The sequence below is a fragment of the Lactuca serriola genome, chromosome 5 (assembly GCF_051521515.1).
Source record: "Lactuca serriola cultivar US96UC23 chromosome 5, Lser_US96UC23_V15, whole genome shotgun sequence".
Classification (NCBI taxonomy): domain Eukaryota; kingdom Viridiplantae; phylum Streptophyta; class Magnoliopsida; order Asterales; family Asteraceae; genus Lactuca; species Lactuca serriola.
Window position 1 is genome coordinate 118,447,737 of NC_136412.1, and position 72,089 is coordinate 118,519,825.

The 72,089-nt window shown below is 38.9% G+C and overlaps 1 protein-coding gene across 2 annotated transcripts; it reads left to right on the forward strand.

Annotated features, from left to right (window-relative positions):
- Positions 1-32,028: 32,028 nt before the first annotated feature.
- On the forward strand, positions 32,029-36,323 carry LOC145052890 (ATP-dependent zinc metalloprotease FTSH 4, mitochondrial-like). Of its 2 annotated transcripts, XM_079000808.1 has the most exons (8): positions 32,029-32,243; positions 32,677-32,904; positions 33,133-33,220; positions 33,532-33,801; positions 33,962-34,189; positions 34,330-34,454; positions 34,616-35,092; positions 35,176-36,323. In XM_079000808.1, the coding sequence occupies exons 4-8, from the start codon at positions 33,576-33,578 to the stop codon at positions 36,067-36,069; spliced, it is 1,950 nt and encodes a 649-aa protein (XP_078856934.1). In that variant the 5' UTR covers positions 32,029-32,243; positions 32,677-32,904; positions 33,133-33,220; positions 33,532-33,575; the 3' UTR covers positions 36,070-36,323. The 2 variants fall into 2 exon arrangements, with proteins under 2 accessions (XP_078856934.1, XP_078856933.1); XM_079000807.1 differs by lacking the exon at positions 32,677-32,904.
- The last annotated feature ends 35,766 nt before the right edge of the window (positions 36,324-72,089 follow it).

Genomic DNA, 72,089 nt, shown 5'->3' on the forward strand with positions numbered 1-72,089 from the left:
AAGTACTAAACTAATGCCTTTAACAATAATAAAGTGGAAAATCATCTGAGAAATATATAATATAACAATATATAATAAGATTTGAAAACTAACTCTGCAAGTCAAACTGTTGGTTAATACGGTTTCGATTGTTAAAAGCATGTGGAATATGAAACATTTCAAATGAAATAATAAGTGTGAGTACAAGATATCCTTGTACTTTTGCTTGTATTCCCCCCTGAAAACATTGAAAAACACGGAAAAAGGTGTAGGGGTATGAACTCACCAGACGAGAAATGTGTCGGCTAGGACGCTAGGTGTCAGTTCGGGGTTTGAAAACATGCGAGGTTCCTATGTAATATGAAAGATACACAATTTGTATCTAATTAGGCTTTGAACTACTAATTAAATAAGAATAAACACTCGGAGGCACGAAAACACTTCAATTCAAGTGTTAGGAGTGGTCTGGGTAGCATCTAAGGGGGTGTATGGCCTAGACATGGAGTTTTCTCTTCAAGAGTAAACTCCTAATGGAGATTACGGCCCTAAGACCATATCCCCATGATTTTACGGCCATAAACTCATGGTGGTGGTGTTCTTGGGTGTCTAATGGTCTTACAACACTAGTGGGATGATGCTAGGCTTAGTTCTAAGGCATTGGAAGGGGACTTGATCATCATTTGGACCATTTGAGGAGTTTACGGCCGTAAACTCTCAAGTATCCATTCCTTATGTGTTTTGGTGGTCCTAGGTTAATCACATGTGATTCTAACTCAATATACAAGCCTTGGATGGAAGTTAGGGCACCATTTGACCAACTTATAGGAGTGTACGGCCCAGGAACCATTCCTTGGGGGTTTACGGCCGTGAACTCCTAAGGGGGTGGTTTCCTTCAAGTTTAAGGTCCCTAACACAATGGTGGTTGGTTCTAGACTTTAATCCAAGGCTTAGAAGGTGTTTAAGGGGAATCTTAACACCTTAAAAGGTGTTTGCGGCCTAAGAAAGGGTGTTTACGGTCCAAGCATGTTCTTGGGCTGTAAACTCATGTTCTTGGTCCTATTTCATGAATTAAACACAAATTTGAAAGCTAAATGTGTTATACTATGAGTTAGGAAGGATTACTTACCAATTTGGGGCTTGAAAGAGGTGATTTTGGATCCAAGATTGAGTTTTTAGAGAGAGAGTAGAGAGAGAGGGAAAAAGGCTTCAAATGAGGTCCTTTCAACCTTAAATATGGTTTGAATTTGAGGATCGGTGGAAATCTACCCGATACTGTCGTTAAACGAGGCTTTTGGTCGTACCCGATTCAGTTGTTGTATCCCGACGTGGTTGAAAATAAAAATTTTCTAAATAATAATTTGGGATGTTTTCATGTGTTTCTAACGGGTTTGGATACTCATGAGGTCATAATAACAATCTTAAATTAAATGACCTAATCCAAAATGTTAACGGGAAAATTGAAAGACAAACGAGTTTTATTGACGGGAATGGGTTACAGCGATGGAACAATTTACGGGTTGTCACATTTTCCCCCCGTTAGAGGGAATTTCATCCCAAAATTTAGAATTAAGGCACAATCATGGGTTTGGAAAGAGACGTGGATATTTCCGTTTATCGAGTCTTCACGCTCCCAAGTGAACTCGGGTCCCTGCTAGGCATTCCAATGAACCTTCACTATCGGGATACGACTTTGTTTCGTACGTTTGATCTTTCGATCCATGATTTCGATTGGTTCTTCCATGAAGTTCAGACTTTCGTTGATCTCGGTGTCATCAAATGGATTACTAGGGTTTCATCGGATAGGCACTTCTTAAGAATAGAGACGTGGAAGACAGGATGGATACTGGTAAGTTCTGAAGGTAGTCGGAGTTTGTAGGCTACGGGATTGATCCTAACGAGGATCTCGAAAAGTCCTATGTACCTCGGGTTAAGTTTCCCACGCTTTCCAAAGCGTATCATGCCTTTCCAGGGCGAGACCTTCAACAGGACACGATCCCCAACCTAGAATTCTATAGGTTTCCGTTGTTTATCGGCTTAACTCTTCTGTCTGTCTCGTGAAGTTTTCAGTCATTCTCGGATTTGGATGATCTTCTCGGTTGTTTCGCGGATGATTTCAGTACCAGAGAGGGCACTGTCGGGGTTTCGTCTCTTGGCTAGCTGCGTGTCCCCTACCTCGGTCCAACACAGAGGGAATATGTAATTACGACCGTAGAGGGCTTTGAACGGGGCAACCTTGATGATGGTGTCGTAGCTGTTGTTATACGAGAACTCGATCAAGAGTAAATGGGTGTCCCACGACTTTCCTAAATTGATGACTCATGCTCTCAGCATGTCTTCCAGGGTCTGGATAGTTCTCTCACTCTGTCCGTCTGTCTGAGGATGATAAGCTGTACTCATATCCAGCTTAGTTCCAAGAGCTTTCTGAAGGGACTGATAAAATCTTGAGGTAAACCTGTTATCTTGATCGGAGATAATGGACACAGGTACACCGTGCAGTCGGACTATCTCTTGGATTTAGACTCGTGTAAGTCTTTCCATCTTGAATGATTCTTTGATCGGAATGAAGTGAGCAGATTTTGTCAAATGATCGACAATTATCCCAAATGGTATCGTACCCACTCGGAGATTTAGGTAATTTGATGATGAAATCCATGGTAATCATCTCCCATTTCCACTCGGGTATCTCGGGCTGTTGGAGCAGACCCGAGGCCTTCTGACTGAGTTTCTCGGATTTGTACGGATAAGTGGGAATGGATGGTCATCGTTAATGTCTTCGCCTTGCGGCTTGAACTCTTCTTTTCGGCTCAGGGTATCTGCTACCACATTGGCCTTTTCGGGATGGTAGCGGATTTCACACTCATAAACACTGAACATCTCTACCCATCGCTGCTGCCTTATGTTTAAGTCTTTCTGTGTCAGAGTAGTTAAGGGTTTGGCTATTCTGGAAAATTTTTGGATGAACCTGCGATAGTAGCCAGCGAGACCCAAGAATTGACGGATTTCTGTGGGTGTTTTCGGTGCTGACCAATTCTCTATCGCCTTGATCTTAGACGGGTCCACGGGTATGCCTTCTTCTCTTACTACGTGACCAAGGAAAATGCTTAGTCCGAAGGGCATCACTACGACTCGTAGTGTCCATATCGAGTCTTGAATGCCGTCTTGGAAACATCATTCTCGTGAACTCGAAGCTGATGGTACCCTGATCTAAGGTCTATCTTCGAGAAGTAGCTGGCTCCCTAAAGTTGATCGAAAAGGCCGTCTATTCGAGGAAGAGGATATCGGTTTTTGACAGTCAATTTGTTCAACTCGCGGTAGTCTATACACATCCGAAAGAATCCATCTTTCTTTTTCACAACAATATCGGGGCTCCCCAGGGTGAGGAACTCGGTCTAATGATAACTCACTGAGTTGGCTGGATAACTCCTGCATTTCAGCTGGAGCTAAATGATATGGGGACTTGGCTACGGGGGTAGTTCCAGGAATTAGGTCGATGCGAAACTCGACTTGATGTTCGGGAGGAACTCCTGGAAGTTCTTCGGGGAAAGACATCAGGAAAATTGTAGACTTTGTGGATGCTCTCGAGGTCTTTAACTTCTTGTTTCTCGTTGATTACATGAGCTAGGAATGCGCTACACTCCTTTCGCAGAAGCTTTTGAGCTTTGATGCAAGAAATGATACGAAGATTTGAACTAAGATTATTGTCGTAGATCACGAGAGTCTGACCAGAGGGGAGATTAAGACGGATGGCTTTTTTGTAACAAAGGATATCTGCATGATTGGGATTCTACCAATCCATGCCAATGATACATCAAAGCTCTCTATGGAAATTGGCATTAGGTCGATGTGAAAGGAATGATCGTTTAGGGTAAGAGTACAACCTATGAATCTATCGTTGGCGTATTCTTTTTTTTCACCGTTAGCCATCTTGACGGTAAATGTTTCGGTTACTAGACGAGGAATATGTTTAAGAAGACGCTTGAATGAACGACTAATAAAATTTCTTTGGCACTAGATTCGAAAAGGATGCGAGTATAAGAATTTTCGAGAAGAAACGTACCCGCAACGATGGTGGGATCGGTGACTGCCTCCTCCTGCTTTATAGCCAGAGCTATCCCAGCGTTGCTAGCTGTTGCTGTCTTGGGGCAATTCCTATTGAAATGCCCGACTTCTCCACAACCATAGCAAACCTGATCGGAACTCGATCCGGAAGCTTGATTGGTTGGTTGAGCCGGTGCTTTGCAGTTTCGCGCAAGGTGGCCCTTCTTGCCATAGTTGTTGCAGAACTTTTCACGACACGGGCCAGGGATACGATGGTGATAATTGCACCTGTTGCACCAAGGGAGGTTACCAGCATACCTAGTGGTAGGTGCTTGAACTGTAGGATCAGCGACAGGAGTAGTAGCAACTTGAACTGTCACCGCTTTGTGCTTCTTGGAGGGTCCTTGTGAACTCTGACCCTTTCGCTTTTTCCAGAAAACCTTCTTACTCTCATTACGCTCATTCTGGTGCTCTTGATCATCTTCATGGTTTTGGGGATATGCATTAATTCCTGGTCCACTGGACCTGCTAGGGTTCAAAAGCACCATTGCAGCCGTTACTGCAGCAGTAACAGCTGCCTGAAATAGGACAGGGTCGAATTGAGAAGGATACGGTGGCGGAGAGTTATTGTTCCTTGAGTTGGGTCCTTTCTTTGGAGGTATGATGATCTAGAATGATTAGGAAAGAGAGGATGGTAAGTCCTCTTAATTGAATCAAGAAATATGGAACATGAGATATCGCATTATGATAGATATAGGGTTCTATAAGCGATAAGCAGGAAAGAGTTATCAAAGCAGATAAACTATCGCTAAGGAAGGAATGAGTAGCAACACTCGGAACGAACTTCTACAATGTATTCGGTTTCTGGCTAAAATACTCCCATAGTATTTTATGTTTTCGCTGCGTCGACGACTCATTGTTTTGGTATTGGGTAAGTTTTAGGCATGTTGCACGCCACAGTCACTCCCAAGCACATGTTGGCCATGTCTCGAATGAATATAGTTGATCAAGCTATATTGACCCTAGACACGACTACATAACTGCCCAGGTTTAACTGCAATGTACAACACCCAATTACTTATGTTTTGTTCTAGTCGAGGTTACGGATTCCGGCGGTTAGGTATACTTGTATAATTTTGAAAAATACTTATATTTTAAAGTATACTTTTAGTTCAGAGCACTTCGGCCCCTTAGTGTTTATAGTCTTATACCATGTAAGGTTTGGTATACTAGTTCATTGTAAACAAGGGATCTGATACCAATCTGTCACACCCCGAAACCGATGGCAGAAACGTTCCGGGGCGGAGGACGACATGTAAAGTATCACAACCAATGTACATAGTAAGCATAGTAAACACAAAACAATACATTACATAGGATCATTACATTTTTTTGAAAGTATGGTAATACATGTTTTATAGATACATTAGCTTAAACAAAAGTAAAGACGTGAATTCCATACGCTCCATCTTCTGCAAAAGAACGCGGGATACCTGTCTAAGGAGAACCTGAGAATACAAGCAGTTTTAAAAATATCAGCATAAAGCTCGTGAGTTCATAAGCGGTTTGTTTCTGAAAATGAACAAGTTTCCTTTAGTTTTCCGAAAGAGTTGTTATCTAAGAAAATTTCATATTTTCTTATAAGTAAAGTTTGTTTATCCATTTTTTACACAGTTTGGTTAAGAATAGTTTGTTATCTGGTTACTACACGATCTAGTTAAAAACGAGTTCTGTTATCCCAGGAAAAACCCTTATTTTCCTTAAAAGTTTGTGGTTGGTTATCAGTTCTGAATGTAATGTACAAGTATCTACCATACTTAAAGTGTTTGTGTGAAGTTTCCTGAAAGCCCGGTTATCCTTGAAATGTATGTTAGTTTTAACACGTATATAAAACTATTTTGTGGATAGTAAACTAATTCTTAAGGTTATTAGCTTACTAAATTCATTATTACCAACAAGTAAATCTCCGTTATCTAAATTGCGAGTTACATAACCATACGATAGACTAGATATGGCAATAAGAAGTACAGTATCATTTTATGACTTTCGTCACCCTTGAACCTTTCGGTTCAGCTGTAGCTAGCAGCCAGGTGCGGGGTAGTCAGCCCCGTATAGATCTATACACTCAAGTCACGCTCTCCCTCCAGGAGATTCTGGTTACAGGGGCGGTCCTCCACTCGCGTATCTCTGTGGAGTGTAACAGAGGACGTGTCTCCAATTATTAAGATTAACGAATTTACAAGTAATAATGCGGAAAATCCTATTTTAGATTCTAATTACAAAAGGGCGGTCCTCCACTCGCGTATCTCTGTGGAGTGTTACAGAGGACGAATCAAAAGTACTAAACTAATGCCTTTAACAATAATAAAGTGGAAAATCATCTGAGAAATATATAATATAACAATATATAATAAGATTTGAAAACTAACTCTGCAAGTCAAACTGTTGGTTAATACGGTTTCGATTGTTAAAAGCATGTGGAATATGAAACATTTCAAATGAAATAATAAGTGTGAGCACAAGATATCCTTGTACTTTTGCTTGTATTCCCCCCTGAAAACATTGAAAAACACGGAAAAAGGTGTAGGGGTATGAACTCACCAGACGAGAAATGTGTCGGCTAGGACGCTAAGTGTCAGTTCGGGGTTTGAAAACATGCGAGGTTCCTATGTAATATGAAAGATACACAATTTGTATCTAATTAGGCTTTGAACTACTAATTAAATAAGAATAAACACTCGGAGGCGCGAAAACACTTCAATTCAAGTGTTAGGAGTGGTCTGGGTAGCATCTAAGGGGGTGTATGGCCTAGACATGGAGTTTTCTCTTCAAGAGTAAACTCCTAATGGAGATTACGGCCCTAAGACCATATCCCCATGAGTTTACGGCCGTAAACTCATGGTGGGGGTGTTCTTGGGTGTCTAATGGTCTTACAACACTAGTGGGATGATGCTAGGCTTAGTTCTAAGGCATTGGAAGGGGACTTGATCATCATTTGGACCATTTGAGGAGTTTACGGCAGTAAACTAGGAGTTTACGACCATAAACTCTCAAGTATCCATTCCTTATGTGTTTTGGTGGTCCTAGGTTAATCACATGTGATTCTAACTCAATATACAAGCCTTGGATGGAAGTTAGGGCACCATTTGACCAACTTATAGGAGTTTACGGCCCAGGAACCATTCCTTGGGGGGTTTACGGCCGTGAACTCCTAAGGGGGTGGTTTCCTTCAAGTTTAAGGTCCCTAACACAATGGTGGTTGGTTCTAGACTTTAATCCAAGGCTTAGGAGGTGTTTAAGGGGCATCTTAACACCTTAAAAGGTGTTTGCGGCCTAAGAAAGGGTGTTTACGGTCCAAGCATGTTCTTGGGCCGTAAACTCATGTTCTTGGTCATATTTCATGAATTAAACACGATTTTGAAAGCTAAATGTGTTATACTATGAGCTAGGAAGGATTACATACCAATTTGGGGCTTGAAAGAGGTTATTTTGGATCCAAGATTGAGTTTTTAGAGAGAGAGAGGGAAAAAGGCTTCAAATGAGGTCCTTTCAACCTTAAATATGTTTTGAATTTGAGGCTCGGTGGAAATCTACCCGACACTGTCATTAAACGAGGCTTTTGGTCGTACCTGATTCAGTTGTTGTATCCCGACGTGGTCGAAAATAAAAATTTTCTAAATAATAATTTGGGATGTTTTCATGTGTTTCTAATGGGTTTGGATACTCACGAGGTCATAATAAAAGTCTTAAATTAAATGACCTAATCCAAAATGTTAACAGGAAAATTGAAAGACAAACGGGTTTTACTGACGGGAATGGGTTACATCAATGGAACAATTTACGGGTTGTCACAGGGAGGTAGGTATCCCAGCTACCTCTGAAATCTAAAACACATGCCCGCAACATATCCTCTAGATTCTGGATGGTCCGCTCGCTCTAGCTATCCGTTTGCGGGTGAAAAGCGGTGCTAAAATGCAGACGAGTACCCAGCTTGTCATGAAACCTATTCCAAAACCTGGAAGTAAACCGCACATCTCTGTCTGAAATCACCGAAACTGGCACTCCGTGCCACGCCACCACCTCCCTGATATAGATATCGGCCAATTTCTCGGCCGAGATGCTCTCCTGAATCGGAATAAAGTGGGCGCTCTTGGTCAATCGATCCACGATGACCCATATCGAATCCATCCCCCGCGCGGTCCTGGGAAGCTTCGTGATAAAATCAATTGTAATATCCTCCTATTTCCACAGCGGGATATCCAACGGCTACATCTTGTCGTGAGGTCTCTGATACTCGGCCTTGACCTTCCTGCAGGTCAAGCACCACTCCACGTACCATGCCACATCCCGCTTCATGCAGGGCCACCAATAGTCCAGACGAAGATCCCTATACATCTTCGTCGCCCCGGGATGAATGGAGAATCGGGATTTGTGCGCCTCCTCCATCAGGACCTGGCGCACTCCTCCATGATAAGGGACCCACACCCTACGGTGAAGAGTCAATAACCCTCAGCTATAATAGTATAAAGAGGAAACCTGCCCCACATTCCGCTCACTTTTCCGATGTTCCTCCTTCATAGCCTCCTGCTGAGCCTCCCGGATCCGCTCCAGAAGCGGAGTCACCACTGTCATCCTTAGACAGATATCCCCGATCAGCACTGCCTTGCGGCTAAGCGCATTGGCCTTCCTTGGATGGTAGAGGATCTCACAATCATAATCCTTCACCACATCAAGCCACCGACGCTGCCTCATATTCAGATTTGGCTGGTCCATGAAATACCTCAAAATCTTGTGGTCCGTGTAAATCGTACAACGAACACCATAGAGGTAATGACGCCAAATCTTAAAGGCGAACACAACAGCCCCCAACTCCAAATCACGCGTCGGGTAGTTCGCCTCGTGAGGCTTCGGCTGCCTCGACGTGTAGGCGATGACATGCCCTCTCTGCATCAATACCGCGCCCAATCCTGCGATGGATGCATCGCAGTACACAAAAAAATCCTCCATGCCCTCTGGCAGGGCTAAAATTGGCGCCTAGCACAATCTCTGTCTCAACGTCTCAAATGCGGCCTGCTGCTCAGGCCCCCATCGATACACCACCGACTTCTTAGTCAGTCGGGTGAGCGAAACTGCTATCTTGGAGAAGTCCTGAATGAATCTCCGATAGTAGGCTGCCAAACCTAGAAATCTCCGAATCTCAGATGGAGACCTCAGAACCTCCTAATTCATCACGGCCTCTACTTTGGCTGGATCTACCGAAATCCCGTTCTGGTTGACAAGGTGCCCAAGAAACTGCACATCGCGCAACCAGAACTCATACTTGGAGAACTTAGCATACAAGTTCTCCCTCCTCAAAGTCTCCAGAACCTCCTGCATATGCTCCTCATGTTGCTCCTGCGTCATGGAATAAACCAAGATGTCATCAATAAATACTATCACAGACCGATCTAACATCGGTCTACACACGCGGTTCATGAGATCCATGAATGCGGCAGGAGCATTGGTGAGCCCGAAAGGCATCACCACAAACTCATAGTGGCCATAACGCGTCTGAAACGCAGTCTTCTGCACATCCTCCTCTCTGACCCCCATCTGATGATATCCTGAACGCAAATCAATCTTGGAGAACCAAGTTGCTCCCTGAAGCTGGTCAAAGAGGTCATCAATCCTCGGAAGTGGGTAGCGGTTCTTCACCGTTACCTTGTTTAGCTCCCGATAATCTATACACATCCGATGCGACCCGTCCTTTTTCCTCACAAATAGAATCGGGGTTCCCCAGGGTGAACTACTCGGTCTAATGAAACCCTTGTCTAACAGCTCCTGCAGCTGTGTAGACAACTCCTGCATCTTAGGAGGAGCCAACCGATACGGTGCCTTGGCTATCGGAGCCGCACTAGGAACTAGGTCGATCCTGAATTCCACCTGTCGTTCCAGAGGTATCCCAGGCAACTCCTCGGGGAATACGTCCGCAAACTCCCGTACCACAGGTACATCGTCCACCGTCGCCCTACCCGTTTCCCGGGTATCCATAACATACACGACATAACCTGCGCAAACCTGCTGAAGGTAACGCCTAGCTCTCGCTGCTAAACATAAAGTTGGTCCTCGTTGTGGCCTCTCGCCTTGAATCACCAGCTCTCCCCCACTTGGGGTCCTGACACGCACCAACTGCTGCGCGCAGTCGATCACTGCCCCATTAGGGCTGAGCCAATCCATGCCTATAATCACCTTGTTCCCACACAATGGAATAGGAACCAAGTCTACCAAGTAGCGTTCCTCAAATAACCTCAGCACACAATCTCGAAATACCGTCGATGCCCGCACCGAATGGTCATCTGCAATCTCTACCTCTAGAGGGCAATCCAACATGCCCGAAGACTCGGAAAATCTCTTGCTAAGCGCAAGAGACACAAATGATCGGGTAGCTCCCGAGTCAAACAACACCAGAACTGGGATGCCGTTCACATGGAACGATCCTAAACAGAGCACATATCAATAACACAATCAGAACAAAAAGAAGATCAGAGGGAAAGAATCATACCCGTCACCACATCAAGTACAGCGCGTGCCTCCTCGGCTGTCAGCTGAAATGCTCGGCTTCGCACCACTGGAACCTCTGTCTTGACCTTCCGGCCATCTGTAACTCGCATCGTCGCTGAGACCGACGCTGCCGCTGGCATTGCTGCTGACGCTGCTGTCAATCTCGGGCAATTGGCCCTTTGTGGCCCCTCTGATTGCAATGGAAGCAAATCAAGTATGTCATCTGTACCGCAGGGGCGGGGGCAGTACAATCCCTGCTAAAATGCCCCACCTTGCCACACTTATAGCAGCCCGAACCCGGCCCAGTGCGACAAGCTCCCTCGTGTGACCGACCGCATTTCCCACAGCGGTCCCATCCTGCCTGGCCTTTCGGCCTACAATCAGATCCCTTTGGCTTCTTCCCCGAATCCCTGTCGTCAGCCCCTCCACTGCCTTCCTCTTCTGGACGTGCTCCAGATCAATCTTCCTCTCCCTAGCCCTGACATTCATGGAATCCAAGGTAGGGCAAGCCAAAAAACTAACATGCTCCCGAATGTCAGCTCGTAGCATGCCGTGGTAACGGGTCCTCCTCATATCCTCATCACCCACATACTGGGGCACCAGTAATGCCCTCTCCCGAAACTTGGTGGTGATCTCCGTCACAATATCGGTAGTCTGCCTCATATCCAAAAACTCCCTGGCCAGCCGTTGAAGCTCCACAGCTGGCACAAACTCCGCCCTGAATCTGGTCACAAAGTCCGACCAAGTCATAGCCTCAACAGCCGAGGCTCCCAATGAGTCACCAATAAACTCCCACCAATCCCTAGCCCTGTCTCGCAAGCATCTTGTTGCATATCTCACCTTCGACCCCTCTGGGCAGAAGCTCGTCAGTTGCGCAGATTCAATGTCTGCGATCCATCTCCTAGCAGCAATGGGGTCTTTCACCCCATGGAAATACGGCGCACCACTTCCCCTAAAGTCCTTAAAGGACAGTGTGTGCGTACCCATCTGGCTACACACCATATCACTCCTGAATGATCGGAGACGATCCTCCATCAGCTCAATAATTCCCTCCTTGATCGACCCGAAGATGATAGGGGTCGACTCAAGGATGCCTCTCGTGATCTCAGACGCGATGAACTTGCGTAGCCCGTCATCAACCTGCTCGGATCCCGAAACCGAGCCCGATCCTGATCATGATCCAGAACCTCATGCTCCAAGTCGTGTGGTCACCATACTGAAAACACATGCATAAAAGTCAGGATCATACATATACTCGAGAGATCTAACACACTCTCCAAGGTTCCCGATTTTGGTATGTAGTTGACCCGATGGTGCATGGTCCTTTTGGGTTGCCTTCACCAAAGCAACTTGATAGGATGAATTATGGAGAGAAAGGATTAATTATGATTTATTAATATATTATGAGAATAATATATTAAATTAGAAATCATATTGTTTAATTAATATTAGTCAAGAATTAATAAGAATTAAGTTTGTAGCTAAAAGACATTAATTAAACTTAAGGGACTAGAACTGTCAATTGTGTGATAGTTGAATATTGGGCTAATGGACTCCATATTAAAGGGGTGGACGAATTCTATGGGGAAACCCATTAGAAATCGTCCAAAGGCCTTTAAGAAAGGAGTACATGGGTTGCTTAGGGCCTAAGCATCCAAATTAGGGTTTCCTTGTTAGATAACCCTAATAGCCTCACTATTTAAGGAACCCTTAAGCCCCAAAAACGTGGTGAACTAATTGGTTAGGGTTTCCACATGTTTTGGGCAGCCTCCTTCTCTTCTCTTCTTCATCCTCTTGCTCTTGGTGTTTGTGAGCCATTAGAGGAGTGACACTTGTGACTCTAAGCATTCTAAAGTCAATACAAGAAGGAATTGAGATTGTTATTACTATATAACAATCAAGGTATGATCTAAACCCTTATTCATATGTTATATTGATTAGATCTAGGGTTTTAAGTCTTGGATTAAAATCATGTACAATAGAGAAACCTAGATCCAAGCATTAGGGTTTGTATGAGCACATAGGATGTTCTTATGGCCAAAACCCATCAGTGGTATCAGAGCCTAGATTGGTTTCTATTGTATTGATGCATATTTGATCGAAATCAGCACTGGAAATCGAAATTTTTGGGTTCTGAGTGTTTGACTCGCCGAGTCACTTGGTACACTCGCCGAGTCAGGTGTACTCGACGAGTCCAAGTCCAGACTCGACGAGTCGAAACGTCTGACAACTAATTTTTGCAATTTTCTTCCTGTTTTGGGTTTGGATAATTACCTTAAATATGTTTTTGTTATAAATTCCGAATTTTATGAATATTTGGTGATTATCCTTACCTAAATAGAAGATAAGTGTCAAATTTAGATAATCATTTGTTTTATTAGATAAAATTTGATTATTTGTAATTTAGATTTGAATTATCTTGTGAAAAGTTTTAATTTTTCCCCTTTAGGTTTTATAGTTTAAATTTGAACTTAATAGTTTTGTTTTGAAATTTAAATAGTTAAAACCCTAATGTTTTGAAAAGTTTCAAAACTTTCCCTCAAGTTTTGGAATTTAAAATTTTGATTAAAAAGTTTGATTTTGAAATATTTAAATTCTAAACCCGAATGTTTTGAAATGTTTCAAAACTTGCCCTCAAGTTTTGGAATTTAAAAGTTGATTAAAAGTTTATTTTAGAAATGTTAAATTCTAAAACCTTAGTATTGTTTGAAAAGTTCAAATCACACCCTTATGGTTTTATTAATTAATTAAGGTGTATAATTAAAAGAGGTTTAATAAATCCATAAAATTTTGGTTTACAATTTAATTGAATTAAAAGTATAATTGTTAAATTTAACCACCTAGTATTTTAAAAGTGTAAAATACACCCTATACTATATATAACATTAAAAGTCTAACATTATATATATGTATGAGTAAAAGTCAGTCTTACCGTTAGTAGGCCTCATTCACGAAGCTGGTCTATAAGGGGTGTTTAAGGAAATTGCCTATAAAATGGCGATTGAATGGGTATCCACTCTTATCCACCGCACTCTTGACCAGTGCAGGGTCGTTAGCCGAACGGGTAGGATAGGAAAAAAACCTTCCATTATAAGTATAATGAAGTATAAAAGTAACTAAATGTTTCCATAAATTCCCAATCTTAGTTACTTTAGGCAAAAGTGAATTGATGCAATTCCATGAAACTACACTTTGTGCCCTTGCGAAGACATTAGTGGAGCGCGTGTGGTTAACCGACACACTAAATGGTTCTAAGCAAAGGTAGCAAATGGTGACTCAATGTTTGTCATAGTTCGGTGGAGCGTGTGTGGTTAACCAGCACATAGAATAGGTGACTGTAACATGTGGGGGCACCATGTAAGTTTGCATGGTTATTCACACCCGCTTTGTGATCCTCGGCATCCCAATCACAAACTAGAGGGGCATATCGAGATTTAAACATGCCATTGAAATATTCAATGAATCTCAAAGGATCTAGGAATTTTCATAGATTTAAAACTTAAATTTCCTTTTCGTTTTTCATGGTGGAAAATTAGTGAATCGTCATTCACTTACCTTCAAATATTCTGCAACTAGATTACGACATCCCTTTTCTATGTTGTAGCGTATTGTGTTGGGTCCTAGCCTTAATATCTCATTTGGGTGGTTTATTAAGGACTCAATCGATCAACTAACTTGAATTTGTTTTCTCCCGTTTGTAGATGTCAAAGTACAACAACTATGGTCTTCTCAAATCCCGTGGAACAAGCATTCCACATGAAGATGATATTCCACGATTCGATCGAGGAACAAGAAATCATGCCTCACTTCCTTCACCTCCTCCCGTTATTCTCCCTAACCCACAAGATCTAAGAATTGAAAGGTTCAATGTCACTAAATCCCTATTGGAAATGAAACATGAAGATGGTAAACCCGTGTGTGCCCATGTTCTAGGAATGAAATCACACATCGATAGGTTGATAATGTTGGGTGCGTCATTCCCTGATAAGTTGGCTGTGAACTGGGTTCTGCAGTCACTTCCTGAATCATATAATGAGTTCAAAAGAAAGTATTATATGATGGATCATGACGAAAACCTCATTGACCTAACTTACATGCTCATTGTTGCTGAATCAGATATGATTTGGCAAATCAATGGAGCATATTTGTTGGGAAAATCAACCAACCATGCTTCCGAGGACGTTCTAGGAGAACCAACGTGCATTTGCTGCCAAGAGAAAGGGCATTGGATACAAGTCTGCCCTAAGAGCCTGAAGAGTCCAGAAGATGGGAGAGTCAAAGAGTATGGCTGTGCTTCAGGTAAAATCCACTGTCTAACTCCATTAAGTTCCTATTCGTTGATTCATAATACATAATGTGATGAGATTACATTTGAATGTTTTGCAGGATCAATGAAAAGAGAGGAAGCTTGATGAAAGAGCAAGATGAATCTAATCACGAAGATATGGATCTCAATCGCATGGATTCGAAGATTAGATTTGAGCTTAGAAAGTTATGATAGAGTTGTTAGGAATATTTGATTACATAGTTTTTCAGTTGATTTTGCATTGTAAGGACAAATGTTTTCCGCTGCTTTATGAATAAAATAAATTTTGATTTGACTCACTTCCTTGCAATGAAATCGTTATGAAAAATTGATGTTTGCATATTTCTACAACAAATGGATGTGATTCTTAATTATGTTATTTATGGAAATGTCATGAGTTTACCAAATAGGGAGAGTTTCTCATCGCCCAAGTTTCAATTGGACAGAAACTTGGAATCATGCAACTTGGTTGCACGATGAATGAGAAATTTCATATTTGGAAATTGGACTAAGTCGTTAACAAAGTGTCAAGTGAAGGACTAGGAGATCGAGTACACAAAGTTGTGTGTTGATCAAGTCCACCACAAAAGTAACAAAAATATTCGTCTTGATTTACTAAAGGTGTAGTAAATATGATTATACTTATAAGATTAAGTGTAATTCTGAATTGATTGAAAAAGTTTCAATCAATAGCAGAACGAATAAGAAGAATCAAGTAGGCAGAAAGATAAAAGTTTCTCTATTCTAAGAAGAAGGGAGAGTACCTTTTATGCTTTACGATAGGTCTTAATGATTAAGAACCATATCTCAATTGACCCTCTATGTGAGTCTTAGTGTAATTGTATGTCTAAGAAGAGGAATCAAGAATTGAAGAAATGGTTAAATCAAAAAGGCAATCATACTTCGTTCCAAAACAAGTCTTAGAGTTAAGATTGTGACATTGAGTGACAAGTCTTAAGAAGGTTTATAACATTCATCAAGTGTAGAATTTGGAAAAAGATTTTCTTATTTTCGTACATATGAAATTGGAAAGTTGAGATGTCTTGGATAAGACAAAGACCAACTAGGACCGATTTTATATGGTGTTTTGATAAAAGCTACACTAACTCTTGAATATTTGTTTGTCAAGAAATGTTTATTGACAAGAGAATCTTATATGTCAAGGAGTCAGTGGGAGTCTTAATGGTCTTGAAAAGATTCAAGAACTAATCAAGAATAAACCTTATCGATCATCACTAGCACACGACTTGAGGTTTACAACCTATCGTGTTGACATTATCTTGTTTCTGTGCTGTTCCAATCGAGTTAATTATGCATATGAGTTCTATGTGTTCTCATTTGAGTGCATAAAAGGCAAGGACCTTAATCAATGAAAAGTACATTGATGGGAAAGGGTGAGCTGCTTAACTACTTGGAAGACATGGTGGGCAACCGTGTTACCATAAGGCAAGAAATCAAGATTAAGAAAGTTCGGTCCATATGAGTTTGAATTTGTCGTAAACTTTGTTTTTGACAAATTTACATGGATAGGAACACATACACCATTAAAATCTAAGTGTCATAAGATTCTCTCCTTCATGAAAAATGACTGCGAGGAAATGCTTTCACTAATAGAGATTTTAAGAAGATAGTGATTGTGAAATTGTACTCTCGAATTCGATTATGGTTACAGATACCTTTCCATGATTCGAATTGTGAGATTTGGCAATTAGTCTTAATTATTTAGACACACATATGAGCTATCTAAAAGAAAAGTGTATAAGTTCAAGAAGCCTTGATAAAAGATTATCAAAGCATTGGGTATTAGAAATGTGAACATAAAGAAATTCAATAGGCATTGTTTTTCTGAAAGTTAAGTTGTTTCTGAATACATGTCAAAGATAGTGGGAGCATAAGCATTATGTGTAAAATAATCATCATGATAGTGGGAGCATAAATGTTATGATTGTGTGATTATTAAAGCAAGTGTTGCAAGTTAGCAATATTAATTATAGAAAACAAGAGTCATACTTTGCAAAGTTGTAAGGGTTGAATAGTTGTTTTGCTATAATTAAGGGAGAGAATATTATGCTTCATTTCAAATCTAAAGGCTTAGGTTGTGGAATGTTAAGATTTTTAGTCAAAGATACATAGTGTGTTCTTAAATTTCGATTATGATTACGGCATTCCTCTTCATATTTCGAATTATAAGAACGTAGCACATAAAATATTATGGAAAAAGATTGATAAAGTATTAAATCTTCATGTAAGACATTATGCATCGTGTCCCATACGCTTCGGGTATAGGATAGATTGCAAATGCTATAATATTTGACCATTCTAAAATTTTCCAAATGTCTAGCGCATTTAGAGGGAAAAAGGACTAGAATCGGTTTTGACTGAGATAATTAAACAACTATCAAAGGATGATCCAAAGCTTGCTAAGGATTGGTCGCTTGTGAGTAGTTGGAAGTATGATATTGGATGAAGCATATCGACATTATTATGAATAGATAAGATTCTATTAAGAATGATTTGTCATATGGAAAATATGGAAATGTTTCCATATTGGGAGTTGGATATTGAGAATCTATGTCTAGATTAGAAACTTTTATGCAAAAGGATGTTCAAAGGAATGTACTTTGAGTGAGAGACGTCACATCTAAGGAATTGTATTGTAACAATCTCCGATAGACGACTTTGTAATTTCGTTGGCAATAGTCATTGTGACTTTTGTGCTATGACATTACGATTGCAGATCAGGATTTGAAGTCACACGCGGAATAGTTATTAGACTTATCCAAGTGGGAGACTGTTGGATTAGTGTCTAAGTCCATAACTATTTTGGTATGTAGTTGACCCGATGGTGCATGGTCCTTTTGGGTTGCCTTCACCAAAGCAACTTGATAGGATGAATTATGGAGAGAAAGGATTAATTATGATTTATTAATATATTATGAGAATAATATATTAAATTAGAAATCATATTGTTTAATTAATATTAGTCAAGAATTAATAAGAATTAAGTTTGTAGCTAAAAGACATTAATTAAACTTAAGGGACTAGAACTGTCAATTGTGTGATAGTTGAATATTGGGCTAATGGACTCCATATTAAAGGGGTGGACGAATTCTATGGGGAAACCCATTAGAAATCGTCCAAAGGCCTTTAAGAAAGGAGTACATGGGTTGCTTAGGGCCTAAGCATCCAAATTAGGGTTTCCTTGTTAGATAGCCCTAATAGCCTCACTATTTAAGGAACCCTTAAGCCCCAAAAACGTGGTGAACTAATTGGTTAGGGTTTCCACACATTTTGGGCAGCCTCCTTCTCTTCTCTTCTTCATCCTCTTGCTCTTGGTGTTTGTGAGCCATTAGAGGAGTGACACTTGTGACTCTAAGCATTCTAAAGTCAATACAAGAAGGAATTGAGATTGTTATTACTATATAACAATCAAAGTATGATCTAAACCCTTATTCATATGTTATATTGATTAGATCTAGGGTTTTAAGTCTTGGATTAAAAGCATGTACAATAGAGAAACCTAGATCCAAGCATTAGGGTTTGTATGAGCACATAGGATGTTCTTATGGCCAAAACCCATCAACAATACCATCGGTATCTTTCAACCAGTAATCATCATCGGTATCTTTCAAACCGGTAATCGTCATCGGTATCTTTCAACTGGTAACCGTCATCGGTATCTTTCAACCGGTAACTGGGGACTATTCCACCCCCTACCAGTAGCATACAATACCAAGATATAAGCACACATTCAGACATATCCAGGTACTGACATACCCCTTGGTCTTAAGGACCACTATCAGGGAAACTATCCCTATCATGTAGAAGGTAACTCACCTCGTAGCTGCTGAACTGTGTGGGAATCCTCTGACTGCTGCCGCTGCTGCTCCGGAAATCCTCCGACAATAATTCCCACAAAACACTTAGTCAGAAACTGACATCTACCCTTAGGGTAAAATGACCATGTTACCCCTTAACCAAGTCAAAGTCAAAGTCAACTTCAAGTTGACGTGACTCGCCGAGTAGGCTCGCTAACTCGCCAAGTCCATATCCTTCCATCAGACCTCACACCCGTCTCTACTCGTTGAGTTAGGCGATGACTCGACGAGTTTTCCCTTCTAAAAGAACACCGATTGAATCCACATCCGACTCGCTGATTTGTATGAACAACTCGTCGAGCTCATCATCAACTGATACTCATGTCTTGTCTTGACTCGTCGAGTTACTCTTCATCCTATGAACACGTTCTGTCCTCGACTTGCCGAGTTAATGAACAACTCGCCGAGTACCATGAATATTGTCTTGGACTCGCCGAGTCCGTTCATGCACTCGCCGAGTACCATGAATTCACAGAACACTTTGCTTAGTCCAGAACGTTGGGTCACTCCCCGGGACTCCTAAAACCCTTCCACACTCAACTGGTCCTTATGACCCTCACTGATATGGGACCAAAACCCTTAGACTCGCCAAGTCCAGGAAATGGACTCGCCGAGTCTATCACATTCCTTACTAAGAACTTCTCTTTATGATGTACAACACTTAACCAAATGATAGATCCAGGCCCCTAAACTCGATCTAGCACGTAAAGTTACAAACTTTACGTGCATGCATGGGACATTAGAGCCTAAAAGGCTCTAAAATGGCTCTTTTGTTGCATGGGGCCTTCCTTGGTGCAAAAAGCAGCCTAGATCTGACTTGTGGCTCATAAAATGACATGATACAGAAGCCCAAACCCCCAACCATGTTTGCAAACATGGCTGGCCACCAAAAATGGCTTATAAAAGCCCTAAATCACCTCAAAGAGGGATCTAACAAATGAATGAGCAAGGTTCAGACTTTATACCTTCCAAAGACTGCAAATGATGAACCAAACTCGAATCCTTCAGTCCCCTCTTGATCCTTCTATGCTCTTCCTTCTTCCTTGAGATCAAAACTCACAATAATCACTCAAAAAGCCTTAGATCTTCTCAAAAAACAGCTAGGGTTTTCTATGAGGAGCGTTTGGGAGCATAAAGGGGGAAAGGAGGCTGCATAAGGTCGTTTAAATAGGGTGCAAACCCCTGGATTAGGGTTTTTGTCCAAACAACGGCTACTCGCCGAGTCCGGGACTCGACTCGCCGAGTCCGCAGCTTAAACCCCGCGCCTCATCCCGCTTCTATTCGGCGAGTCAGCCCTTCGAATCGCCGAGTTCAAGGCCAAAAATGCAAAATTAAATGAAGATTTAATAACAGAATACATACCAAGAACCAAGTGCTACAGAAGCTTAGTGAGTTCCCCCATCATACCACATACCACATAACAACATCGGTATCTCTCAACCGGTAATTGCCATAGGTATCTTTCAACCGGTAACCGGGGACTATTTCACCCCTACCACTATCACATAATAATATGTCATAAACATACTGATCACGTACTAACATCATAAACATGCTGATCACATACTAACATATCATAAACATACATATAAACATTACATGGGTTCTGTATACCCCTTCGGTATCTTTCAACCGGTAACTACCATCGGTATCTTTCAACCGGTATCTGCCGTCGGTATCTTTCAACCGGTATCCGCCATCGGTATCATTCAACCGATAACCGGGGACTATTTCACCCCTACCTCTATCATACAATAACATGATATAATCATACAGTCAGGCATTACTAGGGTACTGACCTACCCTTCGGTCCTAACGACCGAGTCAGAGAAGAACTATTCCCTGCTACTAACACTGACACACATAACATATCGCATAAGCATATCAAGATATTTATCACAAAGACAATTATCTACCAACTACCCCTGTTGGTGGGCCGACATTGTGGCCTTAGACCCACCCCTACTGGAAGGTAACTCACCACATACTAATGAAGTCCCGTAGACTAAACCCCAACTGCTGGATGATAGATTCCCGATCTGTCAATATCAAAACATCACTTAATTAGTAATTGGGTTTGACTACATAACCAAATACATGGTTTGGGTAATTACTATATTACCCCCAGCGTCGCTAATTCAAGACCAAGGCCCAATTCATAGGCCCAAATTCGAGTAGGACTCAAAGTCCAACATATGTCCCAATTTTCCGAATTGGGTCCAAACCCCTTACATGACTTTATTCTAAGGCCCAACATCACATATAATCATTAAGGCCCATCTATGGCCCAATTTTCTAAATTGGGCCCAAACCCCTTACATGGGCCTTACCCTAGGCCCATTAAATATTCTAGTCCATTTGCTTGACTTTAGATGGCCCATTAATAACGCAATCATCAAGGCCCAATAGAAGGCTTAACAATACACCCATGTGAAATTAGGGTTTCACATAAAATGACAATTAGGGTTAAGTGTTTCTCACTTAACCCATTAAGGACTTAATCCATTAAGTCCATTGTTCTTCTAAATATGTCATATGGTGTGATTGGGCTTAATCACACAATTCCATTATTCCAATGGCCCACAAGTGGGTCTCAATAAGTCCAAGCCCATAAATCCAATATTAGGGTTTTCTAAACCCTAATTAGGGTTTCCAATTGATATGTCTTTTGATCAATTAAGGTTAATTAGACTCATTAGTCACCTGTTTGGGCTTTTAGGTCTATTAAGTTTCATTGGGCCCATTAGGGTTCATTAAGCCCATTAAGCCTCATTAGGCCCATTAGGGTTTCTTAGCCCCTTGTCCAAACGAGTCAAAACACCATTGAAGCACACTGCCACCCGACACGGCGTTTGGTGGCGGCAGCCACCGCCCTAAGGTGGTGGTTTTTAGTTTCTTTCCATTATTAAGTTTGTAATTTACTCTTTACAACACTGAAACTCAAAATAAACACATACACAAAAACAACATAAACACACATACATACAACCACCCTATGGTGGCTGGTGGTGGTAGAAGGTGGCAGCCACCACCTCACGGTGGTGGCAGTGGCGACTCTTGCGATATCCAGCCAAATGCTATACAACCAACTTCAAAAACACACTGATCCAAAGATTCACTCTCACAGCCACCACCTCACGGCGGCTTGTGGTGGCAGGAAACTGTTTCAGGGCTTCAACCACCATGGTCAGCCGTCATGGTGGCTTTTTCTCTCGATTTCCGGCTAGGCTAACACGGACACACACAAAAAACTCACATCCATCTCCGAATACGCACCAGTCTCGGCCACCCCCTGCGGTGGCATGGAGCACTCCAACGGAAACAACGACAAAATGCTCATCGGAACCTCAACAACGTCGCAGCACCGGCAGAAACGGAGAAGGAGAGGATGAATACGGAAAGGAGGCAGTGGTTATCCGTCATTTGGACGGCGACGCTATGACGGAGCGGCGAAGTCCACCGGATCTGCAATAGCGGCAGCGATGCCCCAGGGGGGGGGGTTCTTCTGATTCCTCGCTGCCACGACATCAGATGGGGGTCTTCGTCTTTAATAGGGTGGCACAGCAGCGGTGCAACAGAAAACGAGGGAGGTGGTGGTGACCGGAGGTGAAGAGGGGGTGTGGTGGCCAGTGGGAGACATAAGGGGGGCGACGGCTGCACATGAGGGGCTTAGGGTTCGGGTTCCTTAAGATATATATATATATATATATATATATATATATATATATATATATATATATATATATATACACACACACACACACCCGACACCGTTCAAACATATTTCCATAATAACATAAATGGTCCCTCCCCATAGGATTCTTTTCACAGAAATCCCATATTTTACCTATTTAACCCCGCCTTCTAAGATTCTTTACAATTCAAATCCGAATTTTATGAATCAGCCCCGCCCTCTACAATTTATTCCAAACGAAGTCCTTAAGTTACCAAATGACCCCTCCCTTATCTTTTTCTTTCAAACTAAGTCCCAATAATTACCACGGAGCCCCTGTCTTCATAAATATTTATAAAATCAGTCCCAAACCAACACTTTTATCCCCCGACTTCTCAAAATGTGGCAATTAACTCCTTGAACCCAACACCCTGCATATATAATTATTTATTTCAGGCTACCATTCGTTCATTAATTTATTTATTTAACTAATAAATAAACGGGTGTTACAACTCTCCCCTACTTAAATTAGATTTCATCCTCGAAATCATTCCTTACTATTTCTTATATGCTAACCCACTTCTAGTAACATGATCACCGTCTCAGGCACACCCTAGCCTTCCCAGGGTAGCTGTGACCAATCTTTGCAAGGCCCTAATATCCTCATATGAACGAATTCCTCGCAACAAGATCGCATCTACTTCGTCTGAATCTACTATCTCGAGATGGTATGATTCCCTGACAGACCACTCATACTGAATCATCATCGACGAGTCCAATCTGTTTTTTCCAGAACTGACTACTTAACTTCTGATCACTCGCGAGTCCCACTATAAAACAGGGTCATAGACCCAAATATCCTTGCATGTCACTTTTACTTAACCAGGGTTCAGCTAATCCTGTCGTGAGTGACTTGTCACTCCCCAAATCATTTAGTTATTCCGCCCATACTCGCAACCCGAAGCACCAATGCTAACATTGCCCAAACACTAAAACTACTTGAACACTGTTCTGCCTGAAGCAGTATGATGTTACATGAATACTTTCCAAAATCTACCGAGGCCTTCCTCGTCTCAATTCGTTCGAAAATCATCTGAAATATCGGGTTCCAACCCGACTACGGAGCCAAAAGACTTATACATAGTCGCTCTACATGACTTCTGAACGAAATCCTTCTCTGGAACTAGTTGCCACTAGTTATCATGTCGCTCAGGCTCTAACAACCTCCTGATCCAACCGCTCGGGTCTATATGTCGAATCCTGACGTCATCAAATCCACGCTAAAAGTGATTGCTACCTAACCAATGGTAGCCTTATATCACAACCAATCTTATACGGTCCATTACTTCCCTAATCTTATAACTGTAGTGGCGCTCCTACAGTCTTACCACTGGCTCAACCAGATCTAATCCATCGGGATAAATCCAAAATCCGATTCGTGGATTTCCATATCCTTAATGTTGCACCCAAACTGGTGTGTACCACTGTTCATTCCGCGTCCTAACAACGCGCTCATGCTATCTGCCAACCAAGCGAATGCTACGGTTACACCCGCAGTCTCACGACACTCTATCACTATCTGACCGCTAGTGAATGCTACGACTACCCCCATAGTCTTACAACACTTCCCATGCTAACTAACCACTGGTGAATGCTACGACTACCCCCATAGTCTTACAACACTTCCCACACTAACTGATTGCTAGTGAATGCTACGGCTACCCCCGTAGTCTTACAACACTTTCCATACTACCTGATCGTTAGCGAATGCTACGGCTACCCCCACAGTCTTACAACACTTTCCAAACCGGGTAGAACACACACTCGAACTAAGACACCACTGAACTTGAGTCCTAACCGGAACTCTAACCTGGTTCCAAAAACCTGGTATCATGTGACCCAACTGTATCAGTACCGTACCCATGCCCGTGATCAAAGTGTCACAGTAAACCACGAAATCATCTACACCCTCTGGTCGGGTGAGAATCGGTGCCTTGCACAATCGCTTTCTGAGAGTCTCGAAGGCTGCTTGCTGCTCAGGCCCCCAACGAAAGGCCACCGACTTCTTGGTCAGTCGGGTCAAAGGAACCTCAATCTCGGAGAAATCCTGTATAAATTTCTGGTAATATCCCACTAGACCCGGGAAGCTCCGAATCTTAGTTGGAGATCTCGGAATCTCCCACTGCATCGCGGCCTCTATCCTGGCCGGATTGACCAGAATACCCTTCTGGTTGACAAGGTGCCCAAGAGATTGCACCTTGCGCAACCAGAACTCATAGTTGGAGAACTTTATAAAAAGTCTCTCCCCCACTTAGATTCGATTAAGTCTTCACGACATGCGAGAATTGAAGGATTCCCAATCCATCTCGCTTTCTAATATCCCACTGATGACAACCTGTGCTTACCAATGCTAGAGTTTAATCACTGATTAAACCTTAAGATCGCCCATCCTCTGAAATCTTGAAGAGTACTCTTGAAGTATGGTCCAATCTGACACCTCAATCCATCTCCCATGCTATCAATTGAAGGTCTCAATCTTTACTCTGGCTGAAGAATCCTCGTTCCCACTTCCAATCTTGCAGTACCATTGAACTCTAACCGAACACAACCCATGCGAAAATACAATTCTCTAGAACATGCGATGACCAACCACTTATGCATCTAACACCCGCAACTGACACTACCTTTTTCCTGTCACCAGCTCTGTCCTACCAACGGTAGTGCCTTGAACTCCAAAGTTCATCCACAGATAATTACCGACCATACCTGAACAATGATGGAACCCCTGAACGCTGACTTTGCTGGAGAACTATCACTCTAACCCTGACCGAGTATCCTCTAAATAATACTCCTTCATAGATCCCGACAAGGATCCGAAATGATAACGGTACACGAGGAACCCACTCCACAAGATGTGTCCCTCTGTGGGTTCATCAAGGACCTTTTGGCATGCAGGATGGCATATATGATCCTTGATAACCCAAACACTACCAGAAAACCGACCCGAGATCCGACTTATCCAAACTCGCTCACAATTCCAAAGCGATACGTATTCCCAACATCCATCTAGTAGCAGTAAAAGATGACATACCCGCACATCTGGAGGAATCCTAGTCACCTCCAGCTGACATGATCAACCCTGCCACACCTGTAGCAGCCTAAACCCTTGGAGTGACAAACTCCCTCGTGTACTTTCTCATACGCGTTAAACTGACTCAGGCCTTGTTGGCCTTTCGCCTGATGATCAGAAGTCATGGGTCTCTTCCCAGGACCCTCTACTATACTCACCTAGCACGAACCTCTCTTCTCAAAGTGCTCCAAATCGATCTCGCATATGTAACCTCTTGGAAATCATATCCTTCAGGGTCTGACACCGTGTCACACTCAATAGCTCGCTTGCCAATGGCTAAGCTGCAACAACTGAAACATCCTCTGTCCCCAAACTGGGTCACAAACTCTTCCCCAAACTGATTCGAGTATGGATCCTGTGCTTTCAATAGTACGGGTCCAATACTACCTTCCACACCTATCCATACTTTCCTCAGCAATCCTCCTGAATCCTCCAAGTCACTTCCTCAACTGGTACACCCAAGTCTCACTGAACCTCACTACTAACCCACTGAGCATATCCTAGGCTTTCCTAGGTTCCCATACTCACCCAGTCCTCAGCTACTAAAGAACTTCCCACTAATGTCAACTAGCTACCTCATGAATATAGCCATTTGCGACTTAGCATATTCACTTAGTAGCTAGCTCTCATTACTAAGAGTCCCTCAAAGCACTAAGCAAGCAGCATTCAGACAATGGAAAATTTAACCAACATATTCCAATCAAATCAGTTTATCCTCCTATCAGGAATCTATACTAGCATGTAACTCCAAAGGCTCATACAATTAGGGATCACCTAAACAGGCTATCGTATCATCGATTGATCAATACTATCATGTAATTCAACAAGCACATACAGCAGGCACATAAGGCATCTTCCTAGATCCTTAGCCCTAGTCTAGCATGCAGTTCTCATAATCATATCATATCATAACACAACATGTATGAGTATCTTGGGGAAAAATTACTTGAGCTCGGCTGATTGCACGCATCACACACCTTGTTCTTTTCAAAGTTCTTTTATCCTTCCAAAATCTTTTCAAACTATTTTTATAAAATGATTTTTCTTTTGACAATTTTCATACCAAGTCCTTAGTTTGAGTTCAGCCACATCCGAGATTGTACCCGAATCCCTCAAACCAAGGCTCTGATACCAACTTGTAACATCCCAAAATTCAAGGCCAAAAATTTCATTTTTAATTAGGTTATTGCATAAAACCAAAGTGTGAATAATCAAAATATAATATTATGAAACCATATCAGAGTATAATCCCAAGGATCTCGTGTGCGGAAAACATAGTGTGATGCGTTGCGACCAAGCCGACTCCTTTCCTTTGAAACAAAGTACCTGAAACCAAAAATGTAAACCATAAGCATGAAGCTTGGTGAGTTCCCCCATCATACCACATACCACATAACACCATCGATATCTCTCAACCGGTAACTGCCATTGGTATCTTTCAACCGGTAACCGGGGACTATTTCACCCCTACCAATATCACATAATAATATGTCATAAACATACTGATCACGTACTAACATCATAAACATGCTGATCACATACTAACATATCATAAACAGACAGATAAGCATTACATGGGTTCTGTATACCCCTTCGATATCTTTCAACCGGTGTCTGCCATCGGTATCTTTCAACCGGTATTCGCCATCGGTATCTTTCAACCGGTAACCGGGGACTATTTTACCCCTACCACTATCATACAATAACATGATATAATCATACATTCAAGCATTACTGGGGTACTGACCTACCCTTCGGTCCTAATGACCGAGTCAGGGAAGAACTATTCCCTGCTACTACCACTGACACACATAACATATCACATAAACATAAGCATATCAAGATAATTATCAGAAAGACAATTATCTACCAACTACCCCTGTTGGTGGGCCGACATTGTGGCCTTAGACCCACCCCTACTGGAAGGTAACTCACCACATACTGCTGAAGTCCCGAAGACTCAACCCCACATTGCTGAAGTCCCGCAGACTAAACCCCAGCTGCTGGATGATAGATTCCCGATCTGTCAATATCAAAACATCACTCAATTAGTAATTGGGTTCGACTACATAACCAAATACATGGTTTGGGTAATTACTATATTACCCCCATCTTCGCTTATTCAAGCCCAAGGCCCAATTCACAGCCCCAAAGTCGAGTAGGACTCAAGGTCCAACATATGGCCCAATTTTCCAAATTGGCCCCAAACCCCTTACATGACTTTCTTCTAAGGCCCAACATCACATATAATCATTAAGGCCCAAAATATGGCCCATCTATGGCCCAATTTTCCAAATTGGGCCCAAACCCCTTACATGGGCCTTACCCTAGGCCCATTAAATATTCTAGTCCATTTGCTTAACTTTGGATGGCCAATGAATAACGCAATCATCAAGGCCCAATAGAAGGTCCAACAATACACCCATGTGAAATTAGGGTTTCACATAAAATGACAATTAGGGTTAAGTGTTTCTCACTTAACCCATTAAGGACTTAATCCATTAAGTCCATCATTCTTCTAAATATGTCATATGGTGTGATTGGGCTTAATCACACAATTCCATTATTCCAATGGCCCACAAGTGGGTCTCAATAAGTCCAAGCCCATAAATCCAATATTAGGGTTTTCTAAACCCTAATTAGGGTTTCCAACCCCATCTTAGCCTAATAGGCCCAATTGATATGTCTTTTGATCAATTAAGGTTAATTAGACTTATTAGTCATCTGTTTGGGCTTTTAGGTCCAAATAGCTTCATTGGGCTCATTAGGGTTCATTAAGCCCGTTAAGCCTCATTGGGCCCATTAGAGTTTCTTAGCCCCTTGTCTAAACGAGTCAAAACACCATCGAAGCACAACGCCACTGACACGGCGTCCGGTGGCGACAGCGACCGCCCTAAGGTGGTGGTTTTTAGTTTCTTTCTATTATTAAATTTGTAATTTACACTTTACAACACTGAAACTCAAAATAAACACATACATTAAACAACATAAACACACACACACACACACAGCCACCCTATGGTGGCCGGTGGTGGTAGAAGGTGGCAGCCACCACCTCACGGTGGTGGCAGTGGCGGCTCTTGCGTTTTTCAGCCAAATACTATGCAACCAACTTCAAAAACACACTGATCCAAAGATTCACTCTCACAGCCACCACCTCACGATGGCTTGTGGTGGCAGCAAACTGTTTCAGGGCTTCAACAACCATGGTCAGCCGCCATGGTGGGTTTTTCTCTCGATCTCCGGCTAGGCTAACACGCACACACACAAAACATGCACATCCATCTCCAAATACGCACCATTCTCGGCCACCCCTGCGGTGGCATGAAGCACTCGAACGAAAACAACGACAGAATGCTCATTGGAACCTCAACAGCGTCGCAGCACCGACCGAAACGGAGAAGGAGAGGATGAATACGGAAAGGAGGCAGTGGTTATCCGTCATCTTCCGATTCCTCGCTGCCACGACATCAGATGGGGGTCTCCGTCTTCAATGGGGTGGCACAGCGGCGGTGCAACAGAAAACGAGGGAGGTGGTAGTGACCAGAGGTGAAGAGGGGTGTGGTGGCCGGTAGGAGACATAAGGGGGGTGACGGCTGCACATGAGGGGCTTAGGGTTAGGGTTCCTTAAGATATATATATATATATATATATATATATATATACCCGACACCCTTAAAACATATTACCATAATAACATAAATGGTCCCTCCCCATAGGATTCTTTTCACAGAAAGCCCATATTTTACCTATTTAACCCCGCCTTTTAAGAATCTTTACAATTCAAATCCGAATTTTACGAATCAGCCCCGCCCTCTACAATTTATTCCAAACGAAGTCCTTAAGTTGCCAAATGACCCCTCCCTTATCTTTTTCTTTCAAAATAAGTCCTAATAATTACCACGGAGCCCCTGTCTTCATAAATATTTATAAAATGAGTCCCAAACCCACGCTTTTAACCCCCAACTTCTAAAAATGTGGCAATTAACTCCTTGAACCCAACACCCTGCATATATAATTATTTATTTCAGGCTACCATTCGTTCATTAATTTATTTATTTAACTAATAAATAAACGGGTGTTACAAATAACCAAAGCTTTTTGTTGGAGAAGGCATATGTAACAGCCCGGATTTCTAGGTATCTTTTATTCATGTATTTTTGGTGTTTTGTGAGTGGACTCGGCGAGTTGGAGCTCAAACTTGCTGAGTAGGATTGCGGTTCTGGACGCGGGTTCGCGCTTGGACTCGGCGAGTCCAAGGGATGGACTCGGCGAGTCCGCGCTGTTTAATGAAACCCTAATTTCCCGGTCCTAAGCCCTATTTAAAGGACCTTATGGCCCTTCATTGCGGCTACCTTGACCTGGAGAGCACCAAAGCGGCTGAGAGTTCTTGTGAGTGAGATAAGAGGCCATTATTCACCAATTTTGTGTGTATTTGCAAGAAAGGAAGGGGGAAATCAAGCTAGGAGAGTTGGGGAGCTTGGATCTACTTCCATTTCGTCAGAGGAGGCTTATTGAGGTATCATTCAGAGCTTATTCTCGTATTTTTGTTGATATGGTCAAATCTAGGGTTTCTTCATGCCTTGTTTGCCTTGTATTTGGAGTGTGAGAGGTCCCATGGGGATATGGTACCTAGATCTGGACCTTAGCAGGTCCAGAGAGTCCCAAATGCCATGCTTTATGTCCTCCTTTTGGGTTTGGAGACTAGGGTTACCATCTTAGAGGCCATTTCTCCAAAAAGAGCCTTGTAGGTGTTGCATGGTAGCCAAGACTGTGACTTTACGTGATGAATGAGCTTAGGAGGGCCAAATCTATAAGTTGATGGAGCGGATCTGACCTCAGAAGCGAGATTGAGTTGATGCATGGCATGGACTCGCCGAGTCCGAAGAATAGACTCGGCGAGTAGCATGAAGATTGCCCTTAACCACTTAGCGAGTGGTCTTGCCGATTTAAGGGTTGACTCAGTGAGTCAGGGAGAGTTAGAGAAGGTTGACAGGTGGACTGAGTCGAGCTGGAACTCGCCGAGTTGAGTCGTGGTGGCCCCGCGATTCATGCCAGGTGGGACTCGTCGAGTTGGGGGTGTACTCGACGTGTCAGGAGGGGATCCTAGAGAGTCAGTGAACACGTATAGACTCGCCGAGTCGCTATAGTGCACTCGTCGAGTCTGGTCAAAGTTGACCGTTGACTGTTGACCAGAGTTGACCAGTGTTGACTTGATAGGGTTAGTCAACCTTAGTGGTAAAAGTGTTAATTAGAGATATATGATGTTATAGGAGGATTATAGCTCGGAGGATCGAGCACGAGTGATTTCCGGGATTCGCGAGTTATCGAGATATACGAGGTGAGTCTTCTCACTATACTTTACCTTGAGTAGGTAATTAGAGTTATGTGACAGAGTATGTGTATGCTATATGTATGTTATGTGTTGTACTGCATTATGTCTATGTGATTTATGCTGTGCATGCTTATAGAGTTGTAACCGGAAGGTTCCCAGAGTTAGAACCAGTGGGTTCACAGAGTAGGGTCTACGGATCCACAAAGTTATAGCCTCGAGTGGCTAATATGTGTTATGTGTGGTATTTTGGGGAACTCACTAAGCTTTGTGCTTACAGTGTTAGTGTTGTTGTTTCAGGTACTAGTGATGACCGTGGGAAGACGCCGGCTTGATCTGTACACACGCATGGGATTTTTATAATATGTGATCTTGGGATTTTGTATGACATGGATTGGAGTTTTAAACTTGATGTTTTATGAAAATTTAAATGAAAATGTTTTTATATTATGCGAAAAATTATTTTGAAATTCACGGTGTTACAACATAGGTTCTAAGGACGGGCGTTGTTCAGGTGGTGGTTTAAGTAGTTTAAGGAGGCATGAATGGTGATAGAGAAAAGGTTGATCGAAACAACGATGTTAGCTCCGACAAAAATAGATGAGGGCACATCACCAACTCTAGAAAATCGCATGGGGTTTGACCTTTCTTTGTCCAACCTGTAAAATTACATCTACAGGGACTCCATGGACAAGAAACACATAATCGTTTATGCAACCCCAAAAGTTGATTAACAAAAAACCCACCGCAACTTCAATGGCTTCAACGTATTCGTCTTCTACACCCAAAAATCAACGAGAACAGAAAACCAGAGGGAGGAGGAGAATGAGAGAAGTATAATGGAGAGGTTGAAGGTAAGGGTGATTAGGTGAGAAAATGCCCACAATTATTAACTTTTATGAATAAATTAATAGATATAAATATAAAAAATAAAAATAGAAAAATAGTAATGGTAAATTTGTCTTTTGATATTGATTAGGGACCATACTCAAAACAAAATAAAACTAGAGGGTTGATCCGAATTAAAAAAAATTGTTAGGAACCAAACGCAGACAACCTCAAACCATAGGGACCATCTTGTAATTTACCCAAATGTTTTTTACGAAACAATGACGTGTGCACGCATGGAATCAAGAACCAACACCGTCAACAAATAGGAAATTGCATAGATAGAAAATCCAAGAAATTTCCCCTTCTGGGCGGGCCATCTGTATCTTTCTCGCACTTATACCGATTACTTCCTCGCTGAACGCTCGGATTAACCTCAAATACAATTTAATTCGAGAAAGGTAACAGAAGTATAGGATAATCTGATCCTTGATTCGAAGAGGAGGAGAAAGATGGGCCTAAAACGCCTTCTTGTTGAGGTCTGTCTTAAATTATTCAGTTTTCCATTCCAGGAATTATTCTTTGCGTATTCTCTGTTTAAATCATGTCGGATATGTATATTGAGAATAACGTTTTCATTATCAGTTCGCTATTGCTTATATTATGCTAGAAAAAACCGGAAGCCCTAAATTTATTTAGCTTCTAGGGTTTTTGGATAACTCCCTATTCTAATTGCCTGTAGTTTGGTTAGTAATTAAACCATGATGAACTTTCATGGGAATTTGTTAGTGTATGGTGATTTGTGGCTGTTTTTGAAGCCGGGTTTGATAAATATTGGCTGGAAAGAAAATGCTTTTGATCAAAGATGGTGAGAGAACGCTTGGTTAATTTGATAAGTTGTTGAATGGAAATAGACAAATAGTCATTTGAATGGGATGGGTCTTAATGACATTTTTTGTGATCCCATAATAGGTCAAAAGCACTAACTGATGGATGAAAATACTTCCTCTAGATCAACAAGAACAAAGGGAATGCCAAGCTATCATGCCTAGGATACATAGAGTAATAGCATCCCGTTGTGCTATTAATAATGGTTAAGGGTTGATGCTAATTTGTATTACAACCAATTTGATCTAATGTTTTAGAACAAGAAGCATCTGATTAATTATATTGTTTATACAAGTCATGGAGTGATATAAGGTACATCAAATGATCTGTATATGGTGTCCTCCTTGCTTATTGTTATTTGTTATTTGAAACATACAAGCTAAAGTTGTAATGGTGAAGTATAAACTCTGTGTACATTTCTGCTTTCTTGAGGTTTAATCCAAACTTTGTGCTATTATTTTTGGTGTTACCAAATAAGTCATATTTTCATACGTTGGTCTCTTATTAATCACCTTATTCTGTGCTTAATTACTTATATAGGTCTCAAAGCACCGAACAAAGCTGGGGCTTACACAAAGTTTGTATACTAGATCCTATATCACTTCACAGAAGACCAAATTTGATGCAGGTAATATAAAACCTGAGTGCATGATTATGCCTAATGTTAGTTTTATATTTCCGTTTTGTCTACAAGTCAATTAAGCTTCCACAACTTGATGTTACAAATTCTTTTAGGGCTAAATGCAAGAAGTAGCATCCTACTTTCATTCTCTCTATTACAGCATTATACTTTGAAAAATCTACCCTATATTGTGTGTAGATTATTTCAACCTACAATGCTGTAATTGGAAGAAATAAAAGTAGGATGCTATAATAAACAAATGAATGAAAGTAGATTAACATCTGAGCTTTGTTTGACAATTACTTATGTATCTGTAGCATACAAGCTTCCAATTGGTCAAAGAAGGTTCCAATCAGGTTACATGGGAAGTTTTTCACGAAGACTGCGTGAACCTGATGTAGATGTATCAAGCAATGCAGCTTATCTTAGGGAACTTAGTTATCGAAATGATTATGAGGCAGTGATAAGAGTTTTTGAAAGTCAACCTTCTATGCACACTAGTCCTTCAGCATTTAAAGAATATGTGAAGGCCCTGGTCAAAGTTGATAGATTAGATGAAAGTGAGCTGCTCAAGACATTGCAAAGAGGTCAGTCAACATGACTACTTTCATTTATAAGCTCTAAGCCTTTTAATCGTGTTATAAGCTCTAACATTTGAATATGTGAAGTCCATTCAATTCCATTGTAGAAAACAATATGGCACAAACTCAGAGTAGATAATATTTGAATATTGATTTCCCATTGCAGGAATGGCGAGCAACGAAGAGAGTATTGGTGGGGTTTCGGCTTTCAAGAATGTGGGGAAATCAACAAAAGATGGGGTATTGGGAACTGCTGCTGCTCCTCTTCATATGGTGGCTAATGAAGGAGGAAACTTTAAAGAACAATTATGGCGCACAGTTCGTGCTCTAGGCATGGGCTTTTTACTCATTTCGGGTATCGGAGCCCTCATAGAGGATAGAGGAATCACTAAAGGTCTTAATTTTTTTTTTTTTTTTTTTTTGTATCTATCTTTTCCCTTAAAATTTTCATTTCAAATTGTCTAGGTTAAGACTCATTTTTTAGTAGATTTTTGTGAAAAAGAAATAACAGCTTAATATCTTGTTATTGTGTAGGATTGGGTCTACATGACGAGGTGCAGCCGAGTATGGAATCTAGCACAAAATTTAGTGACGTTAAGGGAGTAGACGAGGCAAAAGCTGAGCTTGAAGAAATTGTTTACTATCTTCGCGACCCTAAGGTACTAATTACACTTCTAACCCTATAAAAATCTTTCTTTTTCAATGGCTCCACATTTGTATGGAAATTTCAGAGTACAAATGAAACTCTGAAACTAGGATATGCTATAAGATACAAATCACTGAAACTATGTTGTTATTATGTGTGTGTGTGTGTGTATAGCGTTTCACTCGCCTAGGTGGCAAGCTTCCGAAAGGTGTCCTACTCGTGGGTCCCCCGGGGACTGGAAAAACCATGTTAGCCCGGGCAATCGCGGGAGAAGCGGGTGTCCCATTTTTCTCATGCAGTGGAAGCGAGTTTGAAGAAATGTTTGTTGGTGTTGGGGCCCGCAGGGTTCGAGATCTTTTTACTGCAGCCAAAAAGCGGTCGCCCTGTATTATTTTTATAGATGAAATTGATGCCATTGGTGGAAGCAGGAATCCAAAAGATCAGCAGTATATGAAGATGACTTTGAATCAATTGCTGGTTGAATTGGATGGATTTAAACAAAACGAAGGGATTATTGTGATTGCTGCAACTAATTTCCCCCAGTCCTTGGATAAGGCCTTGGTCAGACCCGGCCGCTTTGATAGGCGGGTCGTGGTCCCCAATCCCGATGTCCAAGGCAGGCGCCAGATAATGGAATCTCACATGTCAAAGGTATTATTATTATTATTTTTTTTCATTGCTGGAGGAATAATTTTTATTTTTATTTTTGCATATCCTTGAATTCTTTTCTACAGATCTTAAAAGCAGAAGACGTGGATTTACACGTCATTGCCCGAGGCACCCCTGGATTCTCGGGTGCTGACCTGGCAAACCTAGTGAACGTGGCCGCTCTCAAGGCGGCAATGGACGGCGCCAAGTCGGTGACAATGGAGGACCTTGAATACGCAAAAGACAAAATCATGATGGGCACCGAACGCAAATCCGCCGTGATCTCCCCGGATGTCAGAAAACTAACCGCATATCATGAATCCGGTCACGCCCTCGTAGCAATCCACACCCCCGGGGCCCACCCCGTCCACAAAGCCACAATTGTCCCACGTGGCATGGCCCTCGGTATGGTTGCCCAACTGCCCGAAAAAGACGAAACAAGCGTTTCCCGCAAAGAAATGCTTGCCCGACTCGATGTCTGCATGGGCGGGCGGGTAGCTGAGGAGATCATTTTTGGAGAAAACGAGGTTACTTCTGGTGCTTCATCGGATCTTGAACAGGCGACTCATTTGGCTCGGGCTATGGTGACAAAATACGGAATGAGTAAAGAAATTGGAGTGGTGGCTCATGATTATGATGATAATGGGAAGAGTATGAGTACTGAAACGAGGCTGCTTATTGAGAAAGAAGTGAGGGAGTTATTGGAAAATGCGTATAATAATGCTAAAAACATTCTAACACGTTATAAAGACGAGCATCATGCCATTGCTGAGGCCTTGTTGGAGCACGAAACGTTATCGGGAAAACAACTTAAAGAAATGTTGGAACGGATGAAGTCGCCACCTCATCAACAGGAAGAGCGGTTTGAGTTAAAGACACCAAATGCTGCCACCAGTGCTGCTGCTGCGGCAGCGGCGGCTGCTGCCAGTGCTGCGTCGGCTGCCGCCAAGGCGAAAGGGATTGCTCCAGTGGGATCTTAGTATTCGATTTTTTTTTTTTTTATAATTTTTTTTCTGAACCGATGTGCATATTTATTAATTAATGGTCCAATTATCGTACCATGGTGATTTTGGACATAAAGGGAGGAAATAGAAGGCTGGATTTTGCCGGTTGGTGATAAATGTAGCATTAATATCAGAATTCTAAAATGGGCGTCTTTTCTGTTTAAGTTTTTCATACATTCATACAGTGGAGAAATAATGAAGTTTTGCTAGTTTCTTTCGTTTTCAGAGAAGTATGCGCGACTTGGACAAGTTTTTTAGGCTTATCTTTATTGATGGGATAATGGGTATATTTACAAGCGGTGTGTATCAAACCGTATAAACCGCACACACCGAACCACACCACACCATATAATGTGGTTGCGGTGCGGTTTGTACTTTTTCTAAACCATACTATGTAGTGCGGTTTATAATTATAAAACCACAGTTAAAACCTCACCGCATCGTCTTTTATATATATATATATATATATATATATATATATGTCACAATCTGAAATTTTGTGTCTTGTAATAACTATACTTAAGTGAAATGTTGAATCAAAAACTTGAAGAGCATGTGTGATACCTATTATTATGACATCAAAAACTTCAATCAAATACATTATACAAACACTACAAATAGTCATCAAACAATTGGAAACCCTAGAAGTTCTTGTTTAGGTCCATTTTGGACTAGGACTTCCTTATTGGACCCAAATGGACCAATAAGCTTCCAATTTGACTATCATGGGCTTAGAACCCTAATTGGGCTCTAATTGAACCCACATTTATTTATTTCAAAATTTTGGGCCATATTGGGCCTAGAATGAAATAAATTACAAGCTTTGATCCATGATTTAACCTAATCTAGCTTAATAAAGCATAAAAATCACAATTTTATTTTATAAGGCCAATGAACACCCTAACTAACTCTAATTTTGGGCTTAAGGGAAAAAGGCCAAATTTTTCCTTTCTTCTTCAAAATTTTCGGCCCAAGGCCCAAATCCAAGAAGAGATGGAGAAGTGTTGACTTTGGATGCCACCTCATTTTTATTCATTGGATATCCATGCATGGAACTCATACTTCCAAGCACCTATCTCATCAAGGACCACTTCTCTTCTCTCCTCTCTCTCACTTTCGGCCGAAACACACACACACACATACACAAATATCTCTCAAACTCTCTCAAGAACACTCAAGAACACATCCTCCCTCTCCACTCAAAAATCTCGAAATTTAGGAAGCTTTCAAGAGGATTTTTCAAGTTAATCATCATCCTAGGTAAGTTTTTACTTATATCCATGGTTTAGCTTCTTGATTTCTTCAAAATCTCCTCTTAACCCTTTCCATTTCGTGAATCATGCATCTTAGAGCCATCTAGGTTGTAAAGCTCCTCAAGAAACTTGCTAGGGCCAAAAACCTCTTCACATCTCTACCAAAAACCGAAAGCTTCAAACAAGGTGAGCTTCATACTCCCAATTTTCTGTTTTATAAGTTTTATGGGGGGGGGGGGGGGGGGATACAAGTGAAAGTGTAGATCTATATGTATTTTGTATGCTTTGTATGATTTCTATGCTTATATGTGTGATTTTGTGTGTTTATGATGTTTATCTAGTCATAAACTCTTAAAAATCGAGATGTATTGTATGTTAAATGATACTAGCATATACTAGATTATTACATACAAAGTATCCTAAGAAACATTGCTAAATACCTCCATAACATCTTCTTTTGGCTAAAAACTCATTTTTTTTGACATAAAATGCTAAAAAATAAAGTTAAAGGGCCCAAATTGACAAATTGCGAATTCTGATGGATGAGAAGTGTCAAAACAGTTTCAATATAGTGTTTTCTGGAAATATAAACTTTTGGAGGATTACAAATATGAATTTCAAGCTTAATGGTCTAAAAATGACAATTTTGGCCCAATAGGGCCCAATATGCGAAATTTTCTGTTTTTGAAGGGCTGAAACTGTGTTTTCTGTAAAACAGTGGACTAATAGTGTTCCAAGTCCTTTTCTAAGGTTTAAAATGCTTTCGAAAATTTAAAAGGACCAAAGTTGCAAAAATTTTCCAATTTGGGCCAAAAACGTAAAAATTGCGAAAAAGAAGGGTTACAACCGAGAAAACTGAATTTTTAGGGACTAAAACAGTTTTCAACTAAGAATATGCTGAGAAATGTCAATTGCAATAAGTTTTGGTGCTAAAATGACAAGAAAAGTGGTTTAAGGACTAAACCGGAAAGTTATTTATTCCAAGGGGTGAAAAAGTAAAATTTCCAAACCAAGAGGGGCTGTAAACAGAAAAATTTCATTGATGACTCAATACATTCATTGTGAACAAATAATGGAACTACAACTTTCAACGAATTGCAATCCACAACAACACCAAAAGTCGCTACATAGCGAATTGATTCGGTCTCGAATCAATAACAACTCGAGCTACTAACACGACGATAACTCGAATCATACAAGTAACGTTTGAGAATTCAATACACGCGTGAGAGTGCACAGACGTCTACGCACCATCTTTGGGCCCCAAAGTGTAAAATCTTGTTTGTTGGGCCTAGCTAGCCCAATGACCTGATCTTAAGGCCCGAAGACTTCTACCTTACGAGTTGTTGGATCTTACATGATCTAACACAGCGTAAAAGGACTTTCAATGGCATTTATACTATTGGTCCCCAAGGGTCCTATGGTATTGCTAGTAAAGTCGGTATTTCATGCGAGGCGGGTCAAGGACCCCTCGTACCTTTTTTTTATCCCCAACCGGTTAATGGAGTCATCGGGGTCTTCGTGCCCTTTTTCTCTTCGGATGTGGGACTACAAGAAGTCAGGGCGGTCGGATAACGTGATTAGTACGGACGACGCCTACGGGATCGTTAGTATAGTTATAAACAGGTCGTTTGTGTAACGCGTGTTTATAGCAATTAATCATGCGCAAAAATAATCCGACGTCGCCTGGAATTACTGACTTCACGCGCTGCAATGGTTTTATGTTTACTTCATGGAATTCAAAGAATTAGGAAAACATCGGGTTTTCCTAGGGTTTTTCAATACACACGATTTTCAAAACGTACACAATTTTGATGAACAATTTTCTTACAACTATAGAAACAAACAAGCATACCTATGGATCTTCACAAACTTTTTCAGAAACTCTTTTCAGAAAATATCGGATTTTCTGGTGGTTTTCAAAATGATACAAAACGTTGCTTTTCAAATACCGCTTATGAACTCACCAACATTTCATATGTTGACGTTTTTCAAAATACTTGTATTCTCAGGTAACAAGTGAACCAAAGGAAATATGTACTCAGTGCTGGATTGCAGTTGTTTATCTATGAACCGAACAATTTATTTTTGGGAATGTAATATTAAAACAATGTACTCAGTGTAAACTTTACCGGTTGTACTATATTAATGCATGGTGACGAATGTTGTTATGTTTCATATATATTCAATGTTATGGTATTCAATTAAGTCACGACAGCCCTCGGACGTTTCCGCCGTCTGGTTCGGGGGTGTGACAGGTTGGTATCAGAGCTTTGTTTATAGTGAACTAGCATGTCGAGCCACACATTGATATGCAACTATAAACCAAAAAGAGGGACTAACATAACTCTGAACAAAACAAATAAATAAAACACCCTTGCTTGCAGTAGGAATAGGAACATAACGTCGAACCAAACAAAAAAATAATAATACTAGTATCTCGGTTAAATTCAGGACTGTTCTTAGGGGTACCAAGGAGTGGATGTAGCCTGATCAACTACATCCTCCCCAAAGTACAACTAACACACGTTTTGATGAGATCGGGATAGCTAGGGAACCTAAAACTATACCCCTTATCACCAAAAAGAGAACGTCTGTTTAGTCTGCAATAGTGGAAGAGGCATAGGATAATATTAGTGAACTTTTACGTGTTTTGCTATGTGTTGCGAATCTATGATTGTATGCTAAATGATAGAAGTACTTAAGTTCGTGCCATACACCTAGTCAGTAGGACCACAACCTCACAGAAACCACGTACTCCTAACATCTTTCCGTTTCGTGACAAGAAGATGCCTCTCTGACCTACTCGCGGAAACCCAGGACCAACTCCACCCGAGGTTGACTCCACTGCATTCCAGGCAGCCGTGTCTGCTGCGGTCACCGCAGCTATGGCACAACTCCATCAGGGGAATAATGGAGGAGGAAACGGACAAGGGGCAGGAAGTTCGAACAACGGGATGAACCAAGGATCTACCAAAACATGTACCTACAAGGACTTCAAAAACGCTAAACCACGAACTTTCAATGACACTGGAGGGGTGATCACTCTGAAGCGATGGATTGAAAAGGTGGAATCGGTATTCGAGATATGCGATTGCCCTGAACAAATGAAGGTGAAGTTCGCGGCCTGCACTTTTGTGGACCAAGCACTTACTTGGTGGAACGGACACGTGGACGCCATGACGCTCCCTGTAGCCAACTCTATACCATGGGCAGAAATGAAAGAGATGTTAATGGCTGAGTACTGCCCACGAGGCGAAATACAGAAGATGGAGCAAGAGCTATGGAACCTCACTGTGCAGAATGTGAATATCGATGCCTACATATCGAGATTTAGTGAACTATCCCTGCTGTGCCCGGGTATGATCACATCGGAAGGAAAGAAGATTGAGCGCTTCATTTGGGGACTAACATCACCCATTCAAGGGAATGTGATAGCTGCGAACCCTGAAACATTTGACAGTGCGAAGAGATTGGCGAAGAGGCTGTATGATCATAACAACAAGAAGGGCGAGAAGCCAGTGGAGGTTGAGAAGAAAAAGGAGGGTGATGGCAAGAAAGGGAATAACAACGAGAGGAAGGGACGTCAGGGCCCCGAGACCTCTAAAAAGCAGCAGACAGTGGCGGTTAACGCTGTCACCGCACCGGTTCCAGCCACACCACATGCTCCAGCCTCAGCTGCTTCAAATGCTTCAAGACCCTATTCTGGTAATCTTCCCAAATGTAATAAGTGCGGTCTCCATCATCACGGCGAATGCAGGGAATTCCATTGCACCAGTTGCAACCGAAGGGGACACACTGCAAGATACTGCAGGACTTACCCTCCCCAGAACCAAAATCAGGGAAACAACCACAACAACCATCGCAACAACAACAACACAAATGCCGGCGACAATAATGCAGGGCCTAGCCACACCTGCTATGGGTGTGGAAGGACTGGGCATTTCCGCCGAGACTGCCCTAACAACAACAATTCAGGAAACAGAGGAACAGGAAGGATGCTGACCATGGGTCAGGGAGAGGCGATTCAGGACCCCTCAGTTGTAACCGGTACGGTTCCCCTAAACCACACTTATGCATGCATCTTGTTTGATACCGGAGCGGAGCGAAGTTTCGTAAGCGATAAGTTTAAACATTTATTAAAACAACAACCCCAAAAGCTAAATGAAACCTATACGGTAGAAATGGCCAATGGGAAAACCGAATCCACTGGGGAAATCTACATCGGATGTACCCTAACCCTTAACCAACACGTCTTTCGAATAGACCTAATGCCAGTGTCAGTTAGGGGTTTCGATGTGATCATCGGCATGGACTGGTTAAGCCCCCGCCATGCTGAAATTATGTGCCACGAGAAGGCCATTCGTCTTCGTCTCCCAAATCACGAAACCCTGATAATTTATGGAGACAAACCCAGCATGAATCTTCGCCTCATCTCGTGCATCAAGGCACAAAAACATCTACGAAAGAACAACTTGGCGTTCTTGGCTCACATAGTGGATAAGACCAAGGAAGAAACTAACATCCAAGATATTCCGGTAGCGTGTGAATTTCCAGACGTATTTCCTGAAGATCTTCCAGGAGTACCCCCAGGGAGACAGGTTGAGTTCAGAATCGACCTCGTTCTAGGAGCAACTCCTCTTGCTAAATCACCCTATCGGCTGGCTCCTACTGAGATGCAGGAATTGTCCAGCCAACTCAGTGAACTTCTGGACAAGGGATTTATCCGACCTAGTTACTCGCCATGGGGAGCTCCAATACTCTTTGTCAAAAAGAAGGACGGATCTTTTAGGATGTGCATCGATTACAGAGAGTTAAATAAACTCACTGTCAAGAATCGCTACCCACTTCCGCGAATCGATGATCTATTTGACCAGCTCCAAGGAGCTAGTTATTTTTCTAAAATAGATCTACGGTCCGGATACCACCAACTCAAAGTCCGGGAAGAGGATATTCCAAAAACCGCTTTCCGAACTCGTTACGGACATTATGAATTTGTCGTAATGCCCTTCGGTCTAACAAATGCCCCTGCTGCATTTATGGATCTGATGAACCGGATCTGTCGACCATTCCTAGACAACTTTGTCATTGTTTTCATTGATGACATTCTCGTCTATTCCCGAAGCGAAGAAGAGCATGGCCAACATCTCCGACAAATCCTAGAAACGCTGCGATCAGAGAAGCTATACGCAAAACTCTCCAAGTGTGAGTTTTGGCTCCGGAGTGTGAACTTCCTAGGTCACGTAGTTAGCCAAGAAGGAATTCATGTGGATCCCTCTAAGGTCAAAGCAGTGGAAGGATGGGCAACACCGACCACACCCACTGAAATTCGTCAATTCTTGGGCTTAGCAGGCTACTATAGGAGATTCATTCAAAACTTCTCTAAGATCGCCAAGCCACTTACCTCGCTTACGCAAAAGGGCGTACCATTCAAATAGACAGACAAACAAGAGGTTGCGTTTCGAACCTTGAAGCAAGCTCTCTGTAGCGCTCCCATACTATCTCTACCGGAAGGAACAGAAGATTTTGTAGTCTACTGCGACGCGTCGAATCAGGGCTTAGGTTGCGTTCTCATGCAAAGTGGAAGAGTGATAGCCTACGCATCCCGCCAATTAAAGACGCACGAAGTAAACTATACGACCCATGACCTAGAGTTGGGAGCTGTAGTCTTTGCCCTAAAGATTTGGAGGCATTACCTTTATGGTACGAAGTGCACCGTCTTCACGGATCACAAGAGTCTCCAACACATCTTGAACCAAAAGGAGCTGAACATGAGGCAACGAAGATGGGTTGAATTGCTAAACGATTATGAGTGTGAGATCAAGTACCACCCAGGCAAGGCCAACGTGGTAGCTGACGCATTAAGTCGGAAGGAGTACTCTAATCGTCGTGCGAAAACTCTCTCAATAACCATTCAATCTCACCTGGCCACTCAAATTGCAGTGGTCCAGTCAGAGGCCATGAAGGCGGAAAATAAAGCAAGTGAAGCACTGCGCGGTATGGAAAAGAACCTAGAGGAAAAGGAGAATGGAGTATACTACTTCATGAACCGTATTTGGGTCCCTAAACTTGGAGGGTTTAGAGATGTGGTTATGAAGGAAGCCCACCAGACACGATACTCCATTCATCCCGGTTCAGACAAGATGTACTTAGATATTAAACAACACTATTGGTGGCCTAACATGAAGGCGGAAATTGCAACCTATGTCAGTAAGTGCCTCAAGAGGATTTTTCAAGTTAATCATCATCCTAGGTAAGTTTTTACTTATATCCATGGTTTAGCTTCTTGATTTCTTCAAAATCTCCTCTTAACCCTTTCCATTTCGTGAATCATGCATCTTAGAGCCATCTAGGTTGTAAAGCTCCTCAAGAAACTTGCTAGGGCCAAAAACCTCTTCACATCTCTACCAAAAACCGAAAGCTTCAAACAAGGTGAGCTTCATACTCCCAATTTTCTGTTTTATAAGTTTTATGGGGGGGGGGGGAATACAAGTGAAAGTGTAGATCTATATGTATTTTGTATGCTTTGTATGATTTCTATGCTTATATGTGTGATTTTGTGTGTTTATGATGTTTATCTAGTCATAAACTCTTAAAAATCGAGATGTATTGTATGTTAAATGATACTAGCATATACTAGATTATTACATACAAAGTATCCTAAGAAACATTGCTAAATACCTCCATAACATCTTCTTTTGGCTAAAAACTCATTTTTTTTTGACATAAAATGCTAAAAAATAAAGTTAAAGGGCCCAAATTGACAAATTGCGAATTCTGATGGATGAGAAGTGTCAAAACAGTTTCAATATAGTGTTTTCTGGAAATATAAACTTTTGGAGGATTACAAATATGAATTTCAAGCTTAATGGTCTAAAAATGACAATTTTGGCCCAATAGGGCCCAATATGCGAAATTTTCTGTTTTTGAAGGGCTGAAACTGTGTTTTCTGTAAAACAGTGGACTAATAGTGTTCCAAGTCCTTTTCTAAGGTTTAAAATGCTTTCGAAAATTTAAAAGGACCAAAGTTGCAAAAATTTTCCAATTTGGGCCAAAAACGTAAAAATTGCGAAAAAGAAGGGTTACAACCGAGAAAACTGAATTTTTAGGGACTAAAACAGTTTTCAACTAAGAATATGCTGAGAAATGTCAATTGCAATAAGTTTTGGTGCTAAAATGACAAGAAAAGTGGTTTAAGGACTAAACCGGAAAGTTATTTATTCCAAGGGGTGAAAAAGTAAAATTTCCAAACCAAGAGGGGCTGTAAACAGAAAAATTTCATTGATGACTCAATACATTCATTGTGAACAAATAATGGAACTACAACTTTCAACGAATTGCAATCCACAACAACACCAAAAGTCGCTACATAGCGAATTGATTCGGTCTCGAATCAATAACAACTCGAGCTACTAACACGACGATAACTCGAATCATACAAGTAACGTTTGAGAATTCAATACACGCGTGAGAGTGCACAGACGTCTACGCACCATCTTTGGGCCCCAAAGTGTAAAATCTTGTTTGTTGGGCCTAGCTAGCCCAATGACCTGATCTTAAGGCCCGAAGACTTCTACCTTACGAGTTGTTGGATCTTACATGATCTAACACAGCGTAAAAGGACTTTCAATGGCATTTATACTATTGGTCCCCAAGGGTCCTATGGTATTGCTAGTAAAGTCGGTATTTCATGCGAGGCGGGTCAAGGACCCCTCGTACCTTTTTTTTATCCCCAACCGGTTAATGGAGTCATCGGGGTCTTCGTGCCCTTTTTCTCTTCGGATGTGGGACTACAAGAAGTCAGGGCGGTCGGATAACGTGATTAGTACGGACGATGCCTACGGGATCGTTAGTATAGTTATAAACAGGTCGTTTGTGTAACGCGTGTTTATAGCAATTAATCATGCGCAAAAATAATCCGACGTCGCCTGGAATTACTGACTTCACGCGCTGCAATGGTTTTATGTTTACTTCATGGAATTCAAAGAATTAGGAAAACATCGGGTTTTCCTAGGGTTTTTCAATACACACGATTTTCAAAACGTACACAATTTTGATGAACAATTTTCTTACAACTATAGAAACAAACAAGCATACCTATGGATCTTCACAAACTTTTTCAGAAACTCTTTTCAGAAAATATCGGATTTTCTGGTGGTTTTCAAAATGATACAAAACGTTGCTTTTCAAATACCGCTTATGAACTCACCAACATTTCATATGTTGACGTTTTTCAAAATACTTGTATTCTCAGGTAACAAGTGAACCAAAGGAAATATGTACTCAGTGCTGGATTGCAGTTGTTTATCTATGAACCGAACAATTTATTTTTGGGAATGTAATATTAAAACAATGTACTCAGTGTAAACTTTACCGGTTGTACTATATTAATGCATGGTGACGAATGTTGTTATGTTTCATATATATTCAATGTTATGGTATTCAATTAAGTCACGACAGCCCTCGGACGTTTCCGCCGTCTGGTTCGGGGGTGTGACAATATATATATATATATATATATATATATATATATATATATATATATATATATATATATATATATATATATATATATATAGAGAGAGAGAGAGAGAGAGAGAGAGACTTGAATTGAGAAAAAAGGTTGAGAATAAGACGATTATTCTTAGCCAATAATTTAATTAGTATCTAAACATAAAGAGTTTTTGACACTGTAGCACATCAATGTTTGGTCAATTGATCCTTAATGTTAGTAACTACCGGCTAATTAAAGGAATGTGAGCAAATACTACCGGTTTAAGGGTCATCGCTGACGTGGATTCGCTTATGTGGACAAGCATTTGACCATGTCATCTGTAACGTGTAAACCTTCCTTAATTGAACCTTATATTGAACCATCGAGGATACATTGTTACCCCAAATTAGGTCAGTGCCTCCCTTCCAAAACTCTACACTCAATCGATATAACCAGAACAATGTCTGCCTCTTCCAGTCGATCAATCAAGCTCCCGCGTGTCGGAAACGTTCGTGATGATGATCCCTGTCCACCTTGCGACTGCAAGACGCAATAAGCGTGGAAAGGACTGCCTGGACTGACGATAATGTAGCTCGCAGGTTTTGGAACTGCAAAAACTCTTTGGTGAGTATTCATTTTGTTTACTAACACCATATTTGTTATTTTGAGCTGGAGATGTACACATTTTCATTAATTGCAACCCTAACCCTAACTCTGGTTTTCCCTTGTAATCAAGCAGCTGAAGGTCCAAAATGCAAGTTCTTTATGTGGAAAGACAAAGAAATGGAGGAGGGTTACTACAAAGAACAGCTTCGCAAGATGAGGTTTGAGCTGAAAAGGAAAGAAGAGTTTAGTGAAGTTTCAAAGGTTCAAAAGAAGTTGGTTAAGCTGCAGCAAGCTATGGAAGCAGATAAACAAGTGTTTGAGACACAGTTGATGGAGTTCACGAAGCAAAACAGAATGTTGAAGTGTGGGATCTTTGTTATGGTAATTGTAGTCATTGCCATGTGGTTGAAATGGACTTGAATTGTGATCAAATAGGTGTTTATGGTTGATGGTATATAATTCCAACCAGTTTTTTGGAAAGTGTATGGGTGGATGTTAAAAAGTTATTAGCTTTTTTTGGAAGGGTATGGGTGTATGGGTACATGGTCAAGGTTAGATCCTAGTTGTAATGTATAGTCAGGTTTTTGGTTGAATGCTTGTTTGATCAGTGTGTGTGTATGGGATGTTAGATGTAATGGGATGTAGATGTAATGGAATGTAGATGTAATGGGATGACAATACATGGGAACAATTGTAATAACTTTGTGTTGATTCAATAAATGATATGGAATATCCTAGTTAAGATATACCTTGCTGAATTTTATAATATGCATGTGCTCCTTTTATAAATTAAAGTGTGGGTACCACATTGTCGGCCATAAGGAACTCACTTTGTCCATTTAAAAGTGGATTGTCTTTAGAGTTCTGTGCAGGGGTATATATGGAAAAGTAAGGGTATATGGACCACTGACCACACGTGGTATATAAGGACATAATCAATCATAATTTTAAATTATCTATATATGCAAATATATTCCCTTCCCATGCAGTTTAACCAGACAAGTCCTTGCCATGCATGCAACTTCAAATTAACACAACAAAAAGCTCAAAATAACAATCAACTTAAGTAACACAAAATGCACATCACATAAACCAACATAGTTTCATACAAACTAGCATAGTTAATAGCAGTTTCATAAAAACAGCAACAATACACCAAAACACATCATTTAACACTACATACCATGTTCATATCACATAAACCAACACTTAAAGTTATTCTAGAGTAACGGGTTTAGCTTCTGAATTCCCAGGTGCATCATTTCCACCAACTTTCTTGCCCAGTTTCAACTTGATAATCCTTTCAGATTTCTTCCTCCTGATTTTCTTTAACAGGGTTGCAAGTGGTGTTTCTCTAGCCTCCTGTTCTTGCACATGAACCTGACTAGGTTCTCCATTAGCTGATGCATCAAACTCCAAAGGAGTGAGTTCTACCTCATCATAGTCTTGTTGCACATTCACCTCATTGACTGCTTCTACACCATCATTTACTGCTCCTCCATCATTGACTGCTTCTCCACCATCATTTACTGCTCCTCCATTATTGACTGCATTAGATTGATTACTTTCATCCTCATTGAGAGCTTCAGCTACACCCTGATTGACCAATATGAAACATTATTAGAAACTTAAAAAGAAATTGTAAAGATTAACCATTTAAATACTTATGTACATGTTTTGTTTTTCTTTTAGCTTTGGTTTTAGGAGGCCTTGTTAAAGTACAAGCTCTTTTGTTGTGTCCTTCAATCTTACAAAGACTACATTTTTGTTTTTTACCAGCCTTGGATACCTTCACCTGCTCCTTACCTTTGTTTTGTGTTTGGGTAGTTGTCTTTGATTTTTTACTTGACTGGTTTGGGGTTTCTATTGCATCCCTTTTCCTTTTAGTTGCAGGTCTCCCAGGCATAGCTCTACGAACAGGAGGTAAAGGTGGGGTGTAATCAGTTGCAGACCACAAATTACTTCCATTCATAGGTGCTAACCTAAACTTGTAAGCCTTCATATAAGTGATGCTACTAAAAATTTTGTCCACATATGACTCTACATCCCTATTCATAACACTAATAGCTGCAACAGAATGGACACAACCGATTCCATTAAGCTGCCATAGCCTGCATGAGCAAGTTCTTTCTTCAAGATCCACTTCATAAGCATCTGTAGTTCCTCTTACTTCAAACTGATTTAGTCCACTAGGTAAGACTTGGTAATGTCTTAGACCTTTCTTAATGTCATTCACTATTTCTCTAATTGTTGGACAAATTTGGTTGCCCCATCCTAGACCCTTGCATTTCTTCTTGAACACCCTCTCCATCATATACATCCTCAACTCCTCTAGCATGGTGATAAGCACTTGGGTCTAGCACTTCAAGCTCTTTCATGGCAACCTTAAAATCTACCTCTGTTGTTGCTTTACATGCCTTCCAGAAAATGCTTTCATATTGAGCACCACTATACCTTTTCCTAAGGTTTTGGCTAATATGCTTGGCACACTGCCTATGCTCTACATAAGGAAGGAGTTCTTTCACAGCCTCAATCAAACCCTGTTAACAAATTCTAAATATAGTGAATAAGGATGCAAATAGATAGGAAAATTAATTACAAACAACTAAATTACCTTGTGTTGATCAGATATTACATTGTATCCATAGCCCAAATTAAGTCCTAAGTCATCAATGAGTAAATCCAAAAACCACCTCCAATTTTCCTTATTCTCCACACATACTACTGCCCATGCAATAGGATAAATCCCATTGTTTGCATCCCTTCCAACAGCACATAATAACTCCCCTTTACAGATCCCTTTAAGGAAACAACCATCTAAACCTATTATCTTCCTGCATCCCTCCTTCCACCCCTTCTTCAATGCATCAAAGCAAACATAGAACTTACTAAAGTAGTTCTTCCCATTTGGCATATGATTTACATCAAGCTTCACAGTGCTACCTGGATTTGATCTCCTAATCTCTTCTGCATACGACCATAACTTTGCATAATGTTCAACTAGGGTGCCATCTATTAGTTGGAGTGCATATTTCTTAGCTCTCCTGCATTGACCAACACTAACATGAATGCCAAACTTCTGTGACACAGCTATTCTTAGCTTTCTAACACTCATCTTTTGTCTAAGTAAGAACTCTCTTGTATAATGACTCCCTATCCAAGCATAAGTGACCATGGACCCTAACTTGTAGTTCCTTGCACATTTGTGGACTGGCTTTAAAGACTTAATTTGGAAGCTTGCTTCATCACTCATCCAAGATGCCCACAACCTAAATGAGCACTTACCCTTGCAACACTTAACCAACAATCTTTTCCTATCATTTTTCTCAAAGCAAAGTTGGTACCCATTCGCAACAGCATAGTTGCATAACATCGATTTTAATTGAGATGGATCTTTGAACCTCATACCAAGTATTGGGATCTGCTTTTTCCATGGAACTAACTCATTAAAAATGGAATGTTGTTGAGTTACATTGGCATCCTCTTCATGCCCATCATGATCATTTATGTTGTTATCATTTCCCTCTTCATCTTCGCCACATGATCTATTTAGAAATTCATCACCCTTTGTCCTATTCATAGTGACTATGTCCTCATTAAAGTCCACATCCACATCTGTTAGGCTATCAATTTAGTCCTCATTCTCACCACCATCAATGCAAGAATCATCTCCATCCTCCTCTTCTATTTCAGAACCAAACCAATCTTCTATTCCTTGACCATCATGGTCTACATACATACAAATTTTACCATCTGTCCCATATGCATGAAAAATGAAACCACCATAGTCTTCATCATTAGCGATAGTAGTTATCCCAGATATTAAGGGCTTACCTGGTTCACAATAGTATAACTTCTTTATACTTTCTTGCATGAATCGTTCAAGAAATGTGATACATTCACCGTATGTCATTCCAGAAAAATCGTGATCATTGAAAGTGAAATTGATACCATGGTTATATGAGAAAGGATTTCTAAGAAAAACACCTTTGAAGTTCAGCTCCACTATAGGGTAGAACCAATCAGGGTTTGGCGTCGAGATAGACATCGTGGGTTGGTTGACTGCTCACTGACTTCGATCGGAGAAAACGACTTCGAACCCTAGGTTTAGTGCTTCATATTCACTGTAAGATGAGAAAAAGAAAGAACGAAGGATGAGTGTTCTAGCTAAATAAATGTGTTTATTTTGACCTCCAAATCCTACATGGATAAAATAAATGAATTATATTATGTAAACTTATTCCACGTAAGCAATATCACCGGTTGTTCCATTTACCGGGTGCATAAGGGGGTAATTAGCCGGTAGTTACTAACATTAAGGATCAATTGAGCACAAAAAAAACTTAAGTGACTAAATGTGCAAATTGACCAAACATTGATGTGCTACAGTGTCAAAAACCCAAACATAAAAGCCACGGTAGCAAACTTGTAAATGTGATATAATAATCTTCAATCACAGATATGTACATGTGGAAAATTAGATATTTATTCCGAATCAATTGTTCGTCATCCATATTTCTCCTCCAACTTTCAACAATCATCCAAATTTCTTCAATTAAACCCTCGATCAACGTCATCCATTGTTAATCAATGACCGATCTTCGTCAATAACATGTTTATCAACACCATTTAATAACAGACAACAAAAATTCGGTTTTGGTTCTTTCAATCAAACCTTTAATTCTGCTTGAATATGAGCATACTTTCAACATCTACGATTAATTATACTCTTAGCGTCACTGGATCAACATCATTGATAATGAACAACAAATCCACTTCATATCATTCATTCAACATCGATCATCAAACAAAACTTCGAAATTAAGGTTAGAAAAACATCAAATCATTTTTTTTTGAAAAATTTCATATAATTCTCTATTAATCTACTATTTTGTAAGATTTAAACAGTCAAAGTATCGTGTTTTTAACAGTTTTAAAAAGCTAACTTGTGTGCACTCCAACTGTTTGATGAAATGCATAAACTAAATTACCACGTTATATTTACATATGAATATGTTTTCACACCTGAATCAATATATGATAATTAAAACACAAAACAAATATGCAAGTTTGTATGCTATTCATATGTGAATAACATATAAAAATTCTATATATTTGTGAAAACACCTTATAATATTCATATGTGAATATACTGTGTGATATTCACATATAAATATACAATCTATTATTCATAAGTGAATATATATCATCTAATATTCACAAATGAATATACTATGTAATATTTACATGTGATATACCATGTAATACTATGTAATATTCACATATGAAAATACAATCTAATATTCATAAGTGAATATACCATATAATATTCACATGTGAATATACCATGTAATATCACATGTGAATATATAATATAAACAACATATATCATATAATATTCACATATGGTTATACCTTCATGTATAAATATACCATGTGATAATTAGAATGTGATAAATCGCTATTATGATGAACTAAAAATATATTTTTATTCACATATTTTATGTGTATTCACATGTTTGTTAGGAATGGTTATAACTCAATAGATGAATAACATTTCAATCAATGGTTGATTCATATCCCAATGGTTGACGATTGGTTGACGTAAATGAAAATATATCATTGAGGAAGACAATATATTTTTATATTCATGTGTAGATGTTATACAATGTAATATATTCTTCATTTTGATCGTGTTAAATTCAAATGTAAATGATATTATTAACCAATACAATGTTGTTTGTCTTAGTATAATGTAAAATTTACGTGTAAACTAATATTGTTACAATATATAAAAAACAATTCACAAACCAATTCTTATAGTGCATTATTTATTTATATATATAAAGGCTATACTCACAAATGAATAAATCAACATGTATAGTTTATTCACATAAATAAAAATAATAGATTCTAATGATGTTTTTAGTAGTGAGATTGAAGTTAGTAACATTATCAGTAGATATGTCGTAATGATTTCTAGCAGATCAGCATTCTCTTCAAATGAGAAACAATCGGCTCATACTTTACTTCATCCTTGGATAAAATCATAAAAAATGAAATCCAATCATTCAGATTCATACACGGAAGACTAGCAAGATTGAATTCTTCTTCAATGCGACTAGCTCCTCAGAATTCCTTAAATTTGACATTAGTGAAATGTTCAGTAGGAAACAAAGCATATACTTTCACAACGACCATCTTCTTTAAACTCCATATTTTGTATTGAGGTTGACCATGCTTGAGATAAAATGAGAAGAGCTTATTATTGACATTGTAGTCCGAGAGTGGAGTTTTCTTAATATGATCAAATCCTCGGAACAGGAAGGCTTTCAGGGTGAGAGGGAAGTCAAGTTGAGAGTCAACGGTATTGACAAGTTCAAATGATATCGAAGGCTCCAACCAGTGAACACTCGAATCATCAATAGCTTCCTTCTGCAGTCGCTCTAAGGTCCAAGGAGGGAACAGTGTCATCTGTGTTGCTATAGTAACTTTTGCAACTCTCTCTTCTGCTTCCTTTGCTTCTAATTCTTTGCTAAGAATCAGAAGATCATCAAGCACCTTGTCCGGATTCTTCCTTACCAAATTTTCACCCTCCAAAAGGACTTCTTCTTCTTCTCATTAATCAAATTTTCTTTCCCTTTAAATCCCGAAGCTTCATTAACCTTCAGATCTATTTTTTAGTTTTCCTCATGTGGTTCACCAGAAGGCTTCTTATTCTGGGGCTTAGATTGTTCATCAGAGGGCTTCTTCTTAACCTCCGACTTGGGTTGCTCTTTCTCTTTACCTTGTTCTCCCCCATGTTTCGGAAGAGCATCACATTCCGAAACATCTTCAATTCGGTTTAACATAGCAAAAACTGGCTTAAGCTTGTCAGTTAGGTGTTGGCGAATCGAAAAGCTAAGGATGGAATCTCGAGTTTCCACCATACGATGCAAATATTTATTAGTTTTGAAACAAATCTTTTGATGGCAACTTTTTCAGACTCTAGATCATCCAAGTGTCTAGTCGCATAGTTAAGCTTGAGAGAAAGAACTTTAACCTTTTTAGTCTTTGCAACCAACTTATCCATTATAGCATATTCAACTGCAAGATCCTCCTAAAGCTTCTCAATCTTGGATACAATGTAAGCGCTTATTTCGGCATTATCAACCTTGAGTTCAGACCGAACCTTAGAAAGTGCTTCTTTTCAAGTTGAAGGGTTGTTCCGAGACTTGTGATAACTTTGTTCGCTGCAACTGTATTTTGATCCGAAGAAGTTCAGAATTTTTTCATAAACTGTGAAACTTCGGCAAGTAGTTTTTCGACTTTTTCGGTCATTTCCCGAACGGTTTTCTAGAATTTTCAACAGCTTTGGCAGATGTGGCTATGATTTTGTCATGCTCCTTGGTTAACGTCTCTATTAGAGCTTTGTGAGACTGAAGCAAGTACTCATAATTTGACAAGGATTTTGAATACTCCAGTAGAGAATCCAATTTTTCATTGAGAACTTTGAACTGCCCTTTCGTTGTAGGGGGTTCCTCGTCATCTCTGGCTTTCGCTTTTCTTTTTCCTCCTCGCTTCCGTTTGATTAGTTCTTCAAGAATCTTTTGAAATTCTTCTGTGATCAGACGAGTACTTGAAGAAGGTAGCTTGCGATATTCAGCTACAATCGCATTGTCCACTGGTACTTTTTCCAACATAACTACAAAGATAGAGCCAATAAAGCTGAATTTTTTTGGATCCGGCATCATGAATGAAGAAGTCTGCAAGATTGGAATGGCAACCATAACATAATCTTTCATCAAAATGGACCTTGTAGTGATCGAGAACCCTTTTGACAATAACGGACCAAAAGTGAGCACATGAAATTTTAGTATGCCTTGTAGAAGAAACTGTACTCTGAATTAATTGAGTCCATAAGATTGAACCAAAATCAAGATTCACACCGTGGTAGAGGCCATAAATAATTGTGTAGAACAAGAGACTTGCGCTGTTATATCCATTAACTCTCTTAGATAAGCCTTTAAAGAGAAGAGTAAACAAGCCATTCCATATGGGGGTAGAAAAGTTTTTTCTAAACTTCGACAAGACAGACATCTCCATTATAACCCATTTGGTAGAACATATCCATAAGAGCAGTGATGGAAATCGACTCTGGATCCACGAGCTCAACTGTGGTTGAAAGCCCCAAGATTTTACAAAAACGAGACTTAGAAATTGAGGTTTTGTTTGAAGCTACCTCAAAGTGAATAACACCCTCCCGTTGACTGTAAGTTGCAGATGAGAAGGCTTTAGAGAGATGCACCAGAAGAATAGTGCCCGCCATTGTTAGGGATTGAACCAGCAGAGAGTACCTTAGACACTCGATCATGGGTTTGTAAAACTTCATTGTAATGGGAGGCATCAAGATCGAGAATTAGATTCTGACCTGACTTGATATTCATCATAATCACTGAGGTGGATTGATCGACGAATGAAGTGGTTTTAGTTGATGCTGCCATGGGAATAAGTGAAGACGATGATGATTAGTTGAGAGAGAAAGGGTTTTGCTGTGAGGGAAACAAATAAATTCTTTGAAAGTTGTGAGAGAAAGTAAACTGTTGAAAAACCCCTTTATACGTCATGATAGGTGAGAGAAAATCACGTTTGACGTTTCCGTATCCCGATAAAGTAGCCTTGATGGACGTGACAACTGTAGGTGTCAGGCGACGTTATAACTAACCACACGTGATGTCAGGAAATTTGAATTTGATGCACCTTTAATGAAATCTTGTCCCTAATATACCGCCGTTTTAATTCTACTCTTTCAGAATCAATCACCAATCACCTTAACCTGTCTCGGAATAATCAGCAACCAATCAGAATCATAACAAGACTCATAAAAATCATAAAGATTTTTGTGCAATAGTGTGCCAAAGAAAAAGAAATAAAAAAAGTATATTTGTGGGATTGTTGTGATGCCAATTAAAAATTGATACAAAAGTAATTTGATCCTGGGCAACGATCTATTCCTTCGGAATTATGAGAGATTCGAAAGTGCTTGTGTGACATCCTGTTGAATTATGATCATCTATTTAATGAGAAATAGTGAAAGGCTTCTTTTAAAAGGCTTATAAGGGTGGTTAAAGCTCCAATCGAATTCCGAAACAACAACATAAGTTCGAAAATCCGAATGAAGTACTTGTCTGAACGGTGTAGCCATTAAAACAAGTAAGCTTTGGATATATTTAGAGTACCAAGATAAATTTTGAAAATCTAAAAAAAATAAAACTGGATCTTTTGGGAAGAAATGGCCTGGGTCGAGGGCATTTCATAAAGGTCACTAAAAAAAATGAGATTTCATGCTTTTGAAGGTATTAACCAAAAGGTTATTTACGTCAATTCCTTGGTGAAAAATCTAGAACATATTAATTATTCACTGTCAATTAAGAAATTGGTTTAAGATTGTGGGTTTCACTTAAATCGTGGTGATAACGATTTATAGATCAAGAACACAAATATTGTGCAACCATAAACCTCAGTGGTAATTTCTGAGAGTCTCCAAGGTTACATTGTGTAGATAACATTTTCAGTGTTTAGAAGTGATTATTAATCTCACTCTTATCAAAATGTGTAATAATTCTAATAAAATGAAGATACATGTGTGATGATCAAACGAAGTAGTAAAATAATAAAGAGATTAATTAATGTTAAAGATTTAAGTCATCAATAAGGGAATTTATACATATATATTTAGATTCCTCTCTTGAAAAATTGTCTATTTATCTAAGTAAAGACAAATACAAGTTTAAGAGGAGTCAGAGTATTTATGAAAGCAAGTTTGAGAGTTTAGGAATCCATTGGAGATTACAAAGTAGAATGCTATTTTAAGAAAGAGTAAAAATATCGATCATTGAAAATAGTGCATTCTTAGTTCAGTGATTCTACCAAAAACAATCATTTTAAGGATAGATAATCGTAATATTTAAAATTTTATATGTTTTTAACGAAAAGAAGAAACATAAGAAAATGTGTTCTTTCACATATATTTTCTGGATTTATAAAAATGATAAGAACAAGGGTATTCATACTGTGTATTAATTGTAAGGAAAATACAATGAAATTTGCACTTTAAATCAAGTTTTCGAATTTAGAACGAAAGAGCAAATGTAAATAAGGATTACTTGTTTATAGTAGATTTCAAAATAAAAACAAAATGTATATGATAAAAGGCGTAATTGAATATATCAAAGTAATCAAAATTATGCCTCTCGACTGTATACGTATTAATTGCTCAGATTGATAAGAGTAGACATATAGTCTGTATATATGTGTAGGAACATGGTAACAAGAGAAACAAAATAAATAAATAGAAATAATGTTAGACAATGTATTATGTTATTATTATGAGTTTGCGAGATCTCAAATCAGAAAGAGAGCAAGAAATCAAGTTCGTGGGAAAGAAAAGAAAGGTAGCTGCAATGATTGCTATTGATAAAATTTTAAGGACAATATCCGTAAGTATATTTAAATCTTAGGTTGAGATATATGTCAAACTTCAATCCTTGATGTATGCTGGTGATTAAATAGACATGTGGAGGTTTTAAAGCATTTGCTAAATATTCATGAGCTATCTATTAAGTTAAACTCCATTTGTGAAAAAGAAGAAACACTACAACTAGTAATTGATAATATGAAAACTTTGACTTTTTAGACTGGAGTCCAAGTATGGTTAAAATGGATAAGGTAAAGACTCAACATATTTAGATGAATAATTGTGCATTGTCGAAAGTGTGTCACTGGAAGTTTAAAAGTGAACACTAAGTTTTGTAATGCTGTAAGTTTTTGAAACTTTATAGATAAAAAACTAATTAGGAATAAAATAAACAAATGATGTGTGTTGGAAATTTAGGAATTAGAGATATCTTTGAATCATGTGTGAAGTAGAAAGTTGCAGAAATATCATATTGGATTTCAAGGAAACACATGTAAGTACAGTACAATACCTAAATAAGAAAGTGGTCAAAAGAGTCAAAACAAAAGTGGTCTGAAGATCCGATGAAGCTTTTACCCATGTCATGAACATCGATGTCATATATTTATGTTTTATAGAATAAAGTTTCAACACTTTTATAAAATCAACTGTTTCTAAGTTTTTCGAAAACGTGACAAAATGTTAAGCAAGGTTGAAAATGGTTTATATGCCTTTAAAAAGCTCTTCTATCTATTGAAATGGATTTGAAATGAAATTGAAATAGCAAGCTTAAAACCAATATTGGTTAAATTGAGTTTTGAAGAAAAATGTTAAGTTAAAGCAAGTTGTCAAAAGTAAAGTTTGGTTGTTTTTAGCGATAAATTTGGCTTACATTGTTAGGAAAGGTCTAGTAAGTTGTATGAAGTGGTTATAAAGTATTTTATTGATGATAAATAAGGCTGATGAAGCGAAATAACTTTTCAATGGAAGATTAAGAAGTAAGGAATAAGTAGATTAGTGTAGCTGATCGTACCTAAATACTAAGGCGAGTCCAAGGCAAGTATAAGACGATTACCATTGTCTTTTCCCCAAAATAAAAGACAAGAAAAGTTGTTTGTAAAACATTTTATGGTGTCAATTCAGTTTCACAGCCTTTTATAGAGGTCAAAGGTTAAGTTATAGGTTTGGCGTCTGGCTCACGACGTAAGAGGATGTAATCCTTTATAAAGATAGAAATGTTAGTAATGTCGCTAAGGCTCGAACGAATGTATGAAAATAATAAGGTTCGAAGGAGGATTCAAAATTTGTAGGAAAGATTCATACAACCAAGTAGTGTGATGTTTGATTAGGAATGAAAATTAAGGTTGGATGTTGGTTGTGAAACATGTTAATAATTTGGAAAGTGTAAGATGATTGTAATCTTGTGATAATCACCAGTGCATCTGGGGGCCACGAACTAAGCCTTGTAAGTTTTTGTCATAAAGGGAATGGTTTGTGCTTGAATTAGGATATTCGAAGTAAAGATGGTAGGGTAAGAAATACCTAATGAAAAGGTTTTGGGTCAAAGAGATATCTTATGTGAAGTTTTAAGCTCAAGGTGGAAACAACCTAGAGCTAAATCGTAGTGTAGTAATAAGGTCTCACATATGGGTTAAACCTCCGTGTCTAATCGTGAGCCGAATTGGGAATGCTCGCTAATGGTATCCAAGTGACTACTTCGAATCGGGAATGCTCGCCAATGGTATCCAAGTGACTACTCGTGACGACTCACCTACTTTCTAATGAGATGCCCCAATTCTTATCTGTGTCAGTATCAGAACACTTTTCCTATTTGTAACTCTTGTACGAAGACGACGAAGATATATCGAGGTATAGCTGGTATTGGTTTCGACATAAGATTATTACTAGTGGCTATCTAGCTATTAACCTTACGTCTAAAGTCAATAGCTACCAAGGAATACTCATTTTTGGAACTAAGTGGATTGCACCTAGAGTGGCTAGTGATATAACCTAACTGGTTAGCCTAGCATTTGATAAGTATAAGAATATTTCTAAATAAATACATTGTGATAAAAGTGCACTTAGTTTCAAGTGTACCTAGATGAATGCCTATAATATACAATGCCCATACACACTCTGAAAAATTTTGCTTTTCAAAAGTATAAGTTGAAAATTGTTTTGAACATAATTCTACTATAACCGTTTCCAGCCTCGCATTAACTTTCCTTAATTAAGCATAGGTGGCTAGGCTATACATTAGAGTCTAATAATGCATACTCGAATTAGTTATACCAGTAGTATGTTCAGTATTTTAAAAATGTTTTGAATTTTTTTGGCTATAGTTGTGGTTCTCCAAAGGAAAACCGGTATTCTCTATAACCTTCGGCTCTGATACCATTTATGAAACACCCCACTAAAGTGGAAACATGGGGCGTGGCAGTACAAATGGTCTCATAGCAAAAGTTAAAAGACAACACCAACCATAGTATTAAAAATCTTTACAAATTTACAATGAGTTTGAACAACTTTTTAAAAGAAATTACAATGTATTTAAAAGACAACACATGTGAATGCTCCTACAAGTGATGTGTCTCTATGTTCCACTTACTCGATGATTCCTGAAAAAGCATGTAAAACGAGCATCAACTATAAAAATATTTGGTGAGTACTCATAGGTTTATAATGTAATAAAGTTTGAAGTCATGAAAATCAGAATATTGATAACAGTTTCGATAAACAAATGTTCATTACTAAATAAGTAAATAAGTTTTCATGAAGAGAAGTTCGTTGCTAAAACGAGTAATAAAGTTTCCATAAATAGAAGTTTGTTGCTAATATGAGAAACAAAGTTCGTTACTCAAATGAGTAAACAGGTTCACTGCTACAAAAAGCAAACAATTTCGTTGCTAAAAAAAACAAGTTCGTTGCTACAAAGAGCAAACAAGTTCATTTCTAAGACAAGCAAATAAGTTTCCAGTAATAAAGGTTTGTTGCTATAGTGAGAAACAAAGTTCGTTGCTATAATACGTAATCTAGTTTCGTATGTATATGAGCAAACAATGACTTTACAACCAAGCTTATGACTGATTCCCTATCAAGATCTATGCTTATCATTCCATAGATTAATATGGTATCATGCACTCCAACAATCGAGCGAGTGAGGAGTTGTCAATTCCTAATAGCGCTATCCATAATGACCATTGGCTCAAAGAGTTAATGGTTGGAGTAAAGTGTAAGGGAAGGGACTTAAGACGATAAGGCCTCATGTTTCAAGTTGCATAGACATACATAGAAAAATAGAGCAATCATGTTTGATATAAATCAATTTAAATACAACGAACAATAAATAGTTTTTCGGACATGCTTTTCCACCCCAAAACATAAAAACCGAAAATAGGAGGAGGCGTGAATACTCACAATGCTTTGAGATAATGCAAATGGTGCCTTGGACTACGCTCCACTCATACCACTAACGATTCCTACAACGATGTTACATACTAATGAGTCTCTAATTGAAATCTGATACTAGTATACTACTTACTACTACAATATAATTATGCCAATAATGTGTCAAAATGTTGATATTGATAAGTTATAAACATTTTTTTTATGAAAATTAAATTTCCATGAGTTAATTGTTATATAACAATTTAAGTGGAAAATTCCCATTATTGAAATGTTAATATTTAACATGTTAAGAGGTGTTCCAAAGATTAAATATTCAACAACTATATCAATTTAGTTCTAAAATTTTCCAAACTTTGTATTTCAGTTTCAACTGAAGTCAAAGATGTTAAGATAAATTTTATTGAATTTTTGATTTGTTTAACTATTTTTCACCATTTTAATTCCTTGAATAATCATAAAATCATGTAAAAATAGAAAATTATCATGAAGAATTCCTATAACTTTTTGTAACTGTTTTACAGTGTACATAATCTGGGAAAATTATTGAAAGTCATTTTTGAACCGTAAATCCCTACTTTTAGAATTTAAGTGTGTTTAATACTAAGAAAATATAAATAAATAGTAAATAGTTAAGATAAATCCTCAAAATATTTATTTATGGTTATAATGTAAGAAAAGATATTTTGGTAAATTTGTATGAATTTTGGATAAGTCTAACTATTTTTCACTAATTTAATTATTTTAATATACATTAAATCTTGGAAAAATAGTAAAAGTTAAAGAAAATTCATAAAATTTTCCTGTAAAGGTTATATAATATATAAAAGCTTTTAAAAATAGTAAATGTGATTTTTATAACTTGAAACCTGATTTTTGTTATTTATTTGTGCTTAATAACAATAAAATAAAAACTATTGGTAAATAGTAATAAAATTTTCTCAAACTTCATGGGGGATGTTGATTTATAGTATAGGTTATTCATGAAGTTTTGGAGAATTTATTTACTAGTGTAAGTATTTTATATGCTTTAAAACTCTATTTTCTTATTATTTTCATGTAAAAATAAAGAAAATATATTTGAAGCTGAAATTTTCCAGAATGCATGTTTATACAATTTAATAACAGTAAAAAAATCATTTTCTTATTTTGGATGTCGAAAAACATGCCTAAATGCTCAATAAATTATAGAGAAAACTTGGTTCTTGTGATTTTGGTAAAGGTTATTGATGTCACTTTGAGAATTTTTGCAACATGTTCCAAAGATGTTTGAGTCAAGATCCTATTGTCCCTCTGAATATATGATGTTAAGTGCTAAAATTAATTTTTCCTTAATTTTTGGTGAGGAATAAGTCCTTTGAACATGCAATATAAAACTAGTATTCACAAAAAGGTGTTGTTGGAGCAACAGTTTTGTAAAAAATATTAAAAATCGAAATATTGGAATTTTCCAATGAGGTTAGATGAGTTTGAAAGCTAACTCACATATTGAAAAATAACCTGGCAGTTTAAAGTCATGTACAGAAATCAGTGAGATATTACAGTTCAAAGTCAGGTAAAGAAATCTGACAGATTGCATGCTTGCTAATAGGTTGGAAAAGTGAACTTTATTCATTACTTTGAGAAAATACTTTAAAATATTTAATGAAATCATGATCCATATATGTTATGGTCATGTTTCTAGAGATCAAATATATTTAAAAATCATAATTTACATACATGCATTAAAATACAAAAATCTTATTTCTCAAGAACTCTTAAAAATGAGTTTTTTGTTGTTTATAAGAAATCCTTTGATCGAAACATTTGAGTTTGAGTTTTAGCATATGAAATATGAGTTAATGAACATGCATGAAGTTAAAAATAAGTTCTTGATGGTTTAGAAATCATTTAAGTAAAAAAGACTCAAAATCTAAAGAAGAAAAGTGTGAAAATCACCATTGATGATGGTTTAGAGCTTGCATGTGTTCATCTTTGGTCTCAACTTTGGTTTGATCATGGATTATCACTATTTTCATAACATGCAACATGTTTATAGTGATAATCTACAAACATCAAGACCAAAGACAAGAAAGGATCATAAAATCCGAAAATAAAAGATGAAAATAACAAGGAAACTTGTATAAATTATTATGGATCTTCAAAAGATGTAAGCTCTTACCTTTTTCATTGTTATGTAACTTCAAAAACACCCAAATATCTCCTGAATTTCGTGGGTTGGAGGCTGGTTTTTATAGAGGGAGAGTGTGGGGTTTTAGAGATGAGATTTTTATCACTTCTAAGCACTTAAAATGCTATCTACACAATGTGATTTAATTTATCATAAACTTTCATTGTCTCCATTTGCAAAAATGACTCTTTAAATATATTATTCTTCGAATAAGGTTTTATTATTGTAAGAGTAACCGTAGTAGTAATTATAGCCTCGGAGATCCTCAATACTTTCGTAATTTATTTTGTAGACGATACTTAAATAGCCTTTACATTTGAGATGTACCAAAACTTCGTTGCCTACCCTTAGTACGTATTTTTAGGAACTTACCCTCGATCGCTTCCCTTTCATTCGTGTCACCCCTTCTTATTTCGGAATATATATTTTCCAGATATAGTAGCCCACCTGGAAGTGAACAAATTGTTCCTAATCTCTTCTTTACTAGGCGGCGAATTTACAGTTAGTGCTAATTTAGAATGCGACTTGAGGATCAATGCGGTTTTAACGCTCAATGCAGTTGGTGCTTCAGCGAAACATATAACATTCTTTTAAGTTCGATAATATCTAACTAGATAATCTTTTCAACTAAGTCGCCATGGTCGGATCATGATTTCCATGATCCTAATTTCTCGCAATCTAGACTGTAGAAATCGAATTAAGGAAAATAGCTAAAGAATTGGGTTCTTCCTTTGAGGAAATAAACCCGAAATAATCAAAGAACACTGCAAGTCACCACCTATCCAGCTATATAATTGTATTCGATTGAGTTCTAATAGAATACGTCACGATTGAATTTCGGGGCGAAATTCTTTCAACCGGGGGAGAATGTGACAACCGTCAAAATTCGAGTCGGTTCTAGATTTGACTAGACTTAGTTGCACATATAGGCACAACACATATTAGACTTAGTAACTAGAAGCTAAGTTATAACCAAGTAGAAACTTGGAAACAGATAGAAACAATGGATGGTGTACTTAGATTTCACATTGATATGTGAATTCTACTACTACTTAACTGTAGTGACTATCCATATTTGGGTCACTCTTTGACTCGAACACCATTTCATGAATCATATACACACATCATGCAGTTGACCTAGTAGTAAAAGTTAGGTCAGAGTCTCATAGAAACTTAAGTCAAAGTTGAAACTAGGACTAGTATACTTGATTCCTCAATTTCGTTTGAATCTCGGAATCACTACATAGAATGACAATAAACCAATAAAAATAAATTACAAACAATATTTCTAATTTGAATAATAATTATGAAACTCTAAAATAGTTTGAAGTCTCAAAATTCAAGTAATTTTGATATCCAAAGATTTACGAACTCTCAAAAACCCTAAATGCCTTAAAAACTCATATTTACAAACTTTAACCTTAAAAATTCTATAAAAATAATTATAAACCTTGTAATATTATCTTATAATAATTAAAATTAGTATAATATATTCAAGGAAAATAAAATTTAACTCATTAATATTACCCTTAATTTATAAATCAAAAATAAAGGTTTTATAAATAAAAACTTGATTTTAGTGTATATTTTATAAAAAGTTTGATATTTTTATAAAAGATTAAAATTTTTATACAAGAAACAAGAGAGAGGGAGCCTGTCTCACCCAAAATCTCGGCCTCCCCTCTCCCAAGACCCTCATCCTCTTCCCAAAATACATAATCATTTCTCTCTTCTCCACACTCTTCACCTCTTCATTCTCTCTCTCTCACACACTCTACCATCATTCATTTAATTCTCTGTTCTTTCTCCCTCTAAACTCACGAAAATCTCAGAAAAGTTCAGCCATTTCTACTAAAAAAACCTCAACATTTGATGTTATTTTTAAAGGTAAACCCGAAAATCATTCATTCCCCTTCTCTTTTCCTTCAAGTTTTACTTGTTTTTCATGGATTTTCGCCATCTTCTACCCCATTCTATTGTAAAATCATGAACACTTGCACCTACTCACAGTTTTAATGATGATGGTAGTAGGATTTCACCCAAAAACAACATGCATGTTGTAAATGGTGAAATCCAAGGACCTAAACCTAAGTCAAAATCAAGGAAATGCACTTTTCTACATGTTTTGGTGGAAAAACACCACATTCACCCTATGTTTTCTATCAAAAACAATTTTTGAACATATGAAACTCATTAATGATCTTCAAACTGTAACGCCCGCAGATCCGGGCTAGTCAAATTAGAGGCAATAGGGGTCGAAAATGACTTTTCGACAAAAGATTATTTAGAATAAATAATCTTAACCAAGTTGTGGGATATGTCACAAGGTTTACGTACATATAAAGAACGCCGAAATCCGAGTTATAACGAAGAAGTTATGACCCGTCGAAGTTTCGCGACGGAACCGGCACGACACCGGGAAGCGTAAATAGTGAATTTACGATAGAGCGAGATTTAGCCTTAGCAATCTAAACGAAAGTCGTAGAATATGTTAAACTAAGAACATCGATAAAAAGAACACCCAAATCTGACTTCGTATGAAGAAGTTATGATTTTTCGAAGTTTCAGATTAGTAGTGTACAGCCCGAAATTCGAATATTAGATCGAGTGATTTTTAGCCGACACGACCTGAACGAGAATCGAAGATCTCGTTAAGAGTAGCATAACAAGAAAAAGATGGGCGAAAACGGATGTCGGATGAAGAAGTTATGAGGATTTAACGGACCAATCCTGTCCCGGCCTGTTAATAATATAAAATTTAAAATCGAGCCAAAATTAGCCGACAGAGTCTAAACAAAAGTTGTAGAGTATGTTTCCGCCTTCGCGTGGATATAAAGAACGTCAAAAACGGAGTTCGTATGAGAAAGATACGGATTTTTAAAGTTGGAAGGCGAATTTGCGAAACTAATGCATGGATCGATGACGTGGCATGATCTGGACCGTTGCTTGCTGACCACAGTGCTCGCTTCGGACGATGACATGTAGCCTCACATTACGCCCCACGTCCGAGATTAGTACGCCCAGCGTACCTTCGCTTCCTATCCGACCGGTGTGCGAGACAGCTGGAACCGAGGTGGCGATCCTATCCGAAGCCTATGCCCCGCGTAACCAAGGGCTACGCCCAGCGTAGTCCGAGGTCTCGCACTATAAAAGGCAGCGAAGGCTGCCGACTTTCTTGCACATTTTCCACTCTCTCTCTAGATTACTTTCTCTCTCTAAAGCTCCAAAGCACCCTTAAACCCTAGATAAACTCCTTAGCTCCTGAGGGAAGCCCCGAGGCTCCCGGAGTCCTGAGAAAAAGAGCCTTTCGAATCCAATTAAGTTCCAGTTTTTGATAAACTTCGCTGTAAGTGTGCTACGCTTACGCAATTTTTAATATAGCTTTCAAATAATTATGGGAATGTTATTAGGTCCTTAAAATAATTATTTGGGTTATTATTATGAGTTATATTGAGTGTTATTAACGCTTAATAATAGTCAGACTAATTAATTTGTCGTGGTTATCGTTAGACTAAACCCTAGTGGTATTGGTACTAGGTTTTATCGAAGAAAAATCGTTTTGAGAGTATCGAAGCGCTGTCTGAGTGCTGAGTCATCACCTTTCAGGTAAGTGCATAGTCCCTTTCATCTTACACATAGATATGAAGTATTTTATATAAACTACGTGCTATGTGTGCATATTATCTGAATACTTGCTGTCTATGCTGGATGAACGTTTTATACATGTTTTAAAGGATTTAAACTGTATACATATTTTATATATACGAATATGTTGGGTATGAGATGGGTAGATGAATGATGAGAGATAGAAGATGATGTGAGTATACATTGGCAGCTATAGACTTAGTGCCTATGGGACGAACACCGGTAGCTATGGACTTAGTACCCGTTAGACGTTGGTAGCTATAGATTTAGTACCTGTTAGGAATTGGTAGCTATGGACTTAGTACCTATTAGTTAGACGCTGGTAGCTATGGATTTAGTACCTGTTAGGAATTGGTAGCTATGGACTTAGTACCTATTGAACACTGGTAGCTATGGATTTAGTACCCGATGAGTAGGATATAGCAGCTATGGAATTAGTGCTTTACGAACGAACATCGACATCTATGGATTTAGTGCCAGTCCTATAACCCTGGAAGTAAGGGACTTCGGAATAAACGAATGCAGGATAGATGACTCTTAGGTTAAATCCTTAAGAGTAAAGAAGATAATAGGGATGGGTAATTGGGTTGATTGTGTGATTGTTTAAACATAATAATTATATTATTGTGGGTTGAAAACCCTATGTACTCACCAGGTTTCCCAACCTGACCCACTCAGTTTATTTATATCACAGGTGTTGATATGAAGTCACATTACACTAAGAGATTTAAAGAGATGTAGATCACTAGTGTAAATAAATGTAAGTTCCGTTTATGCTTATGTTTTTGTATTGACGATGACATCCCAAACATTTTAAAATGAATAAAATACGTTTCTTTGAAAACGTTTTGATAACGTATTTATCGTGTTTTTTCTGGGAACAAATTCCGCAACCTTTTTATGAAATGAAGTACTCTGATTTTTATAAAGTATAAACAAAATCGGTCTTTTTTGGCCGTGAAAATTGGGGATGTCACACAAACCAACATGCATGTGATGATCTTCAAGCTTAGATGCTTGATGATCAAAGTTTGTTGTTAAAAGCTTTCAAATATGTTCATAGAAGATTTATTCCCAAATAAATACCTAGATCTTCTTTTCTGTTCAAATGATATTTTTCCTAGAATCTAACCAACAATATAAGATGATCTGTAAATTTTCAGAAAATAATTCGTTTTTCTCGAATTATTATAACTAATGCAAGAAAATAGGGCAATAAATCATATAAAATACTTTCTGGGGTCTATAAATCATAGTTAAATTCGTGGATGACCGCTATGCTAAATGAAGATCTCTCATTAAGTTTCATCGATTTTTGTTACTGTTTAATATGTTTTTGAATTTTCTTTTTGTTTGGCTCCAATAAATCATAAAAGCACTTTAGAGTTGCTACCAGAGGTATGAGACTCAGAAAAATATTTTCAAAATTTTTCATAATGCATTCCTATTTTTCCCCGATTTTTGTATTTATAATGGCCTAAAAATAGAAAAAAATAGTTCTGCTCATCCAAAATACATGAAAATTTACCAAAACACCTTGTAGTACATTTTAATGCTACATACAAATTTTGATGATTTGTCTCTTCTGTATACTATTTTTCTCCTATTTTCTAAGGTTAAATACACTTAAATACACAAAATTGGATTGCACTATATAAAAATCACCATTGGGATTTTTCCCAGATTACTTAAACTGTAAATAAAGTTTAATTTTTTTTGGTAATTTACTTTAACTGTTTAATAATTATTCTCTAATTAATGATTATTTAAGAGGATAAAACAAAGAAAAATAGAAATACTAATTGAAAAATATATTTTCTATTTTTCACAGCTTCTACTTGTATAATAACAGTGTTACAAAAATTTTGGACAATTTTGGAAACTGTTTTCTAATTATTTCAATTTTATTAGAATAAATGCACAAAAATCATAAAATGGGTTAAACAGTTTAGAAATTCATTTTTATATTTTTCTCAGCTTAAGTATGTCTAATGGCAGTATCATAAAAAGTTTGGGAATTTTTATCTTTTGGATGCTTTTTTTCATGAATTTATATTGTTATGAAGGCTTAAAAGTTTGGAAAAATAGTTAATCATATCAAAAATTCAAAGGAAAATTTATAGAAGACCTCTACTGTTTTTAGAATGAAAATGCAAAGTTTGACAATTTTTGGAAACTGTTTGATAATATTTTGGCTTTTTAAGAGCTTAAAACACATTTAAATGTGTTGAAATACCCTCAATTAATATTACAAAAATCTGGAAATCAATATCCAAAATTGTCTTAATCACATGAGTTATAAAACTTCACCATTTCAGAAAAATGTTTGTAAGTTATCAATATTAAATTTTGACACAATATTGGCATAATTCTATTGTATTAGTAAGTATACTAGTGTTAGATTTCGATTAGAGACTCACTAGCGAATACCATTATTGTAGGAATCGGTAGTGGTACGAGTGGAGCGTAGTTCAAGACACCATTTGCATCATCTCAATGCATAGTGAGTATTCACCACTCCCCTATTTTCGGTTTTAAAATGTTTTGGGGTGGAAAAGCATGTCCTAAACTTTTTATGTTCGTTGTATTTATTTTGACTCATATGAAACTTGGTTGCTATATTTCGTATGTATGTGTATGTTACTTTAATTCATGAGGACAGTATTGCGGTTAAGTCCCTGGAATCTGTAGACACGACTCATTAACTCTTTTGAGCACATGGTTATTATGGATAACGCTATCAGGAGGTAGACAACTCCTCACTTGCACGATTCGCTTGAGTGCATTTTACCATTTTATACACTATGTTTGCGATACACATAGTAGTCAATAGGGCATGATTCGGTCATTAGGCTTGGGTTGTGAACTCATGAATGGAAACTTGATGCACATACGAATCTTTATGCACATATGAAACTTTTATTCTCATGTTAGCAACGACACTTGTATACTTATTTTAGAAATGAAACTTGAATACTTATTTTAGCAACAAAACTTTTATGCTTATTATAGCAACGAACTTTGTTTCTCATTATAGCAACAAACCTTTATTTCTAAAAACTTATATACTTGTTTTAGCAATGAAATTGTTTTCTCCTTGTAACAACGAATTTTATTTCGATTCTTGAAACCAATATTATTTTTAATCTGTGAGTACTCACCAACTATTTTTATAATTGACGCTCGTTTTACATGCTTTTTCAGGAACCATCGAGTAAGTGGCACTTAGGGACACTTCACTTTTAGGAGCATTCGCATGTGTTGTATTTCAAATTACATTGTAATTTCTTCTAAAAGTTGTTCAAACCCATTGTAAAATTGTAATGATTTTTAATACTATGGTTGGTGTTGTCTTTTAACTTTTGCTATGAAACCCTTTGCACTGCCACGCCTCATGTTTCCGCTTTAGCGGGGTGTGACACCCCTGTTCCTTGTGAATTTGGAGTTAAGGTCACTTATTCGAAGGCCTATCCTGTTTTGATTACATATAACTAGTATGCACTTTACAAATAGTGATGTAACTAATGAAGATTATCTAATAATTATCTAGATAGTTCGTCTAATAATTATTTCCTTACCCCAATTCTTGCGTAGATAACATGGCTGGAATCCATCCCCATGGCGACACGTACCTTCCGAACGAAGGCAATGCTGGATGGTTTGGAGAAGAACCAGAGGATGATCATCCAATCCCTTTGAATGATCACCATGTTGAAGACCTTTCGGACGGTACTAACTCCGAGCCCGAAGTTGAGAACCTACCCTCGGTAGCTCCTATTCTAATTCCTAACCCTCGTCCGGCTTTTCATGGCCCGACGCCCCCTTAGGTAGAATGTGTGGAGACATGGAGCGCAGAGCAAGATCAAACTATGTCGTTTAATGGAGACCGAAGCTTCTACAACCTAAGTAAAGGAAGCTCAGCAGACAGAGTTCTGACAATCCTGGTCCGTAGAGTTGCCTGAAACGAGATTCAGAGCATGACAGCTCTCCATTGTATCGCAGAAGTTGATGCCAATGTAGGAATGCGTACCATTCACACCAATCTCCTTGAACATGCTCGTGAGAGATATGAGAGAGACCATGAGACCCTGCTGCAAGCACTTGCTGAAACACGAGCCGAAGTCATAGAACTCCGAGTACACCAGAGGGTTTACGAAAGACACCTGCTTGATATGGAACGTCAACTGGCTGAACTGATAGTTCAAGTGAGGAATGACCGTCACCAGTAGTAGATGCCTTACTTTCTTTCCCTATTAAAAGGAATCATTTTCCTGTCTATTTCCTAGGTTGCATTTTTCTATGAAACTATCTTTTACTGTAGGTACTTTTAGTTAGGCCTTTATGAGGCCAAAACTTTTCTACTCTGGATATGATGTAAGACCTTCTACAAGGTCATTTTTTCCAAAATTATTACATCATGAATATCAATGATATTGACAGTCGGCTAATTTTTGTGCCATTCTTTGTTCAAAAACTTTCATCATACTATCGTTGGAGTCTATCTAAAACCCACTCTAGTCAAGTTATTGGACTAGGGTAATTTAGCTCAGGGATCCTTCCCAATTCTCTTTCAAAGGTTGGATCATGTTATTTACCAACCAATAATACCCTGGTTTAGATGGCAAATGTCTTGAGACCATTCTATGAACTTACTTCTACTCTGTACTAGGACTGCATCATAGGGATGTATGTCAAACCCTCGAGAACATACTTCTACTCCTTACATGAACGATCGGAGTACATCTAGGTTCAACCATAATCGCTCACGAATTCATTTTCCTTCCGTGTAATGGAATCAAGTCGCCGAAGAAAAGTAATCAACCCATCAACCAAACACCGACTCTTCAGATTGATGCAGCTACCTTTCAAGCTGCAGTCTCAGCTGTCATGACTCACCTAAACGCTAACAATGCAAATGTTAGTGGGATGGTTATCAATAATTCCAATCAAAGTAACAACCAAGTACATCAACAAGTATCAAACTACCACGACACTCCGGATCTCAAACCCAAGAGTAACAAACGAAAATTATGGGATAGGTCTAAAGGCAAATCATCCCGAGGGACGAACAAGAAACAATCACCGGTGGCAGCCTTCGCGGCCACGACGTCTGCAACTCTTACTACCATCCCTACTAGCATCCCAGATATCCCTAACCCAGCCAGACAGTATGCCGGAAACCTACCAAAGTGCAATAAGTGTAGCTTCCATCATCTAGGTAGTTGTAATCTGTTGCACTGCAAGAACTGCAACAAGAACGGACACACTACCCGCTTTTACAGAACTCGGATCCAACACATTACTTCAACCACCAATGTTGAAATTTCTCGGATATGCCATCTATGTGGCGTATTGGGACATTTCAAAAGGGACTGCCCAACAGAGAAAGGTGACGGGGGAACGGGAGGAGTTTGACCCCATAACAACAAAAGACAGCAAAGGACCCTACTATAATATAGGTTCACTTCCAATCGTCAGTAATTAAGTATGCTTTTAAACATGTTTAAAAACCAGTGCAACTGGAGTCTTATCTTTTGCGAGATCCCGTCATTCAAGGGACCCTCGTGCTGCGTATACTTGCCTTTTGTAGTATACCTTGTTCGCAGCAGTAGTCTTATAGTTAATCTAAAGTACTGTTATGTTTTGTCTGTAACGCCTTTATGATCTAATCTAATGCCTTTATTATTTTGGGTAGTCTAACATTGTCATTTGACTTGAGTCAATTCGATCCTCACAATACCAATTTCGTGCGTACACCTCTTTCTCCGAAATCGCCCTTCTAGCGAAGCGTCATTTCAGAACTCCGAAGTACTCATGCATATAGTACCTTATGTTTCGTAACCTTTCCGAAGAAACCTCAGCAAACCTCCCCGAAGTAACGCTCGTACAGTACGTCAAGTTCAATACAAGGACCCTTACGGTTGATCTATCGCTGAAGAATGTATACACAAGGGTAGGATATAATCAAGGTTCTACAGGTTTAGGATT

Excerpts from the sequence above, each read along its gene's own strand:
- LOC145052890 (XM_079000807.1), top strand. The coding sequence starts at position 32,217 with ATGGGCCTAAAACGCCTTCTTGTTGAG. Across the intron at positions 32,244-33,132 it reads TAAAACGCCTTCTTGTTGAG|GTCTCAAAGCACCGAACAAA; the intron begins GTCTGTCTTAAA and ends TTACTTATATAG. Across the intron at positions 33,221-33,531 it reads GAAGACCAAATTTGATGCAG|CATACAAGCTTCCAATTGGT; the intron begins GTAATATAAAAC and ends ATGTATCTGTAG.